Here is a 72089-nt window from a genome sequence, read left to right as displayed (position 1 = left end):
GTGACAGAAAGAGATAGACAGAATGAGATGAGAGAGAGAGAAAGAGAGAGGATTAATTTACAAAGTAATGAAGAGTACAGGATTGGATCTGAGCCAATAAATAAGGCATTCACCAGGGAGTTTGAAATTATTTCAAAAGAAGAAATCATACAAATTATTGATGGTAAAAATGAATTATTTGGTAAAATTAAGAACCAATGAAGAATTTTTGTTCTCCAATCTATGTAAGGAGAAAGAGATTGCAAAACAAATTTGAAGTGACTTTTAGTTAAGCTGTGCCAACGTGTCACAGATACAGCAGTTCCTATCCCAGTGGAATTAGAGTTTTAGTGAACACATAAATACCTTGTCTTCAGCATGTTAAATTGTGCACTCATGCAGGTGCCAAATGGTGTTCAAAATGATGCTTGTTAGAGATTTAGAGATCAAGGTAAGTCATATCAAGACTCAGCTGCAAAATACAATAGGAGAGATGGGAAAAGGCTTATGTCAATCTTATAAGGGGAGATAGAGGACAAACAGAGTATGAAGAGAGAAAGCACAATCATACTCATGGTCTCCCAAGACTACACATGCTTTTCTACATTCACATATACCTGTGACCATCCAAAGTTTCACACATGAAACCAACAAGACTGCAAAGCTGATGAGGAAGGTGATGTAGTGATATATCCTATAGCTCTTTTTTCTGAACCTTATGTACAGGAGCTCAAATGTGATAGCAAGAGGGCAAGACTTTTTTCTGCTTTTTATAGAATAGTATTAAGTATAGTAAAGGTAATCAGTAAATACATATTTAATAATTACATTTTTAAAGAAATGAATTGTAAACCATGGACCTGAGGAATAGAGTCTTTTAAAAATAGAACCAGGCCGGGCGTGGTGGCTCAAGCCTGTAATCCCAGCACTTTGGGAGGCCGAGGCGGGTGGATCACGAGGTCGAGAGAGCAAGTCCATCCTGGTCAACATGGTGAAACCCCGTCTCTACTAAAAACACACACAAAAAAATTAGCTGGGCATGGTGGCGCGTGCCTGTAATCCCAGCTACTCAGGAGGCTGAGGCAGGAGAATTGCTTGAACCCAGGAGGCGGAGGTTGTGGTGAGCCGAGATCGCGCCATTGCACTCCAGCCTGGGTAACAAGAGCGAAACTCCATCTCAAAAAAAAAAAAAAAAAAAAAAAATGGAATCCATATTTAAGGTGATAAAGAAGCTGATAAAGGAAACGAGGTTTGATGCTGGAGTGATGGGCATGAGACTGAGAGATTAAGCAGATATAAGATTAAAACATGCACATTTTCTCTTCTGCTTACCCTCATCTGACATGGGACATGAAACAAGGTGTGTATGAAGACTTAGTAAATGTTATTGGATTAAGGTGCTGTAAAAAGATGTAAGGTTAGAGAAAATGTCTGCCAAATATAACTCTATGTAAACCTTAGTCTTAGAAGGTCAAACAAATGTGCTGGAACCTAGTTTTATTTCTGAACCCAACACACATTGGAGATTATACAAATGCATGTTGGAATAATAGGTCAGCATACAGTCATTGACTAAGGGACCAGATGTTTTAAGAAATGTTTGGAGACTTGGAAGTGCTCTTTTCTCAAATAAAAAACCCAGTTATAAAACTCACTTGGAAAAGTCCACAAAATATGTGTGATAAATTGATTTTCATGATATGTAGCCTTATTTTATCTTGATGAGTTTCTGTTGTACCAAGAGCGACTAAGATACCAGATATTGTTTAGAACGTACACAGAGTTCAGTGGACATTTTACTGTATCGCTGTAAAAAGTAATGCAGAGGACCAAGGTTCCAGGATTTTGTCCTGGCTGGACAATATGTTTCTTTTCCTCACTTTGTCATTTTTTCTTGTTTATAGAGCCTAATATATATGTTATTATATAGATAGAATAAAATATACAATATATGATTATATACTACACAATAGTATATATAATATACATAAAGGAATTTCCCTTTACGTCATAGCCAAAGCCCAACTTCTTCCCTGGAATTTTCATTGCCCCATCTCTACACCTACAACATTTGATGTGTGTTTCTATCATAGCGCTTGCAATGCAGCTTTCAAATTTCTTCTTTGGAATTGCCTCTGTTTACACTGTGGATTTTTTTTCCAAGAAATTTCGCCTTATTTTTCTAAAACGAAATTAAACTTCTCTATATCCCATGCTACCTGATGGTGGAAAACATCTTTCCATTCAGTTTCAACAGAGACCATGAGCAACTGATGTCAATTGTTTCCACATTCCAAAATAAGATATGGATCTGCTATTCTAAGGGAGGTGGGTTGCAGCATTGTGGTCTTCTTGAGAGTGTTTGACAGATATTACTGAAATGAATGCTGGCTGGCAAATACAGAACCTCTTACATATTTTATGGATTAAACTGTGAAGTGTACCCTTTTTTATTGCATTTTAGGTTTTGGGGTACATGTGAAGAACATGCAAGATTGTTGCATAGGTACACACATGACAGTGTGATTTGCTGCCTTTCTCCCCTTCACCTATATCTGGCATTTCTCCCCATGCTATCTCTCCCCAACACATCCCTCATGTATTATTCACTAATGGGGTAAGAAAGAATTGTGTCCTTTTTTTTTTTGGTACTTTAGATTCTGGGGTACATGTGCAAATATGGAATATTGTTGCATAGGTACATTCATGGCAAGGCGGTTTGCTGCCACCATCCCCCCATCACCTATACATGACATTTCTCCCACATTATCCCTCCCCACCCTCCCTCCCACTATCCCTCACCTAGCCTCCCCCAATGGACCCCAGTGTGTGATGCTCCCCTCTCTGTGTCCATCTATCTTTGACTTTTTAAATTACAGATCTGAAAACTTTAAACTTATTCTCAACAGCCTCAATGACCATGTATATATTCTCCTTCTTGAAATAATTTCTCGGATTTTCTCTGATTTCTGCTAACCATCATTCACTTCAAATGGGTAGGTTTTGTTTAGACATTTGCCTTGTTACAGGTTTAGAGTGAATTGATTTTATTTTCTCCTCATGGAGACAAATCAACTCTGACTTCTTTGAGCCTCCATATATTCTCAAATCTGAATCAAAGTGTTCTGTGCAATTGTGCAATTCATGGTCAGTCACTTCCACATTATCTGTAGAGCTAGTTTTAGGAAAGAATCTGCTCAATAATAAACATTTCTCACATTGACTTTTGAAAAATTTAATTTATTATAAATGAGTGCAGAATTTGTCCATAGACAGGAAGAGTGTTACAAAACAAAATCATATAAATTCTTTTCTTTCTGTGCTGTGAAAAGCAAGGTTTCATAAAGACACCAACATACCAGATGGAGAACAGCATTGATAGGAAATATGTTGTAGAATAAAGTCATTCTCCCTGTCCATGTAAATCTGAGATAATATTTAATTGTGTAGCAGAAAAAAAACCCTCTCTAGAGTTTCTTTAATGCATGTGTTTTTTAGTGGTTCTATATATGGTATAATTATGTAAATTAATCTTTCATTCCATTTTTAATTTTAAATGCAAAATACTTTCCATTAATTATCTTCCTTTAATTTTCTTTACCGAATTTCCAAAAAGATTGGATACATTTTTCTTTTTGCAAAGAAGTCATCATGATCAGGGAGTTATTTTCTGAAACATCACATTAAAATTTTTTGCTGTCTTGTTTTCAATTTATTAACTTAATTAACATTTAAAATTGAGAAGTCTTAAGTGGTTTATAAAAAATAGACTTTTTCTCTCTGCTCTAAAAGTAAACCCACTAGTACGCTAAAATTAATTTACAAATGCATAGACACACACACACACGTTCAGTGCACAAATACAACCTTTAGTACGGGAGTAAGATAGATTACAAATAACAAAAATCAGCCTGAAAGTTTAGAGAAATGGGTGTAAAACTATCAGATTCATATATTCTGAAAGCTTATTTTTTTAAATCAGTTTCTGCTTAGACGCCTCATTATAAATTTCTATCAGGCAGATAGAGATTTCTCCCCACTTTGTTCCTCATGTGTAGTAAATTCTGGTAGGAAAAGTGGCAATCCAGTGAAGCTGACATTATTGGTTGTGCTTCAGCTCATATGAGCCCAGCAGAATAAGAGATATTTTACTCTTTTTCAGAGAGGAACCAAAAAAGAGTACAATGTTATTTTTTATTTTACCAGGAATCAGGATAAAGTGAGAATTGGAGCAAGAATCACTAATGGAAAGTCAGTAATTGCCACTGATATGCACAACAGCGTTATGTGACAGAAACAATGCCTATAGCTAATGACACCCAGTTCCATCCTTCTTCATTCCTACTGCTGGGCATCCCAGGGCTAGAAGATGTGCACGTTTGGATTGGAGTCCCTTTTTTCTTCCTGTATCTTGTTGCACTTCTAGGAAATGTTGCTACCTTGTTTGTGATCCAGACTGAGCAGAGTCTCCATGAGCCTATGTACTACTTCCTGGCCATGCTGGATTCCATTGACCTGGGCTTATCCACAGCCACTATTCCCAAAATGCTGGGCATCTTCTGGTTCAGCCTCAAGGAAATATCTTTCGGAGGCTGCCTTTCTCAGATGTTCTTCATCCATTTCTTCACTGTCATGGAGAGCATTGTGTTGGTGGCCATGGCCTTTGACCGCTACATTGCCATTTGCAAACCCCTTCGATACACCTTGATCCTCACCAGCAAAATCATCAGCCTCATTGCAGGCATTGCTGTCCTGAGGAGCTTGTACATGGTTATTCCACTGGTGTTTCTTCTCTTAAGGATGCCCTTCTGTGGACACCGTATCATCCCTCATACTTATTGTGAGCACATGGGCATTGCCCATCTGGCCTGTGCCAGCATCAAAGTCAACATTACATTTGGCCTTGGCAGCATTTCTCTCTTGTTATTGGATGTGCTCCTTATTATTCTCTCCTATGTCAGGATCCTCCATGCAGTCTTCTGCCTTCCCTCCTGGGAAGCTCGACGCAAAGCTCTCAAAACCTGTGGTTCTCACATTGGTGTTATCTTAGCCTTTTTTACACCAGCATTTTTCTCTTTCTTTACACACCGTTTTGGCCATGATATTCCTCAGTATATCCACATTTTCTTGGCTAATCTATATGTGGTTGTTCCACCAGCCCTGAATCCTGTAATCTATGGAGTCAGGACCAAACAGATTAGGGAGAAAGTGCTGAAGATTTTCTTCAAGACAGATCACTAACCAATTGAAGTTTGGAGGGTCTCTGTTAGCATTCTTGATTCTTCCATTTTTAAAAAGTAAAGTTGTCTTATTTCCGATATAGTAAAAAAAAAAAAAGGAAGGCAGAGTGGAATATCACAACCAATAACTTTATTTATCTGTGAATTGAAGCTTTTGCTTTTAAGGGCAGTTATTTACATATTAGAATTTTCATAAACTCTACTTTTCCAAGTTTTAAAAATTTTTATTTCTGGATCAAGTATATATTATTTTTTCCACTTTTGTGATGAATATCTTGATATTTGGAAAATTTAAGTGATATATTTATATTCCATGTTTCATATGAAGTAGTAATGTAAGCCAGTTACATTGCCTCCAAATTATGATCATTTTTTCTTATTCCAGGATGTTTAAGAATTGAATAGAATACAGTTGCTATTTTCAGATATCATAAATGAATTAAGTGACTAGGCAGAATTCTTAAAATAATTAAGTTTTCCCAAATGGTAATATCACCCTACTCTAAATGAAGTATATATAGAGAGACATTGATAAGAATACTTTACTCACTCACATTGTGCTCACCATAATCTTACCTCAGTCGTTACTGCAATTTTCCTCATGCCACATAATGATGCAATCATAGTAATGAACTTAAAGATTAAAGTATAAAAAGGATATAGATATAACATATACATTCATAAATATTTTATTCATTTATTTTTCATTTACTTATTTAACATTCATACAATACAAAAAATGAATGTACAGATGTATGCAGATATAGATGTCAATACTTCTACCATGTTTTCATGTGTAGGTTTGCAAGCAGTAGAAAGATTCAAAAACATAGTTGTTTGTCTTTAAGCACTTACGTTGGGAAAGAAGATATAATAAGTTGGTCCTAAAGTAGTGCTAATAAATGTTTTTTCCTCTGAAGATTTGCAAGTTGTGTGATAATTATCAATTTCCTTCACAGAGGAATAACAAAAAATTTGGAGGAAAATGGCTTTAGAAAGAAGGCCTTGAATATATGTTCTTTATTGCTGCTCTCTGTCCGCCATTTACATGATTAAGATACAGAATTAGGCAGTAGACCACACAAGTCACATGTTGAGTCTACATAAATTTAGCTGTGACTCAGTCATCTCCTACCAAAAGCAGCCAGTAGGTCATTCACTGGACAACCAGACTGGAACAGAATACACTGTGCAGGAATAGTTTTTGCCTTCTCTCCACGGACACCGTGCAGTAGTTGAGCACATTCTGTCTTGGAAGCAGGAAAGCTACAATGGCTGCTTACAAGAATGAAGAGTTGAGCAGCTTAATTTATGTTTATTTTATGTCTCTTTGCTTTTAAGTCTCCTCGACAGGGAAATGTGTTAACATCAGATGTGGTGTATTTATTAAGAATCCCAAGTGGCAAAGTGGTTATCTTGGAAGAAAAAAGAATAAAGATGCCAATCAAATTGAAAGAGCCCATGCCAAGGCTCATGTGGTGGAACAAGAAACTAGATGGCATCTAACATGATTTGGCTGTGTCCCCACTCAAATATCATCTTGAATATTTGCTCCCATAGTTCCCTCATGCTGTGGAAGGGACCCAGTGGGAGATAACTGAATCATGGGGGCAGTTCCCCCATACTGCTCTCGTGGTAGTAAACTTTCTAGAGATTTGTTGAGTGGCTTTGACCAAAATGCTGATAATGGTATGAATGATGAAATCCAGTCTGAGATGGTCTCCGATGGAGATGAGGAACTTGTTGGGCACCGGAACACACTTGTTGGGAACTGGAACTTGTTATGTATTAGCAAAGGAACTGGAGGCATTTCACCCTTGCCCTAGAGATTTGTAAAACTTTGAACTTGAGAGAGATGATTTAGGGTATCCGGCAGAATAAATTTCTAAGCAGCAAAGCATTCAAGATGTGACTTGGGTGCTGTTAAAGGTATTCCATTTTACAAGGGAAGCAGAGCATAAAAGTTCATAAAATTTGCAGCCTGACCATGCGATATAAAAGAAAATCCTATTTTCTGAGGAGAAACTCAAGCCAGTTGCAGAAATTTGCGTAACACAGAGATAATATCTCATTGCAGTTTTGATTTGCATTTCTATGATGATCAGTGATGATAAGCATCTTTTCATATATTTGCTGGCAATCTATATGTCTTCTTTTGAGTAATGTCTATTAAAATCTTTTGCCACCAGGTATGGTGGCTCATTCCTATAATCCCAGCACTTTGGGAGGCTGAAGTGGGCAGATTATTTGAGTCTAGGAGTTTGAGTGTAGGCAAAGGACAAAACCTCATCTCTGCAAAAAAATCCAAAATTAGCTGGGTGTGGTGGCACATGCCTGTAGTCCCAGCTGCTTGGGAGGCTGAGGTGGGAGGATTGCTTGAACCCAGGAAGTTGAGGTTGCAGTGACAAAAAAGGAAGAAAAGAAGAAAAAGATCTTTTGCCCATTTGTAAATCAATTACTTATTACTATCATTCTGCTATTGAGTTGTTTGAGCTTCTCATATAACTTAGCTATTATCCCCTCTTAAATGGGCCAGTTTGCAAATACTCTCTTGTTTTGTGGGTTTTCTCTTCACTTTGTTGGTTGTTTTCTTTGCTGTGTCAAATTTAGCTTAATGTGATCCCATTTATTCATTTTTGCTCCCGTTACCTGTGCTTTTGAGGATTTACTCAAGGAATTTTTGCCCAGACCAATAACCTAGAGTGTTTATCAAATGTTTTCTTCTAGTAATTTTATAGTTTTGAGTCTTATGTTTGTCTTTAATCCCCTGTATACCTATACCACACGCACATTGTATTTTTTTAAAAGAATATGTTGAATGGTACTTTCTCATTTAAAAACTGTTTATAAAAATTTATCATACATACAAAAATTTAAAAATAAAACTGAATGACCATATAGCTATATTCAACAATTATAAATATTTTTTCATATTTTACAATCCCTCCCACATATAATTTCTTACTGAATGAGAGAAAAACCAATGAATACAATATAATTTTAGGTAGGTATAAGTGTTAGAAATCAAAATAAAGCAAGCTAAGAAAATAGATTTGGAAGAGTTACCATTTTAAATCCAATGGCCAGAAAAAGCTTCTTTGACATCTAATCATTTGAGAAGAGATGAATGAAGTGAAGGAGCAAGACTTTGGAAGGTATCAGAGAACAGTGTTCCAAGTTTTAGGAGTGGAAAAGACAAAATCCTTGGGATAAAGGTGAGTTTAAAATAGAGAAAAGGCACAAAGTACATGCCTGGAGTGGAGGGAAGAGGAAAAAGAAGTGGTTGGTAAGAGATACTGTCTGGTTTGTGATTCAGACTGAGTAGAGTCTCTATGAGCCCATGTACTACTTCCTGGCCATGTTGGATTCCATTGACCTAGGCTTATCTATAGCCAACATCCCCAAAATGCTAGGTATGTTCTGGTTCAGTCTCAAGAACATAATATCTTTTGGAAGCTACCTTTCTCAGATGTTCTTTATCCATTTCTTCACTGTCATGAAGAGCATTGTGTTGGTGGCCATGGCCTTTGGCCGCTACATTGCCTTTTGCAAACCCCTTCGGTATACCATGATCCTCACCAGCAAAATCATTAGCCTCGTAGCAGGCATTGCTGTCCTGAGGAGCCTGTGCATGATTGTTCCACTGGTGTTTCTCCTTCTGAAGCTGCCCTTCTGTGGACACTGTATCATCCCTCATACTTATTGTGAGCACATGGGCTTTGCCTGTCTAGCCTGTGCCAGCATCAAAGTCAACATTATGTTTGGCCTTGGCAACATTTCCTTATTGTTATTGAATGTGCTCCATATTATTCTCTCCTCTATTTGGATCCTCTGTTCAGTCTTCTGCCTGCCCTCCTGGGAAGCTTTACTAAAACCACCCAACACCTGTGGTTCTCATATTGGTGTTATCTTAGCTTTTTTTTACCCCAGCATTTTTTTTTCTTGACACATTATTTTGGCCATAATATCCAACAATATATACACATTTGATTGACCCACCTATATGTGGTTGTTGCACCAGCCCTCAACCCTGTAATCTATGGAATCAGGACCAAGCAGGCTCAGGAGAGAATAATGAAGCATCAGTCCTCAAGACTGATCACTAATCCACTGGAATCTGTCTTAGAATTCAGGTTTCTTCCATTGTTAAAAATATAGTTATCTTTTGAATAACCTAATAGAAAGTAAGTACACAGAGTGAAATGTTGCAATCAATAACAACATGTTACAAATAACATTGTTTATTCGTAAATTGAAACCTTTATCTTTAAAGGTAATAATGAGAATATTGGAATTTGTATTAAATCTACTTTTACTAGTATGTTCACTTCAGTTTCTGGATTCTCAAGACAATTCTATGAAGTTTATGTTACTTTTTCCACTATTTTGATGACTATATTGATGTCTGGAAGGTTAAATAATTTATTCAAATTCCATATTTAATAGAAAGTAATAAGTTAGTCAATTAGGTTGCCTCCAAATTGTAATCATTTTTTTCTTATTCTAAGATGTTAAAATATTGAACAGAATACAGAATAAAATCATTATTTTAAAGAGAATATGAACAGTTTAAGTGGCTGCCAGGATTGTTAAAACAATATTTACAACTTGCCCTAATATAACAATATTATCCCCCCATACATGCACTATGTAGACACTGATAATTATACTTTACACACATACAATCTTATTGTTCTTACCAAAATCCTACTCAGTAGTTACTATTATTTCTTTCACACACATAAAAAAGCAGGCAGTCATTAAATTAGAATTTAACTTTGATCATATAGAAGCAGAGAGAAAAATAGTAGTTACCAGAGGTTGGGAGGGTCAGGGAGGAGGGGGCCTCTGACCAAACATATATATATATGTACATTTGTATAGCTTTTCATTCTCCATCTCCCATTGCAATTTTTATATCATATATTATATCAAGCAATTATGTCAATCTGCTTATTATATCAATTTGCTTGTTATATCATTTGCTTATTATATCAGCTTGCCATTTATGTGGTATAAAGATTGTTTACCCTTAAAGGTATTGTGTGTGTGTATTTTCTTTTCCCTTTACATATTTTCCACACAGGCAACACCCCAAAACTTGGTGGTTTAAAATGGTAAATCAAACAAGCAATGGGGAAAGTATTCCCTATTTAATAAATTGTGTTGGGAAAACTGGTTAGCCATATACAAGAGCTGAAACTGACCCTTTCCTTATACCTTATACAAAAATTAATTCCAGATGGATTAAAGATTTAAACATAAGACCTAACACCATAAAAACCCTAGGAGAAAATCTATTCACTACCATTCAGAACATAGGCATAGGCAAGGACTTCATGACTAAAACACCAAAAGCAATGGCAACAGAAGCCAAAATAGAAATATGAGATCTAATTAAACTTAAGAGCTTCTGCACATCGAAAGAATTGTCACTAGAATGAACTGGCAACCAAAAGAATGGGAAAAAAAATTTGCAATCTACCCATCTGACAAAGGACTAATATCCAGAATCTACAGAGAACTTAAACAAATTTACAAGAATAAAACAACCCCATCAAAAAGTGGATAGAGGGTGTGAACAGACACTTTTCAAAAGAATACATTTATGCAGCCAACAAACATAAGAAAAAAGCTCATCACTGGTCATTAGAGAAATCCAAATCAAAACCACATTGAGATACCATCTCATGCCAGTTAGAATGGTGATCATTAAAAAAATCAAGAGACAACAGATGCTAGAGAGGATTATAAATCATTCTACTATAAAGACACATGCACACATATGTTTATTTTGGCACTCTTTACAATAGCAAAGACTTCTAACCAACCAAAATGCCCATCAATGATAGACTGGATAAAGAAAATGTGGCACACATATACCATGGAATACTGTGTAGCCGTAAAAAAGGATGAGTTCATGTCCTTTGCAGGGACATGTATAAAGCTGGAAATCATCATTCTCAGCAAACTGACACAAGAACAGAAAACCAAACACCGCATATTCTTGCTCATAAGTGAGTGCTGAACGATGAGGACACATGGACACCAGGGAGCGGAACATCACACAGTGGTGCCTGTCGGGGAGTCGGGGCTAGAGGAGGGATAGCAGGAGGATGGGGGGATTGGGGAAAGCTAACATTAGGAGAAATACCTAATGTAGATGACAGTGGAGGCAACAAACCACCGTGGCACGTGTATACCTATGTAATAAAGCTGCACATTCTGCACATGTACACCAGAACCTAAAGTATTTTAAAAAATGGTAAATCAAATATTTTACTGTGTTCATAGATTCTTTTGGTCAGGCCTTCTGAAAGAAGGAAGGCTCTTTTTTTCTCCACAAAATCTAGAGCCTCAGTTGAGGTGACTGAAATAGCTGAGAATTGCTTAAACAGCTGGGGCTTGATAATCCAGGGCTATTCACTTCCATGTCTGGTGGTTGAGCTGGGATCCTGGATGGGTGGGCTCAGCTGAGACTTCTGAATAGAGCAGCTACATCCTGGAGCATCATTCATTTATGGCATCTCAAAAATAGTCGAGTCTCCTGTTTGGAAGCTCAGGCTTCTCAGAACAAACTTATTTAACATCTGATTTAGATGCATGGCCTTTTATGAAACAACCTAAGAAATAACGAAATGTCACTTCTGTTAGTCAGTATCACAAATTGACACTTGATGAAAGGAGGATCAAGAAACTGGCAAATTTGTAGACCAATGTATTAATATTGATAATTTACTCTTGCCTCATGTGTCTTCAGTGCTTTTTTAAAAATTTCTTTGCTCTCTCTGTTTCATTCTGATTATTTAAATCTCACTAACCTAAATCAGAGGTTAGCCCTGTTTTTTCTCTAAAAGGCCAGATAGTAAATATTTCGGGCTTTTGGGCCATTTATGGTGTCTGTCACATATTCTTCTTCCTTCTCCTTATTCTTTACTAACTTTTTCTGAAGGCAAAAACTATTTTTAGCTTACTGGCTGGAAAAGAGCAGAGCATGAAATTAATTTGGCTCACAGTTTATAGCTTCTTCTAAGATTTCCTCAGAATGACCAATATTCTGTTACAATCTTCTGTCAAGTTTGTATTTTTTGTTGTTGTTATTGCTTTGTATTTCTAGGACTTCATTTTGATTCTTCTTATGGGCTCCAGTTCCCTTGGGAAAGTCCCCACCTTGTCAACTATTTTCCGGACTATATTCATCACAATAATCCTAAAGTCCCTGTATGATATGTCCAGTATTTATTTGAAAAATTGTAGATGCTTTTGAAGGTATTATTCTGCTACAGAAAATATTTATTTTGGTTTTTTTTTGCCAGATTTCATCAGTATATCATCTTTGTAAGAATCTATCTAGTACTGAGATGTAGCTTTCCAGAAGTATTTACTATACTACGTTCTTCTTGGTATGTCCTGAACACTAATTTTTGTCTCCTTAGCACTGCAAGACTGCCAAAAATTATGAGCTTTTTGTTTGCTATGTCCATTTGCCTTATGCAAATTTAGATTAAGTAAGTGGCTCTATAAAAAGAACGGTTCAGATTTTGCGGCTCACTTTTTTGTACATCTTTTCATTCTGAGATCTTGATTACTCATGTCTTGGTTGCTTTTGGAGCTCCCGAATATTTTTTTTTTCCATACAGCAGTGATAATTTGTCAAAGCTCTGAAAGTTTCCTTGTGTCTGAGTGGTTGCCTGCCCTCTTTCTCTGCTCCTATAGTCATTAAACAACCAACAGAGAAATGGTGAGTAAGAAGTTACGCTCATTTAAGTGAGTTTCCATCTCTCCAGGATCCTGGCCTCTTATGTATTTGTTGCCTTATCCAGACTTTCACCTACATGTTTTATGAGAGCAGGACAAAGGAAATGTATATATATACACCAGGATTTAAGGATAACAGAGAAGATGCAGACAAAAGAGTAATGGAAACCTGGTGGAATATGTTATAGAAGATGGCAAAGACTTAACTTTCCAGTTGTTAAGTGGGAGCTTACGTTTTTAATTTGGAAAGCAGAAATAATACAGAATCTACCATTGGAAAATAAAAAAGGAGATTATTTTTGCCCCACAGTTCCAGCATAGAGAGGAATGTTTCTTAGGTAAACTCTCCAGTGAATATCACATAGTCAATGCCAAGAACCCAGGGATATTTCCCATCCCAGTGGAAACAGGGCTACAGCACCACTATAAATGCCTACCTTTGCTTACGAAAGTGTGAATCCGGAGAGATATCAGAAGTTGTTTGCAAAATTGAGACTTTCAGAGATATTTGAAAAGAAAGGTAAGATTGCATAATACTGGTTAGGCCTGTGGGAAGCAACATGGGAGATGAGGAATGAATCATGCTAAGCTAAAATAGATATGTGGAGGGAAAGTACAGAGAGTTGGAGAAAAGATAAAGAACACAGAGATAAACTTTGGGCATTTCAAATTTTATACCCATAAATTATCGTGACTATATACTGTCATATATATGCAAATATCTCTTTGCATCCATAATCCTAAACATGCAGCTACAGATGAGATGCTGATAGAAAAAATCTGTAGGGAGGTGGGAAGAGATAGCATGGGGAGAAATGACAGATACAGGTGAGGGGACGGAAGGCAGCAAAGCACACTGCCATGTGTGTACCTATGCAACAATCTTGCATGTTCATCACATGTACCCCAAAACCTAAAATGCAATAAAAAAAAAAAGAAAAAGAAAAAAATCTGTATCGGCTCAGCTACTTTTTCTTTTTCACTTTATATGCTAGGGATGAAATGTGGATATCGAGAAGTCAAGGACTATATTTTTCTGGTACTGAGAGTGTTGTCAAACCTAGTAAACGAGACCAGCAAGTATGATTTTGAATGAAGGAACTCATGAATGAATAAATTATAAAGCATAACCATGAATGTTGGTAGAGTTGAATTGGTTACCTTGTTTGTTTTTCATAAAACCCAAGAATAAGGTAGGAAAGCAGAAGAGAAATGCTCTTTTATATCTCCATTTCTGATGGGTATCAGCCAAATATGAACTCCTACAACTTCCAGGCATTTACCCCTAAAGCCTATCATTTTCACACTGTTTCCAAAATTGATAACATGTAGATGGTTCAGGTTGTTTTACAGCAGCATATGTCATGGAATTGGAAACAGATATAAGATTAAAACATATATAGGAGGGTTTATTAATCTCAACCTACTGATATTTTGGGCAACATAATTCTTTGCTCTGGGAAGTCTTCACTTCAGTATATTTAGCAGCATCCTTGACATCTATACACTAGATACCAGTAGCACTTACTCGAAGTTGTGATAATCACAGGTATGCTCAGACATTGTCACATATTCCCTAGGGGAAAAGTTGCCCCTGATTGCACACCACTGGTGCAGAAAATCTATTCTTATTCTTATCAGTTTCAGGACATGAAATGGTATTCATGACTGTGCGGCAAGGCAGGTAGATGGATGGAAGCTGTGGAATATGAAAGAACAGTGATTACCATGATGCAGAACTGAGAAAATTGCTGTTTGATATAGGTTCATTTTTAGATGTTAGAAATCATGGTCTCACAGGAGAGAATAAGACTCAGTCTCATCACTGTAGCTGGCAAATATTTTGGGATCTATGAAAACTTGTTGGTAGATGACTAGATCACTATACACTTCCGGGGAATGTATAAGTCACAGGTTGGTTTGCTCAGTGTTTATTAATTAGGAAGAGTGGCTAATTCGGCTCTTAGGAAGGCACCAATTCTGGAGAATGCACCTGGATAATCAGGATTGGGATTGGGATGGACTTTCTTCTTTGGATAAAATGACAACAGTCCTACCTCATGCTCTAGGTAGGGCTTGAGAATGACTGAGACACTGATCAGTTAACAAGTAGAGATATCCATCTCCAGAATCTGAAGAAGGCTACACAGAGAGCCACAGAATGTAAGTCCTGAATGGAAACTCACCCTGTAAAGTAGGGCCATTGAGAATTTTGATTTCTGTTCTCAATTTGTATATCTTTTTCTCTTTACCTGCAATAAACTTCCTATACTATTTTGTCTGTAAAACTGTAGTTGGCTTTGATCTATTTTACCTCATCCATGGAGCTTCTTTGTCCTAATACATAATGACAATATTTTCCTTTTTTTCTGCCATAAATACATTTTATTCTGATTTTATTTTTTTCAATTATGTCTTCCTCACTATACTGTGAAAATATTGATCAAGTCTTATTTAAAATTTCTATCTAAATTTCTATTTAGTATCCCCAAATTTCTCTAATTTTTGCTATTTCTAATAGGTTCCAGCTGGACAGCATTCTTTGCTAGAGGCTGTCCAGTTGGAACCTATTAGAAATAGCAAAAAGAAGAGAATTTTTCCTGGGTTAAAGGGGCAATGATGCTTTTTTTTAAAAATATCTTCATTTCTGATGGGTACCACCCAAATACAAACTTCCACAACTTCCAGGCATTTATCCCTAAAGCCTATCATTTTCACACTATTTCCAAAGTTGTTTCATCTCAGGAAGATATCCAGCAATAAGCTTCTCCTTTCTTGATTAAAAAAAATTGGAATAAATAAATCTAACATTTTGTCACTCAAGCTAGTTGCTATATAGCAAACCATTTAATAATAATTTTATTTAGTGTTTTAAAAGGTCCATAAAAAACATCCAGATCTGGAATTGAGGACAGCTTTTTTGGACTACCAATTTCAATGGTACCTAACATGATATGCCATTTTCCACGCATAAGCAAGGTAAAATAGAATTTGAATACAGTAGATCCCAGAAAATTAGAAACTCTGTAGGTGCCCCTGATTGACCTTCATGAGATAATTTCCTTAATGAGTTTGAAATTTTGCATATTTGGTAGATAATTAGACCATTTCAATGTAAGATACCACATAAACTCAAGTTTTACCCTAACTTTAAAAGTACTTGTGCGAAATGTTTTCATCCGTGCCTTTATTCATGATACAAAATATTTTGGATGAAGACTGCTTTTGGAAGACAAACTTAAGGTAAAAATTACGTTACTAATCATACGGGTCATGCTGGTTGTTGTTATTTTCTCTCTTACTCCTTTGCTTGACAAACATGTTTTCTGAGAACTTATACGTGTGAAGTTTTAGGTGCATAAATAAACAAAAGTAAATGTGTAGTTTGTTTTCAGATGTATATATGTATAATTAAGTATATGTGTTTATATATAAATGATAACTCTAAACATTAATATATATTAATAGTTATGACATATATTAATGATCAAATTCTCTAATAGGAGAATGAATTGGATTACCTAAATTATATTTCATGTGCATTAGCTACTATATTTGTAACACCACCAGATGCAGAGAACAAAGACATTTATGATTCTCACTTCTTACCCTGAATATTACCTGATAGATAGATATCTTCTCCTTTCTCTTCTTGTTCAACATTTTGTGGAAGAAAGGATCTGGTGAAGAGTAAGGCTAAATCTATTCCTGGAACTCTCTGATGTTGAGATAAGGATGGTATAAGTGTTGATAATATCAAATGAAATAAAAGAAGTATTGAAATGTGATTTTGCATTTTACCAGGAGTCTGAAGAAAGAAGAAAGTGGAACAAAAATCACTAATGAGAAGCCAGTTTCTAACTCTGATACACACAATCACCAATAGTAGCAGGGAGGATGGCCATTTCTAATGACACCCAGCTCCATCTTTCTTCATTCCTCCTCCAGGGCATCCCAGGGCTGGAAGATATGCACATCTGGATTGGATTTCCTTTCTTCTTTGTGTATCTCGTTGCACTCCTGGGAAACATTGCTGTCTTGTTTGTGATCCGGACTGAGCAGAGTCTCCATGAGCCCATGTACTACTTTCTGGCCATGTTGGATTCCATTGACCTGGGCTTATCCACAGCCACTATTCCCAAAATGCTGGGCATCTTCTGGTTCAGCCTCAAGGAAATATCTTTTGGAGGCTGCCTTTCTCAGATGTTCTTCATCCACTTCTTCACTGCCATAGAGAGCATTGTGTTGGTGGCCATGGCCTTTGACCGCTACATTGCCATTTGCAAACCCCTTCGTTACACCATGATCCTCACCAGCAAAATCATCGGCCTCATTGCAGGCATTGCTACTCTACGGAGCCTGTTTATGGTGGCTCCACTGGTATTTCTTCTCCTAAGGTTGCCTTTCTGTGAGCGCCATATCATCCCTCATACTTACTGTGAGCACATGGGCATTGCCCGTCTGGCCTGTGCCAGCATCAAAGTCAACATAATATTTGGCCTTGGGAATGTATTTATTTTATCATTAGATGTAATTTTTATTATGCTTTCCTATGTGAGGATCCTTTATGCAGTCTTCTGCTTGCCCTCCTGGGAGGCCCAGCTCAAAGCACTTAATACCTGTGGCTCCCACATTGGTGTTATTTTATCCTTTTTTACACCAGCATTTTTCTCTTTCTTGGCACATCGTTTTGGCCACAATATCCCTCTATATATCCACATCCTCTTAGCCAATCTATATGTAGTTGTTCCACCAGCCCTCAATCCTGTAATCTATGGGGTCAGGACCAAGCAGATTCGAAAGCAAGTATTGAGGATCTTTTTCTTAAAAGATGGTTAACTACTGGTAGTCTTAAAATGTCTAATAATTAATATTTCCTCCATATGTTCATGGTAAGGAGTGTATTGCCTAAAAAGATAGAATGCAGGTAGCAAAGGTGAATTGAACAGCAATGACATGTCTTTCTCCATAATTTTTTGAGTTTAAGCACAGTAATGAGTTTATTGATGGTAATAATACAATCTGTAAAGATTGCATCTTTCATAAAGTGCTTACACTTACATTGCTTGGTCACCCAAGGTAACCCTACAAAGGAGTTTTTCTTTAGTTTTTAGATTAATAGCTTCATACTTAAGACTGTAAAATGTTTCATCTGAGGATCCAACTATTAGTTAATTAAGCCATGCCATTTTTAAATTTTTGCAGTTTCCGAATCACCAAAGGGACTAGGAAAGCAGTGGAATAAAATTTCTTCAGTCATTATAGATAATTTTGGTGACAGGATTCTCAAAATATCAATAAGACATCAATTAATTCATTGGCACTTACTGTTTTAAATAATTTACTGAAATTGACATACTTGTTTGTTATGTGAACTCTATGATAAGGTAACTGTTAAAATTTCCATTTTCATATAAGTGAACTGTAGTTCAGAAAATTCTGCAATAACAGATTATAATTGGTAGTTTGGATCCAGATACCTACAGTAACAAAAGCAGACATGTATTTAAAAGTGGATGAAAGAGAACAGGAAGTAATGGTGCATAATTACAGAGGATACATTTATTACATTAATATTTATGAACTTCTATATGCACCATGTTGTATTTGGCTGTTTGGTTGAAGGATAGATACAATGGTAGAATCCTATGGCCTGAGAAATCAACAATGGGAGGCTACTAAGTTTAAGAACATTATGCTATATATTTACATATTAATTTACATGTGGAAGAGGCTTTTTAGAAATTTTGTGATAATACTCCAGATGGATTAAAGATCTAAACATAAGACCTAACACCATAAAAACCGTAGAAGAAAACCTAGGTAAAACCATTCAGGACATAGGCATAGGCAAGGACTTTATGGCTAAAACACTGAAAGCAATGGCAACAAAAGCCAAAATAGACAAATGGGATCTAATTAAACTCCAGAGCTTCTGTACAGCAAAGGAAACAATCATTAGAGTGAACTAGCAACCAACAAAATGAGAAACATTTTTGTAATCTACCCATCTGACAAAGGGCTAATATCCAGAATCTACAAAGAACTAAAACAGATTTACAAGAAAAAAACCAAACATGCCCATTCAAAAGTAGGCGAAGAATATGAACAGATACTTAACAAAAGAAGACATCTATGGGCCAAAAAACATGAAAAGATGCTCATCATCACTGTCATCAGAGAAATGCACATCAAAACCACATTGAGATACCATCTCATGCCAGTTAGACTGGCAATCATTTAAAATTCTGGAGACAAAAGATGCTGGAGAGGACATGGAGAAATAGGAACACTTTTACACTGTTGGTGGGAGTGCAAATTAGTGCAACCATTGTGGAAGACAGTGTGGCGATTCCTCAAGGACCTAAAAATAGAAATACCATTCGACCCAGCAATCCCATTACTGGGTATATACCCAAAGAACTACAAATCGGTCTGCTATCAAGACACATGCACATGCATGTTCATTGCAGCCTGTTTACAATAGCAAAGACCTGGAACCAACCAGATGTCCATCAACAATAGACTGGATTTTAAAAAGGTGGTACATATACACCATGGAATACTATGCATCCATAAAAAACAATGAGTTGGTGTTCTTCATAGGAACATGGATGAATCTGGAAACTATCATTCTCAGCAAACTGACACAGAACAGAAAATCAAACACTGCATGGTATCACTCATAGGCAGGTGTTGAACAATTAGAACACGTGGACACAGGGAGGGGGAGCATCACACACTGCAGTCAGTTGAGGGTGACTAGGGGAAGGACAGTGGGGAGTGGGGAGGGTGGGGAGGGATAATGTGGGAAGAAATACCAGATATAGGTGATGGGGGTAGGAAGGCAGCAAACCACCTTGCCATGTATGTACCTATGCAACAATCCTGCATGATCTGCACATGTACCCCAGAACCTAAAGTACAATAATAATAGTAATAATAATAATAATACACAATGTATATTCCAAATATTGAGCCGATGTATTAAAGATAGGCATACAAAACTGAAAATATATTTGACTTCCTTTTATTTTCTATGACAATTATATGGCATATTATTGATCTATTCCATTAAAAATGTACCATTTGAAACTACATTCATGCAAATCTACTAGAGTTATGTTATGTCTTTTAACTTTAACTAAAACTGCTGGTTCTTTATCAGTCTATGAGCATGGAAATTCTACTTCATAACCAGAAAAGGTAATAGATAAAGAATGATTATGCGGTACCCACTAAATTTTATCATAATTCTAGAAAAAATATTATAAACAGGACAGCATATATATTCATGTATCAGGCTTGTTAAAAAATTTATAAGCTACAGTAAAAATTTTTGTATTTAGAAAACCTAATTGTTCAAATGAACATATCAGGTCAATTTGATAAACAGACATCAGATAATTAAATCAAGCTAATCTGTATATTCAAAACCTTCTGACTTTAGGTAAGGTAGGAAAGCTTTAGTCAGCCAAGTAAACAATTCAAAAACTTATTTGTTGGTACATGACAAATAAACATAATATTATACATTTAAATATAAATAAATGCAAAAATGAAAAACATCATGTTCAGCAACTTGACCTTGGCTTAAATAATAACAGGAAGAAAAAAAATCCGAAAGATTTCCTAAAGAACAATACACAGATTGAAAATAGGTTTTTGAATGATCAGATAATGAAAATTAAAATTATCTGTTTGGGACACTTACATTAGACATTATTGGTGTTTACTAATATTTCCAGTTTTCTTATTCTCTTCAGGAATATGAGATGATTACACATGCCCAGCCCCTTGTAGTTAGACATGGCCATGTGACTTGCAGCAAATAAAAAGATTTGTATTAATTCTTGAAGGAAACACCTAAGAATGATTATGTGCTTTGCATTTTTACACTATACAAAAAAACACATTCCACTTGAATTATGGATGTAAACTTGAAAGGAAAAATAATACAACCTTTGGAAACAAAGATAATATCTTCATGACTTTAAAATAAGGAGACATTGTAAAATAGAATCCAAGTACATAGGCATACGCATGCTAACAATATTGGAAATACATTGATTAGCCAGTGTATGTAAAAATGAAGAACTTCTTTCATTAAATATGCTATCAGCAGATAAAATCAGCAAACTACATTACTTGTATATAAAATATATAGAGAATTATTACAAATCAATAAGGAAGAAAGCCTACCACATAGATAAATGAGGAAGGTTTTGAATGATAATTTCTTAGAATATCCAAATTTCTAGTAAATATGAAAAAAGATGCTCTACTTTCCTCATCATAAGGGAAAGAATATTTAAGACCACCAGGCAATTCCACTATACACTGACCAGCATGGCTAAAATAAAAAATATTAAGTGGTAAGAAAGATGTGGAGTAAATGACATCCTCATACATTGACGGTAAGAAAGTCAATTAGTAAATCATTTTTCAAGGTTGACAATATCTCCAAAAGCTTGTCATGTATATATGCTATGATCTCCAAATCCCAGTCCTAGCTATGTATCTATCAATATCATTAAATATTTTCACCTAAAGATATATGCATCAATAATTACAGAAGTAGTTTCTATAACAGCCAATAATTGATATAGCACAAATGCAGATTAATAGTAGAATGTACATAGTGCAATGTATTTATATAGTGAAATACTAATTTACAATAAGAATGAACAAGCTATAACTACAAATAATATATTGAGTGAAATAAATCGGATAGAAAAAGTTTGTTATAGACACAGTCATGCACTGCATAACGACATCTCAGTCAACAAAGGACTTCATATACAGTGGTCCCATACAATTATAATGAAGCAAATGTAGTAACCTGCTATTTGGCAGTTGTTACTAATATTGCAGATCAAGTAGGAGAAATGATTGATACTCAGTAATGGCAGTGGAACATTTGGTTTTCCATATTAAAAATATATAAAAATAAAAAATAGGCACAATTTAGGTTTGTGTAAGCACATTTTCTGATGTTCGCAGAATGACAACCTTGCCTAAAGAGACATTTCTTATAACATATCCTCATTGTTAAGTGATGCATAACTGTAATATATATCATATAAACATTGTTATATAACTATTGGTGCAAAATAATAATGATAGTTTTTATTATTAAAACATTATAATAATAACATATTAAGTTTAATATGTATTATTACATTTATTTAAAGTTCAGGAACAGGGTAACACAAGGGTTGAATTGTCAAAATGAGGTTTACACAAACTTATAACAAAATTTCCAATAATTCAAATGATTTAGGAAATCAGAATGTTTCCTTTTTTATACAACTGTATTTTATTGTAAAAACTTTCAAACAATATAAACGTTAGCAGAGAAAAAATGAAAACTCCTCTTCTCCCTTGACCTCTCTCCACTTCTATAAGTCTCTCCAGAAGTAACTTTTGTCAATTGTTTGATATGTGTCTTCCACATGTTTTAAAATTTATGCTATTGTGATAAGAACAGTCCACATGAGATGTACTCTCTTAAGTTTTTGTAGTATATAATATATCATTACTGACTATAGGTACAACATTGTATATCAGGCCTCTAGATGTTACTCATCTAGAGCTTATTAATCTTGTTTAACTAATACTTTATGCCCTTTGAATAGAAATTTCCTATTTTCTCTTTCTCCTGGTTCCTGGTAACCCTCATGTTTTCGAGTCTATTAATTTGGCTTGTTTAAATACTTTATGTAAGTGGACTCACATAGTACTTGTCTTTCTGTTACTGACTTATTTCACTTAGCATAATGTTCTCAAAGTTCATCCACATCATTGCATATTGAAGAATTTTTCTCTCTTTTTTTTTTTTGAAGGCTGAATGGCATTCTATTGTATGTATAAACCACATATTCTTTATCTGTTCATCTACTATGGATATTTAGGTTCTTTCCATATCTCGGATGTTGTGAGTAGTGCTGCAGTGAACACAGGAGTGCTACTATCTATTTTAAGATTCTGATTTTAAATCCTTTGAACAAATCCTCAGAAACAGAATTGTTGAAGCATATCGTGGTTTTATTTTGAATTTTTTAAGAATCAACTTTTATATTGTTTTTTACAGAGGCTGCAATGTTTTGCATTTCCATGAACAGGATACAAATGTTCCATTTTCTTCACATCTTTTCCAACAGTTGTTGTTTTTTGTTCTTTTTTTAATAATAGCCATCATGACAGGTACAAGGTGATACATCATTGTAAGTTTGATTTACACTTTCCTGGTAATTCGTGATATTGAGCACCTTTTCATATATCTGCTGGTCGTTTCTATGGCTTTTTCTCTGGAGAAATGTTTATTCAAATCTTTAGCCCACTTTTAAATTGGGTTATTTGCTACTGAGTTCTAGAAGCTCTTTACATGTTTTGAGACTAACTTGTTACCAGGTGTATGATAAGAATATTGCAAGTATATTCGTCCAATCTGTAGGTCACCTTTTTACTCTATTGATTGTTAATTTCGCTTTGAGGAAGGTTTTTAGTTTGATTCAGCACTACAAGACCAGTGTCATGAAGCTTTCTTCCTATGTTTTCTTCTGAGAAAATTTTATGGTTTCAGGCCTAACCTTTAAGCCTGTAATCCATTTTGAGTTGATTTTTGCTCCCTGTGTAAGATAAAGGTACAATTTAGTTATTTTTCATGCATAGAACTGGCCTAAAAGTCTTCAGTAATTTCTTTTATATGTAAGATTTGTTTTGAACAACGTGTGTAGAACTCACTTACATCGAGTAAGCTGTTTTGTTTATTTTATCTCCATCTTACAGTACATTACTTATAAGACTGTTGATTACTTTTCATTATCCATCAAGCTGAGTTCTCATAAATAGTCCAAGTCTAATTCTTTTACAATAAACAACCTACATGGATCATGCATACCCTGAGTATAACTTTCATATTAGCTCTCTGCTTGTAAGTAGTATTAGTGTGCTTACCAGAATGACTAGTTATTGGTATGCTTACAAGTAGAGCTAACTGGAGAAGTTGCTTTTCTTGGGCTTCCCAATGAGGGAGAAGAAAATGATTCAGGCCTGCTGCTAATACTACTTTGTTTCCTAGCAGGCAAACATAGTCTATGATGCTGAAAGTCAAGAGTGTGATTACTTCTGTGCAGTAGTAGTAAATGGTGCTGATATGACATGGCTCCTGAATTATAAATAATATTCAATTTCTTGATTGGTTTTCTGCTAATACTTTATAAAAATTTATCAACTTTATGCTTAATGTTTTATGCATTTTTCTAGTAAGATAGTTATACTTTAATATGAAGTATACAAAAAATATTTCAAGAAATAATGAACATAAATTTTAAAAGAACACCAAAAATTATAAAACTTTAGAAAGACTAAATGAGAGAAAAATCTCTGTGACGTTGCTTAATATAAAGTTTTCACAGATATAACACCAAAGGTGCTATTCATAAAAGATACCGTAACTTGAAGTTCTTTAAAAAAAAAAAAAGAATTTCCACTAATTGGAAGACACTGTTTAGATAATGAAAAGACAAACCACATAATAGGAGAAAATATTTGCAAGACATATGTGGTGAAAGACTTCTATTCAGAAAATATATACATTTATTATTTTTAAATTAAAAATAAAATAACATTTTAAAAAATTTTGAAAATAGTTTTAAAAACTCAACAATAAGAAAATGAATAACCCAATCAAAAACAAAGGGGCAAAGAATTTAAATGAGCATGTCATCAAAGAAAATGACATGCAGAGTAAATAAATGCTTGAAAAGATGCTCAGCATCATTTGACTTCAGAGAAATAGAACCTAGAAAAACCAGTGAGGTAAGACTAAAACCTATTAGAATGGTTCAAAACAACCCTAAGAATGCCAGTTACTGGGTGACTATGTGGAGCAACTGGTAGTCTCAGACACAGGCCATATCAACACCCTCTACCTGGCAACCACCAGGAATAGACTTAACGGTAAAAAACGTAGGATTTGTTACTTGCTGCGACAAGGGAAAATCACATGCTGTGAAGAAATGTTGGTACTTTCAGTGTGAGTGTGCAAGAAAGAGTTTGATATTTGATTTGAGCTTGTTTTGGCGATGTTTTTCAGAAACAGATAGTATTAAGAAGAGGAGATAAATCTATTACTGGATGTCTTAATAAATTTTATATAGGAGTTGGGGGAAAAAGTAGGGCTAAAGCTATATTTGACAAGATACACATAGTCACTCATATTAGCCAGAAGGACAACTTTCTTTTTTAAAAAATGGCACTATTGTGCTTTTTATCTCCACTCAGACATTATTATGGAATGGTCTTGTTTTTATTTCAGTCCTTTGTCTCGGACACAGTGTAAATTTGCCCAATGTTCATATTTGGTGAAATTGTTTCAGTGGGGATCATCTTAGTCAGGATATGAGTGCCAGGACAGTTGACAGCAGCCAGAACTGCTCTTTTTTTCTCAGAGGAAAGGCAGTCTTCCATGATTCCATACATACCCAGTCTAGATGCAATATATAGTCCGTCTATGACATCCTTAAATAATATTTGTTTCTATTTTACTTTGCAGTTTTTATTGTGCCACCTTTCAAACCCATTCAAAAGAAAATCGAGTTAGAAAGCCAAGAAAACTTACAGGTTCTTGGAATTTCTATAACTCTAAATAGCACCATAAAACTTGAAACTTAATTTTTTGAATATATATAAATGGTTGGCATTATCTATGCAACCAGCACATAAGCTTCTTGGGGGAGTAAATTATAGATGCAAAAAATATCTAAGCAAATAATCTTAAATAAGTGCTCAATTATTACCTGACTTCTAAGAAAAATAAATAATATTTACTGGGGAAAAGTGGTCATTGGAGAATATGACAGCCCTGAGCAGCAAAGTAGAGAATTGTAGGTTAGCTCAGGTATTATTCTTGCGGGACTATTAGCAACAGAGTAATCAGAAAGTGAATAGATAGAAAATGAGAATTTCTTACAAGTTGACCTATGGGGAGAAACTTGAAAGTCCCACATGATTCCTTTGCACATGTGCTTTTTTTTACTACCCTAAATCTGTAGTGAGAATTTATGAATTCTTTGTCTTTAATGCTGTCATCTCATGGGGCCACAGAAGAGCAGCTATTCCTGGTCAGGGAGGAGATTTTCAATCCTAGAATAAGGTTTTGTGCTTGAACCATAGATATGGAGCTAAGATACACTTGGAGCAGTTATCAGTCAGGATTTTAGATTTCTTCAATTTGGCTGTAGCTAAGGTTAGTGAGTTGAATTCAGGCCTGGCTGCCATACGTGTTTGACCATATAAACTGGGAAGGTTTAGACTTGGATGCATTGATTTAACCCCCTCATTAAATGTATATATGATGCAAATATTAATTTGGAGGCGGTAAACCAAAGTAGCATAAATGCTTATATCTAACATAGAATTTCAATTGATTCTGCATATTTTGGTGTTTTATCCATTCTTTTAACAATAAGTATACTATTTCTTAACAATAAGGAAAACAAAAAGGAAAAAATAAAAAGCCAAAGGAGCAAGTTGGTGTTAAGGTATTGTTGAATTTCTCTGTCTTAATCTTTTTCTTCTTTCCTGTCTTCTCTTTTCTATCTCCTGTCTTCTATCTTCCTCTCTCCCTTGGCCACTTCCCTATGCCTTTCTCAGATCTGTCTTTAAGCCCAATTTTACTGATTTTTATCATGTAAACTAGTAATTACACAATTGTTTTGTATTTGGTATACAAAAAAATTGGCAATCTCAGTTTTTTTCCAAATCAATATATTTTATTGATTATAAAATAAAATACATTCATTTAATTGTCACTAATGGTGAAGAGAGTAATAATTTAACACCTCCAGATTCCAAATAGTTGTATGTAGTTTCTGAAAAACATGCAATGGATTTCCTCCACTCTGACATGTGCATATAAGGATAAATGTAAACATTACATAGTCACTCTTGTTTTATAGTATTGCATATTATCAACTTTTTAAACATTAAATACATAAGACATAGATTTAAAAAACACATAATTGAATATGAAGAGGATTTTTTAAATGCCGTCCCTTTTCCTTTTTTCATAAAGATGACAATTGGCAGAACCCATCCAAATCCTCTTTCCCGCTCTAGGATCAGAAAATGTATTTATTTAGCTAATCTTCTATCTATTTGGTATGGATTAGGAGAGTGGATCTTATTTGAGTTTATATATATTTGGCATATAGTTCTTACAAGGAAAACACTTGGAGAGCATATAATCTAGATATTTTTAACATTACCTTGTCTCCAAATTTTCCCCAGATGCAGACTCATGAGAGGTAAGCAAATGCTCTTTGAACTAGGCCTGCTGATATAGTGTAGAGGTACAATTCTGGTGTCCGAGAAAAGTCTTCCTTTACTCATCAGTGCAGAATACTTAATAGGACATATTTCTAGGTTTGTTTGTTTTGAGACGGAGTCTTGCTCTGCCACCAGGCTGTAGTGCAGTGGCAAAATCTCAACTCACTGCAACCTCCGCCTCCTGGGTTCAAGCGATTCTTCCACCTCAGCCTCCTGAGTAGCTGGGAACACAGATGAGTGCCACCACGCCCGGCTAATTTTTGTATTTTTAGTAGAGGCGGGGTTTCACCACGTTGGCCATAATGATCTCGATCTCTTGACCTTGTGATCTGCCCGCTTCGGCCTCCCGAAGTGCTGGGATTACAGGTATGAGCCGCCGTGCCCGGCCCATATTTCTAGTTTTAACAGTTCTTGAGTTTTTGTTGTTTATGCTATGTAGGGATAGAGATCTTCTACATAGTGAAAATGAAGATCCCCTACGTAACTGGTATGCAGAATGAGGCTGTTTTGCAGCAATCCCACTCCTAATACCTCTCTTTGTCTATTTCTCTCCTACCTAGAGGCCTCCTAAATTTCGTCCTAAGTTTAAGGCTCTGATTACAGATTTTGCAATTCTCTGACATTTTCTTTGTGTCCCGCTCACGACTCTATCTGTTTAAATAATACTGAATAAATAATAACTTATGCAAAAAACAAGTTAATATGAAAGATTTAAAGACTTGGATTTTAGAGAATGTACCACTAGAAAACCATTTTGTTAATATTTCACTGATGCCATAGAACAGCACAACAGGCAAATTTTCGTGAACAGAATAAGTCATACCTAAGTCCATCAATCATATATATATTTTCCATTGATTATTCTGATCACCTTCTTTGACTAAATTTTCCTTAGAATGTCTACCCTAAAATAAAATATTTATTATACCACAGGCCCACTGATGAATTTTCTCAGATCAGAATCGTCTTCCCTTTTGACCCATAGTATCCTCTTCTGAGCATCACAGTTTGCCTTCTGATTTCTCACTCCTTAGCTACCAGATACATTGCGTGATTTCTGCCAGATCCTTCTGACATGAGGACTTTTAACCAGAAGTTAAAATTAATAATTGTCTGCTTAGCCAGTCTTTCATTAACAAACATTTTGAGTGGCAGCTATATTACAGATGCTGTGCTATGGAAGTAATGATGAACAGAACCACTCCCTACCTCCCCCGTCAATTCTACATGCAGCATACAATTAAAGGGGGACTCAGACATTGATTAAATAGTCATATAAAGTGCTACCAGGTGGAATAAGAGGTTTCTTGAAGGGAATATTACAAGCCAGTGTACTGAGTTCAGTGAGACCCTTTCTAAAAATAGGTCATTAAAACGCATGTCTGAAGGATTAATAGAAGGATAATGCTGGTTCTTCTTTTCTTTTCCTCTCACTTGTCTTGGAATTCCTACACCAGATACATTTTTGTATTTAGAGATTTCATCTTCCTCTCTTTCTATCACAAAACATTTCCTCTGTTATTTCTAAAATCTTCTACCTTGATTTTCTAAAATCTCAAGTGCATTGGGTATTGTACCAGGTCCTGACTTCTTGGCTCCTAGAAAGACATCATGCTCCTTATTAGCACTATTTCATTCTCTTCAAGGGACTACACCTCATGGATTAAAATTAAGAATCCACTCATTTTTCATTACATCTTCTTTAGAAGTGTGAACTTAGACCAAGTACATTAGTAGGATATACAAGAGATAACAGAGTTTAAGGAGTAAATTGTGAGGAAAGCTGGGGGTGGCTGGTCATGATGGGCAATTCAGCTAAAAACAAAACAAAACAAAACTGAATAAGGGCTAAATGCTTGAGCCTAAACAAAATCCAAGGAATAAATACATTTGGAAAGAGTCCTAGCAATACCAAGAAGTCAGAGAGTGGGGTTTCTGTGACAGAGCACCTTCAATTTGAGTGTGGAGGCAGGCACAAGCAATGCAGACACAAAATAAAGAAATCCATTTATTCAGGGAATGGGATCGATGCTGTTTTCCTCATGCAGCTGATGTGAGTAAAAGCGATGTAATATGTTTGAAATTTCCTTGTAAATTAAATATTAAATGCTTAGATGACGCCAATCATTTTTATAATTGTCCTATTTCTTATAATACCAATGATGATGGTAATCATAATAAAATGATAATATGTCCATGACTCCCCTTTTGGGAATAAAGTTGGATATGATATGAGTTATTTGGAAATGAAGTGAGCCCATGTTGTTGCTGTGAGGAATAGGGGAACTAAATGGGGAGCCTGAGGAGTTCAGTCAGTGCTTTAAACCTGTGTCAGTCTCTAAAACAATGATGTTTCTAAGATCAATTATGTTTATGTTCTTACTAAAATTTAGACTATCTAGTCCAGCATCCAAACACCTACTCACTTCTTAAAGAATATTCTCCTGATGGTTGAACAACAGAGTGAGACTTCGTCTCAAAAAAAAAACGAACAAAAGAATATTCTTCTTTATTTGTCCTACATATTAATGAGAAAAGATGGAAAGATACATAAGAGGGAAAACATGATTTTTCTTCTGTGCACCAAGATAAAATGTACTAATTACATTTTTTTTTGTTTCTATTCAGCATTCCAGTATTGATGAGGCACTGGGAATTCTTATGCAGAACTGAAATTCCTTTGAATGAGTTTGACCATCAGAAGCCCTTGCCAGTATGTCTTCAGCCAATAGCTCGTGTATTCACCCCTCATCCTTCCTGCTGTTGGGAATCCCAGGACTGGAAAATATACATTTCTGGCTTGGTTTCCCGTTTTGTATAGTGTATCTGGTTGCCCTCCTAGGGAATGCCATCATCCTAACTGTGATCCAGATGGAGTGCAACCTCCATCAGCCCATGTTCTACTTGTTGGCCATGTTGGCTCTGACTGATTTGGGCCTGTCTACTGCCAGCATTCCTAAAATGCTGGGCATATTCTGGTTTGGCTTCAACAAGATTGCCTTTGGGGACTGTTTAGTGCAAATGTTCTTCATACATCTCTTTACAGGCATTGAAACATTCATGCTTGTAGCCATGGCTTTTGATCGCTATGTTGCCATTTGCCACCCTCTTCGATACAACGCAATCCTCACCAACAGAGTAATTTGTATTATTGCTGGAGTAGGAATAATGAAAAATTTTGTTTTGATTTTTCCACTTATATTTCTCCTTTTAAGGCTTTCATTCTGTGGACATAATATTATACCTCACACCTACTGTGAGCACATGGGCATTGCCCGCCTGGCCTGTGTCAGCATAAAGGTCAATATATTATTTGGGTTGATCCTTATCTCTATGATACTTTTGGATGTAATTTTGCTTGCTCTCTCCTATGTAAAGATTCTCCATGATGTCTTTAAACTTCCATCCTGGGAGGCCAGGTTCAAAGCTCTCAATACCTGTGGCTCCCATGTGTGTGTAATATTAGCTTTCTTCACTCCAGCCTTTTTCTCCTTTATGACTCATCGATTTGGCCACAATATTCCACGTTCTACCCATATCCTCCTGGCTAATTTATATGTGATTATCCCCCCTGCTCTTAACCCCCTTATTTATGGGATAAGAACCAAGCAGATCCGAGATCAAGTCACAGTGATTTTTTTTAAAGGAAGTTTGACTTTGAACACTTGATCTGATGATAGCCTTCAAATTTTTCCTTTGCAGTCTTAAAAAAGGGAAATTTAATTGTCATCAAGTTCCAATGGAGTAAATGCTTTACATAGTTTGATGTTAAACAGAAAATACTTTCTTATATGCAGTATCGAATTGGAGATAAATTAACAGCAAATATTCGTCCCTAGACTAAGTGAAAATGTATTGTTACATAAACAGGTACATTTATTTTTGTAATAAACATAAAAATTACATTACAGGGATAAAGTTTTAATACAACTTGAGGCTTGGTGGCTCACACCTGTAAAAAGCTCCTTAGTGATTCTTTATAATTTCCCCCTCTCTATCACCTGTCCACAGGCAACCATTGACCTTCTTTCTAACTTTTAGATAATTAGTTTGACTTTTCTAGAATTTTATGTAAATAAAATACATACTTTTTTTCTGGCATCTTTGACACATTATTATTTTCAGATGCATTTTTTTAGTATAGCAAATGCATATGCCAGTAACAATTATTTATTATCATTAGCAAATATTATATACTGTGCATAACTGTGTGTGCTAGATTTTTATACTAGACTGGCAATGCAGTAGGTTTGTTTACACCAGCATCACCATAAACACATGCAATGTGTTGTGCTACATTACAATGACTACAATGCCACTAGGCAATAGAAATTTTTTTCACCTTCATTTTTGTTATTGTGTATATTAATAGTTAATTTTATTTTGTTGCCAACCCCTATGCAGTTGTATGACTATGCCACAATTTGCTTAACCATTCACTCATTGATAAATGTTAAGTTTAGGGTATTATAAAGCTTCTGTGAATCTCCATATGTAAATCCTTGATGAATACCTGTTTTACAAATTTATTTTGCATAAATACCTAGAATTTTATTGGTTGGATCATATGATATATACGTGTGTGTGTGTGTGTGTGTGTGTGTGTGTGTGTGTAATACTTTTAAAACAAGGCTGTTTCCCAAAGACTTTATTCCATTTTGTATTTCCACTAGCAGCCTATGGAAATCCCAGTTGCTCTACATTTTTTTTTAACATTTGGTATGGCTTACCTTTTTAATCTTAATAGAGTGTAATGATGCCTTGTGGTTTCAATTTGCGTTGTTTTAGTAACTAGTGATGTTGAGCACATTTTCATGTGCATCCTAGCCATTCATACAACTTTATGAAACATCTATTCAAGTTTTATCTCCATTTTTCAAATTGGAATGTTTTTCTGTTTATTACTCACTTGAAAACGTTTTTTGTGTAGTTTGGCTATAACTCCATTGTCTGATACATGTGCTGCAAATATTTTCTCCTAGTTTAAGGCTTGCAATTTTAATTTTCTTAGTAGTGTATTTTGAAAAGTAACATTTTAAAATTCTTTGATAAATCTCCACATGGTTTTTCCATAGAGGTACTACTAATTTACATTTCTACCAATAGTGTATAAGCATTCCCTTTTTTCTGCATTCTTGCTGACATGTTATTTTTTTTTAATCTTTCTAGTAATAGTCATTCTGACTGCTGTAAGATGATATCACATTTTTGGTTCCTAAATTGCATTTCTCTAATGATTCATGACATTCAATTTTTTATATGACTTTTGCCCATTTCTTCTGAAAAATGTCTACTCGTGTTTCAGTTATAAATGGGAGCAAAACAATGTATACACATCTTACAGTTGGAATGATAAACAATGGAAACTCAGAAGAGTGGGGAGGTGGAAGATGAGAATCACTTAATGGATACAATGGCTCATCAGTCCTATTGCAGCTATAATCATTCTTGGCAGCATAGAACACCTCTGCTATAATCAATTATTAGGGTGGTGGATATCTTAAAATTCCTGACTCTACCACTGGGCAATTTATCCATGTAACAAAGTTATACTTGTACCCTATAAATTTATACAAATATAAAATTGAAAAAGTGTTTTAAAAGAAAGGAAAAGCAATGTTTTAAAAATTTGTTGAGGAAATCCATATAGTGAGAGTAGAGGTTTATGGAGGACAGGTGATCAGTGAACTTTTAGTTCAAATTTGCCTCACAGTGGGTCCACCAGGTTCCTGAACTAATCCAGTAGTTATTTTTCCAATTCTGAAATGCATAAATGTAAAAGACATATTTAGCAACCAGAAGAATTCCCTCCTGCTTGAGAAAGACCTTCAACATTTTTTCTATTCAGGCCTTCAACTGATTTGATGAGACCCACTTACATTATGGAGGACATAATTTCTGTTACGCAACTAGTAAACTTTAAAAGACCCTAGACCCTCAGTAAATTGGTGATTTGGGTTAGCTGAGAAAAAGGCATATTTGCACATTTTTTGGTGGCTCACAACAAAGATAAAGCTTACTCTGTGGAACTGAGAACGTATCCCAGGAGTCGTACCTGCAAGTTTTTTATTTGTCTGTGTTTGCATGCTGTATCTGTTTCTTTCTTCTATTGTATCTTGCCCTGACCTTATTGAAGTCCTAAGGTCCTTTCAGATAGTTAATCCTATGTAATCTGCATCTACTAGTTCAAAATTTATATAAATGAAGTATAAAGTGAAGTCCATGGAGTTTCACTGGTTATTTTCTTCCCTGTGATTACATGATTATGGAAGCTAACTCTGCCATGGATGAAACAGGAATTGTGTCTGATATCTTTGATCAGGGTTCCTGTAACCCACATCCTGAAGTGTTAGCTCATCAGTCCCATTGCAGCTATGATAGTTCTTAGTAGCATAGAACCACTCTGGTATAATCAATGAATTATTTATAAAAGACTATATATTAGTACTTAAGTTGCATTAAAACTTTTTTTTCTTTGTTTTTGGAGACTGAGTCTCACTCTGTTGCCCAGGCTGTGAATTGCAGTGGCATGGTCTTGGCTCACTGTAACCTCTGCTTTTTGAGTTGACGCAATTCTCCTGCCTCAGCCTCCTGAGTAGCTGGGCCTACAGGCACACACCACCACATCCAGCTAGTTTTTGTATTTTTAGTAGAGATGGGTTTTCACCATGTTGGCCAGACTAGTCTTGTCAGGTGATCTGCCCACCTCAGCTTCCCAAAGTCCTTAAAAACTTTGGGCTTTAAAATGTTATATACACACACAAACACACACACACACACACAAACACACACACACACACACACAAACACACATGTATATATCCTATGACCCAACAAATAGAATTCTAGGTATTTATAAAAAATAAATTTAAAAAGCAGGTGTTCACCGAGGATTTATATACGGAGATTCATAGAAGCTTTATAGTAGCCTCAAACCTAATATTTATCAAGAAATGAATGGTTTAAAAAATTGTAGCATATTCGCACAATTGCATAGGGGTTGGCAATAAATTAAAATTAACTATTAATGTACACAATAACAAAAATACATCTGAAAATAATAATAAAGTGTCAAAGAAGCCAGAAAAAATATGTATTTTATTTACATAAAATTCTAGAAAAGGCAAACTAATTAATCTAACAGAAAGAAGGTAAACGGTTGCCTGTGGACAGGGGATAAGGAGAAAGAAATTATAAAGAATCACTAAGGAGCTTTTTTCAGCAATAAAATTTTCATTATCTTGATTGTGATAGTTTCATAAGTATACACATCTGCTCAAAACTTGTCATCAAATTGTACACTTTAAATAAGTCCATTTTGTTGTATCTCAATTATACCTTAATAAAGTTTAAAATAATGATTAGCTCAAGGGACTTATGACTGATCCGTCACACCAATTAGACATTCTAAATACGATAGAAAGTGGTATGCTAAGTTGTTCTCCACCTGAAGTAACTCAAAAGGGATTTTACCAGCACTCAAATGAATACAGTATTGAGTAATGACACTACCATCCACACACCAGCACTCAAATGAGTACAGTATTGAGTAATGACACTACCATCCACACATAGTTACTATTGCGAGGCAATGAAACTACCAAGATAATTCTTTATTCCAGACAAAATACCACTCTAAAAAAAAAAAAAAAAACACTTAAGCCCAGACAACTGGAGTATTATGCTGCAGACCTGGCAAAATACACTTTTGGTAAAATCTTATCAAAGTATATTTTATATAAAATGTTCAAAAATTTTATGTGTACAACTGAAAAACAACTACCTATCAGGTACTATGCTTTTTACCTGGGTGACAAAACAATGTGTACACCAAACCTCCATGACCTGCAGTTTACCTGTACAACAAACCTACGGTGCACAAGGACCCACGAACCCAAAATGAAAGTTAGCATAAGAGCTGATACAAAAAGAATATTTTTCCTCAAAGTAAACAAATCTGTATAATGTGTTACCCAAACAAAGTAACAGAAAATCAATAGCACTAGAGAAGTCTTTATTTTTCTCTCTTTCAGTTACTGCTTCACTGATGTATAAACTCTATCTTGATTATTAATACCATAGATTGGTTATGTTGTTTTTTATTATTAATTTGAATAAATGGATTGATACAGTAGGTATTCTATGCCAGACTTCTTTTATTTAATATTATATTTCTAAGATTTCTATGTATTCATCTATGTCCATGTAGTTATTTAATCAACATTTTATAAATATTTCAACTTATTAATGCTTCAAAATATGTATCAGTTCAACTGCTGGTTAACATGTGAGAAGTCTTCAGTGAGCAACAACATGTGCTGATATGACCATCATTTCATATGTCTTTTGGCAAATAGCTGAATAAATCTTTTTGGAATATAACTGAAATAGAATTGCTAGGCTGTAGGATATGTATAGATATAGCTTTAGGAAGCATTGCCAAATAATCTTTCAAAGTTGTTAAATTACATTTCCAAGGCAAAGAATAAAAATTGCTGGAGGGGCCTCAAGATGGCTGACTAGAGCCATCTGGTACTCTCCTTCTCCACAAAGAAGAATCAAAATTACAAGTAAATAATCACACATCTAATAGATCATTTAAGAGAGAACACTGGAATTCAATAGAGAAATGACAAAAAAAAAAAAAAAAAAAAAAAACCCTAAGGCAAGGAAAAAGGCTTGCTGGGCCAGGATCTTCTGTGAGGCCAGAAGGCTCCCCAATGTAGGGAAAGGGTAAGTGATAGATCCCCCTGCAGTTCACATTCCCCTGTGGACTCCTGCAATCTTAGTCAAGGAAGAGCCCCTTGACCCTCAGGGGCTCTGAGACCAACACAGAGCCATGCCTGGAGATTGTGCAATGGCAGTGCTCCAGAAAGGGAACTCACACTGGTTCCCATACACCCTTCAGTCCTAGGAAACTGTAGCATGGAGCCATTTTGAGAACCTAGCCGCCATCAGATTACATCCTGTCCTGGTGCACTATCCTTGCTTCTGAGCCACATCGACATCCCTTATCCACAGCTACTGTCCCTGCTAGCTGCTGCTCTTGGTGGCTGCTGCCATCTGTCTAAGGAAGAGCCACTGGCAGTAACCCTCACCCCACACTCCTAGAAGAGGGGAAGCTGCCCATTTTCACATGCCCTGAGGAAAGACTAACCGACCTGTAGCTGCTGGTGCCACTTCCAGGGTTAAAGCATGAGCCACTGGCAGCAACCTCATCCCCTCCAGCAGGGGGATGGCCACACGTTTTCACATGCCCTGAAGAAAGTTACACCTCTCAGCTTCCACTGCTGCTGGCTGTGGCCATCGCTAGGCTCATAAGGGAGCCACTGGCAGAAATTCCACCCTCCCCAGAAGCAGGTTTGTATTGTTGCTGCTGCTGTCCTCACCTGAGCACTCCACCTGGGAGCCTAGGTATCACCCTACCCCTGACACCATAGCCAGTGCCTGTATGCACCACTAGGAGCTTGAGGACAGGACTGTGCAGCATGGCTATGCCTTCTCTAATGCCTGAAAATGCTGTCCAAGAACCTAGAGATCTCTCTACCCTGTCCGCCCTCTTTAGCATCTAAGTACTCCTCCTAGGGCCTGAGGACAGACCCACTCAGCCTACTGCTACCACCACAACTGTCCCCAAACCACATGCATCACTTGTGGGTCTGTTGGATGGTTAGGCCCATCCAACATGTCACAGTTACTGCCAACATCAGTGAGGACCACTTGGGCACCAGAAGATTGTCCTATCCCTGCTACAGCCATTGATCATGCTGCACCCACTGCCCACAGATGCAATCTTCAGGAACAGATACCAATCAAAAAGAAATGTATGAAATCCTCACCCCACACTTCTGTTTCAATATTGTGAAATAAAATTCACAATATTGGTGTTAAAGAAAATCAATTAGATATTAGGCAATACAAAAAAGCAATACAAATAAAACAACTGAAGATATGAATGAAAAAATTACAAAAGGGATAAAACAAGCAAATATCATAAGAGATAAAAAGAGCAAACAAACATCATGAAAAAGAGCAAAACAAAAATTCCAGAACTGAGTAATTTATTTAATGAAATAAAAAACAAATTCAAAATCTTCAATAATAGATCAGGCAGAAGACATAATTTTAGAACTTGAAGAAATGTCCTTTGAAATAATCTAATCAGACTAAAATTTAAAAAAAGAATAACAAATACTGAGCAATGCCTATGTGTTATATGGGACACCATAAAGTGAACAGATTAGAGTAACCCCACAACACATTCTTACTGGTGTTCTATATTTGGAACTGAATGAACAGTATTTACTATTATAAAAAAATGAAAGTATAAAAACTACTGGTTGAGTAAACATTCAAGTAAGGAAGAGGAAGGATTTAAATGTTACAACTACAGAAAAACACCAAACTGCAATGATAAACAATAAGAAAGAAAGTTTACACACAAAAAGAAAAGAAATGGAAATCAATAAAATGACAGGAATAAGCCCTTACATTCTTATAATAACCTTGAAAGTAAATGGGTTAAACTTTACACTTAAACAATAAAGACTAAATGAATGAATTAAAACACATACACACACACACACACGACACAACTATATACTACCTGTAAGAAAATTATCTGACCTGGAAAGACATATACAGATTGAAAGGAAAGAAATTTAAAAAGATACTATATGCAAAGGGAAACCAGAAGAGAGCAGAAGTAGCTATATTAATATCAGATAAAACAGACTTTAAGTCAAAAACAGTAACCAGAGACAAAGAAAGTCATTATATAATGATAAAGTATAATTCAGCAAGAAGATATTACAATTCTAAACATATATGCAACCAACACTGGAGCACCCAGATATATAACGCAAATACTATAAGATCTAAAGAGAGAGATAGACTCCAATACAATGATAATTGGCAACTTCAACACTACACTCTTAGCATTGGAGAAATCATCTACACAGAAAATTAATAAAGAAACATTAGATTTAAACTGAATATTAGACCACATGGCTCTAATAGACATTTGTAGAACATTTCACCTAACATTTACAGAATATACATTCTCCTCATTAGCTCATGGAACAAACATTGTCCAGGAAAAGATCATATGTTAGGAAATAAACAAATTTCAACAAATTTAAAAATATTAAAATAATATAAAGTATCTTCTCAGAGCAAAATGGAATCAAACTAGAAACTGATAAGAAGAGAAATTTTGGAAACTTTAAATACATGAAAATTAAATGACATGCTCATAAATGACTATTTTTTATTGAAACAAATGCAATTAAAAATACAACACACCAAAATCTATAGTATACAGTAAAAACTGCATTGTGAGGGATGTTTATAGCAATAAACACATCAAAAAGGAAGATTTCAAATAAATAATACAATAATGCACCTCAAGGTAGCAGAAAATCAAGGAGAAACCAAACATAAAATGAGTGGAAAGGAAAGCAATAATAAAAATCAGAATAGAATTCAACAAAATAGAGACTGAAAAATACAAAGAATCAACAAAATGAAAAGGTTTATTTAAAAAAATAAATGAAATTGATAAACCACTAGCTAGACTAAGAAGGGAAAAAAGAGATAAGATGCAAATAAACAAAATCAGAAATGAAAAAGGAGTCATTACAACTGATGTCACAGAAATGCAACAGTTCATCAGAGACTATTAAGAACAACTACACAGTAAAAAACTGGAAAACCTAGAAGAAACTGCTAAATTTCTGGACACATACAACCCAACAAGATTGAATCAGGGAGAAACGAAACCCTAAACAGACCAATAACAAATAATGAATTTGAATCCAGTAACAAAGTGTTTTCCAACAACAACAAAACTCCAGTACCTGATGGCTTCACTGCCAAATTCTACCAAATTTTCAAATAAGAACTAACACCAATTCTTCTCAAAGTATTCCAAAAATTTAAGGGAAAGCAATTCTTTCTAATTTATTATAGTGGCCAGGATTACCTTGATACCAAAAACCTGACAGGGATACAACAAAAAGGAAAACTACAGGCTAATGTCCCTGATAAATATAGGTGCAAAAATCTTCCATGAAATGCTAGCAAACCAAATCCAACAGCTTGCCAAAAAGATAATATATCATGATCAAGTGGAATTTTTCCCACAGAGGAAAGAATTGTCTAAATATGCAAATCAATAACCATAAAACATCGTAGCAACAGAATGAATGACAAAAGCCATTTTTTTATTCCTCTACCTCCATAAGATAAACTATATCAGCTCCCATGTATGAGTGAGGGCATGTAATGTTTTTCTTCCAGTGCCCAGCTTATTTCACTTAACATAATACCTTCCAGTTCCATTCATGTTGCTGCAAATGATTTCATTCTTTTTATCACCAAATAGTGATTTTTTAAAAGAAAAATAGTATTCCACTGTGTATACCACATACTTTGTTCATGCCCTATGGCAACAATGCACTTGATCTGAGTAGAATTTATCCTTCATGGAGAGGACAAACTTGTCCCATGTTTGTATAGCCTCCCCTTCTTGTACACAATGCATAGATTATCACCAGGTTTACTGTCCTCATTTTATTACCTTTCTGGTCTCACAGATATATGAGTCAATAAACGCTTAGGAAAAGCATCAACTCTTTAAGTAATTAGTATATTACTTCTTTATTCTGCATTCTCTGCTTTGGCAGATCTTTGCCCCCACTCCCAACACACATGAATTCATATATTTGCAGAGACTTCAGAAAACTGATATATTATTGTGACATATGAATTTATGTCTTTATTTTGATTTTTTATTTCTACTTTTAGGTTTAAGGGGTACATGTGCAAATTTGTCACACGGGTAAATTGCATGTCGTGATTTTAATACCATTTTATTCCCATCTTTTACGAACTTTTGTCTCCATTATTTTCTTCTCAATTCAAACAACATGTCTAGTCTATGCTTCATTTATCATAGGTAAAGCTAACCTTGTCTCCAAGTAAAAATTTAATTACACCTTCCCAAATCTGTTTGGTCTTAACTCCATAAACAATAGGGTTCATGGTAGGAGGCAGTAGCAGATAAAGGTTGGCCACAATGATGTGTATGTGGTGAGGGATATTGTGTCCTCCAAAACGATGAGTGAAAAAAGTGAAAAAAGCAGGAACATAGGTGATCACAATGGCACACATGTGAGATGTGCAGGTGCTGAAGGCTTTGTGACGAGCATCTGCTGATGACAGACTCATAACAGCCAGCAAAATCATAGTGTAAGATACAGAGATACAGCAGATGTCAGACACACCAATCAGGAGAGCAACCATCAGACCATAAATAGCATTGACCTTGAAATTGCCACAGGATACCTTGGCCACAGACATGTGGTCACAGTAGGTGTGGGGGATGAAATTCCCCCGGCAATAGGGCAGGCGCTTGGTGAGGAAAGTGAATGGGATGATGAGCGTCACATTCCTCAAGAAGGTAGCAAAACCAGCCTTGGCGATTACAGTGTTGGTAAGGATGGTGGCATAATGTAAGGGGTAGCAGATGGCCACGAAGCGGTCCAGGGCCATGAGCATGAGTACCCCAGACTCCATCCCTGTCAGCATATGGACAAAAAACATCTGGGCCAGGCAGGCATTAAAGTCAATCTCCTTGAGGTTGAACCAGAATATGCACAACATGTTAGGTACAGTGGTGGTGCACAAGGTGACATCAGTGAAGGAGAGCAGGGCCAGGAAGTAGTACATGGGCTGGTGCAGGGCCTCTTCATGGCTGATGAGGTAGATGAGCCCGCAGTTCCCCACAACAGCAAGGATGTACATAAAGCAGAATGGCAGGGAGATCCAGATGTGTGTGGCTTCCAGTCCAGGAATGCCATTCAAGATAAGGAATCCTGGGGTCAGGCTGGAGCTGTTGTCCCCAGACATGATGGCTGACAGGAGGAGAGCATTTTACACTCTTTAGCAGTGGCAGTTTCCTAGACCAGAAATAAAATCAATACTGAGTAGAGGACTTAGAAATAATGCAAGAATACATTGACTTCTGTAAGATGTCTAAAATGAAATTAAATCCCTCTGAATTCACACTGCCTAACTTCACATTCCACTTCCTGTTCTTCCTAGTATATGACATTGGCAAGACATTTTACCACCTTATGCCTCAGTTTTCTCAATCTAAAATGAGATAATCATTCCTAAAATCAGAATATTGTCGAGATTATTCAATAAGAGAATTTATGTAATGTGCTAAAACTGTACATAGTATATAGTAAATACTCAACAAATATTATCAGCAATCACTATTATTCAGTTCTCAATATAAAGCATACCATGTGCAAAAACTTAACATAATTAATACTTGTGAATTCAGCCCTGATCCAATTCAAATGCCATCTTATACTTTAGAGTGGGAAAGATAGCATGAGATTCTCGAAACTTCAACTATATTGAGAGATTGTGAGCGAACTTTAGAAAGCAAGTGCTAACATAGACTAGTTACTATGGACTTCAAGTGATTAAAATACGTTCTCGTGTTTTCAATGAAAAAAATATGTCTCTTAAATCCAGAATAAAATCCAGGGAAATTTTATCCAGCTGAACTGCTAACTCTAGGTAACTATGCAAGTGGACATTGGAACTTCTGCAAAGAGAACTGATCTGTGTGGAATGATGCATTGGATATTTTTGCTCCTTCTGAAGTAGTCATGGGGCACCAGAGCCACAAGACTGCAAGAAAAAAAAAAAAAAGAAAAGAAAAGAAACAGGGACAGCAGGCGTCAGGAGAAGCAGGAATTTCGGGCTCTGCACAGCCACCTTGTAAACTAAAACTGATCACCCATCGCAGAAAATTATTATATATTTCCAAGCATCAACACCATGTAACTAAATAACCAATCTCCATTTATTAAATACCAACTGGCAGACATACAACTCAGAGCCAGTTCTTTCTTCTCCCAACTTAGGGAAAAAAAAATTCCCTCTTTCAGATGATTCTCAGTAATGCATATAAGCATTCCTGAGCCAAGCAACCCAGACACAAGACCCACACACTGCTGTAAGTACTGTATTCTAAGTGTAAATTAGAATATATTTAAAAGAAGACAACTAAGTGTCCACTCTGAAAATATAACGAGAGCAGAGTTTTATTGCATTTTTACAATAGGGACATGACCATTCAGGTTTAATCAGTTAAATTTTGTTCCCAACACTAACTGGATAGACTTGAGTAAGTCCTAAAACCTTTCTTCATACAATTTTTGTAGCCTTAAAAGGGGAGTGATAATACTATATGTACACACCATAGAGGTGTTAAAATGGTTAAAATAGAATTAATCTTCCCACTGGTGCCCAGCAACTAATAAGTAAACAATGCATCTTATCTATTATAACATTTGTCATATTATGTTGTAAAACACAGTTTATCATACTTTTATTGAGTGATTGTCTTTCACTTGCCAAGGATCATTTTAGTTTCTAGAAATCCATTAGTGAACCAGACAGACAACATCTTCTGCAGTTATGGAGCTAATATTTTAATAGGGGTTGATTACTGTATTTAAAATTACAATAGCAATATGGACTTACGTTACCATCTTAATTTTATATATGAGCAAATGGAGGTGCAAGGTTATTCAATAAAATGCCTAATTCCACAAAAATTGAAAACTAGTAGAGCCAAGGTCCAAATCCAAGTTTGTTTGACTTCAAAGCCATGTGTTTAATCAATCTATATCTGTTGTCCTAACTTACTGATTTTAACCCTGACAAATAGTCCCATAAGCTAAGCATAACTAGCTTAAAGAAGTCATGAGGACACTGGAAGAAGCTAATTTTCAAAAGGGAGAATGAGAAAGCTTATTCAAAGTTGTATCTTAGGGGAGAGATAGAACAAAAGTGTAGATTTACAGAAAATTAGTTCTTAGCTGAGGAAGCGCTCTATGTAAGAGAACATGTCTGTGGGGCAGCTGGATTCTTTTTGGTTGTTATTTTATTTTATTTTATTTTTTGAGACAGAGTCTCACTCTGTTGCCAGGTGCCAGGCTGGAGTGCAGTGGCACGATCTTGGCTCATTGCAACCTCTGCCTCCCGGGTTCAAGCAATTCTCCTGCCTCAGCCTCCCGAGTAGCTGGGACTACAGGTGCATACCGCCACGCCCAGGCAGCTGGATTCTTATCCCTGGGCTTGTTCACACAGATGCTCGACTGCACCTGGTAGAATTGCATAGAAGAATTTCTGTAGGGAAGTTTCTTCCAACAATTCCTCTCAACAACTCCTAGGAGTCAAGTCTAGTGTTGGGTTATTTTCTATTTCTTCATAAACACCATTTCCACTGGAAGCAATTCTGTGTACAGGTATCTATTAATTTAGGAAAAAAAAAGTTTTCCTCCCATTGGAAGTCACTACTAGCTGAACTTCTCTGTCTCCAATAAATTATGAGGTAGTTTTGAATTTACTTAACAATTGGAGAAACTGTTTTCCTTCTAACTCCCCAAATAAATGGTCATCTATTCTGCTTGGAGTCCAAAAGAAATGCTGAACTTCTCCTCAGCCACATCTCAAAGTTTGTATTTCTTGTACTGAAGACTTTGCATTGCAGAAAAATTAGAGTCTTTGGGAATTTCCTGAACTCACCTTGGTAAAGACCAGATTAGTATGCATGACAGAGAGTCCTGAGCATCAAGAGTTCTAGAGCAACCACATTCTGCCTCTTCATAGCATTTCTGTGCCTTTCGAGAATTCTCTAGGCTCAAGTGTGTACGCTTGATTGGGTCTCCACAGTTTGGTGTCTCAGAGGCCTGTGGTCAGAAGGAAAAGATCCTGTGGGACTTTGGAGATTATTTCTATATTTACCAGCTCTTTAAGCAGGGGTAAAACTATAAAAATATATAGTAGCAAACTTAAATGTCTTCTCTCAGCTATAGATTCCGATGAATAGTTCTGATAGTAATAAGAATGATTTGTTTTCATTTATATTGATCACAGTATTTCACAACCTTGTTTTCCATATGTGTGTGTGTGTATATATATGTAAATATATATACATATACACTATGCACATAACTATATATATATAAAGTTTTATAAAAAATAGAGGAAGCAAGCAGGATGGAGAATGACAGAGAGACAGAGAGACAGAGAAGTCTATATAACAGAAAAGAGTAATAAAATTGTACTATGCCTAGTTTTTTATTTGTCCTGAGTTTATTGGATAAATTGATGGATACATAAACACACATATGTGGGTACACACACATTTTTATTTGTTTTTTGGAGGATTATGACAAAATAGTTTTACATATATTTTATATGTACTTTACTATTTGATTTTTCTTCTTAATATTTTACATTGAATAAATTTGATCATGAATGTATTGGAAAACAAATGTAAACGATTTTTATCATTACAGATGCTGAAAGTATGAAGATTTCTAAAGTTGTCATTGAAAATGTGTCAGAACTCCTAGCCCCAAACTGTAATTCTAATACATTAAGAGGAAGTGTAGAATGGTATAACCATTTGAAAGAGCAGTTTAGCAGTGTCATTAAATTATATGTGCATCAAATATATGACCTAGCAGTTTTCTGCTTAGGTTTTTTTTTTGTTATTATTTTTTTGAGACAGGTTCTCACTTTGTCACTAGACTGGAGTGCAGTGGCACCCTCATAGCTCACTACAGCCCAGAACTCATAGGCTCAAGGAATCCTCCTGCTTCAGCCTCCTGAGCAGCTGGCTAAATTTTGTATTATGATTTTTGTAGAGACAGTCTTGTCTTCTTGCCCAGGACGGTTTTTAATAAAGAAAAATTAAATCATTTTTCTACAAAAAGTTATATATACATGTTCATATAACCCAAATATTAATAAATGGACCAAAATGTGTGATATATTCATCCAATGATATGTAACTTTGAAATAATAAGGAATAAACTATAAATACTACAACATAGTTGAATTTCAAAAAGATTATCCTGAGCCTGGCAACCCAGACACAAAATCCCATTGTATGATTTTATTTATATGCAGTCTAAAACCAGGCAAAATGAATCTTAAATTAATAGAAATTTTAAAATGACATCCTCTGAGGAGGAGTAATGACTCATAGGAGCAAGATGGAAATTTCTAGGAAGATAAAAATGTCTATCCTTTTTTATGTGAGTAACATTATATAGATATTTGTGACTGTCAAAACTAATCAAATTGGCTCTCACTGGTAATTTCAAAGTTTTGGGAGGCTAAGGCAGGAAGATTGGTTGAGGCCAGGAGTTTGAGGCCAGCCTGGAAACATGGAGAAAACCCATCTCTACAAAAAAAAAAAAAAAAAAAAAAAAAAAAAAATCCAAAAAACAGATAAACAAAACCTCCTAAAAAGTGGATCAGACTGAACATTTAAAAGCTCTGCAGCTTACTGTGTAAAATGTACTTCAATAATAGAAAAAACACAAACTACTGGTCTCAGTAAGGGTATATAAAAATTAACAATAAGCACTATAGTTATGAACTGTTAAAGGCAAAGGCATTCCTTCCAAGTAGCTGCGATTACAGGTAACTGCCACCACGCCTGACTAATTTTTTAATTTTTCGTAGAGATGGGGTTTCACCATCTTGGCCAGGCTGGTCTTGAACTCCTGGACCTCAAGTAATCTGCTGACCTCAATCTCCCAGAGTGCTGGGATTACAAGTGTGAGCCACCGTGTCTGGTCCCAAAATTACTGAAATTTAAGTGGAAAATCTTCAAGCTCAGGAAGGTAATTTATTGGGAAGTTAAATCATAATTTCACCACACCAAAAAATCTAGTATAACAATGACCCCAAATTCTGACTAAGGGTAAGGTTGGTCCCACTTACATCTACTTACGACCTTTTCGATTTTACTTCCCATTGTCTGGCACCCACGGTTGGGGGAGACCAGTTATTTATAGAGAACCTTACTGAATAAGGTGGCATATATACTTGGATTGTTTTCAAGAGCAAAGAGTACAGAGTTTTGGTACAATCTTTCTAGGGGGGGAATGTAGCAATATGAAAGCTTTAAAGTTAGCATCTTTTTTTTTACTCAATATCTATTCAGGTCTATCAATTTCCCAATGGAATTATCATGGTTGTGTTGATATTCACCACAATGTTGTAACACATTGGAAATTAACTCAATGTTTTAAATTTTAAAAATACGTAAAGGAGGCCAGGCTTGGTGGCTCACACTGTAATCCCAGCACTTTGGGAGCCCGAGATGGGCAGATCTTGAGGTCAGGAGATCCAGATCATCCTGGCTAACACGATGAAACCCTGTCTCTACTAAATATGCCAAAAAATTAGCCAGGTGTGGTGGTAGGTGCCTGTAATCCCAGCTATTCGGGAGGCTAAGGCAGGAGAATTGCTTGAACTCACGAGGCGAAGGTTGCACTGAGTTGAGATAGTGCCATTTCACTCCAGCCTGGGTGAAAGAGTGAGACTTCATCTAAAAACAAACAAACAAACAAAAAAACGTAAAGTTTATAGCCATACGGTAGCTTTGCTGACTTTGACACTCGTAGAAGGGTCAATGAGTGAAATATTCATGACATTTTTTAATGGAAGTAACCATGATAAAATATCCTCTAAACTATGATGATTTTGAAAATTGTGATTTTCAAAAGAAATTTACATATACCTGGAAATACAAGCACACAAAATCCTAACAGCAAGTGTTTCTGAAGTATGTACTATTCAAAGCACCTTGATTACTTTTTTCTCTTTTTCAATTAATAAGCATTTACTGTTTTAGAATTCACAATAATAAATAACAAAACACGATATCACGCACATGAATACATCTTTTATTTATTTTTAATTGCCTTAGACAAGAATTGCCAACTTCTAGTCCTAATGGTGGGATAGCTGTGGCATGGGATTTGCTTTCCTGACTGCTGTTTTTTGGAGCCCAGCTGTGGTTGGAGATGTTTTTCCCCTCAGATACAGGATTCTTTCCCTTAGGGCTCTGTGGTCTCTGGGGTCTCTGAGGCACAGTTTCACACAGGGTCTCTTGAGCATATTAGATTATGCCTGTTTCCTGTGGGAACTCAGCTGGACTAAGCACTTCCAACCCAAACTCTACATGCTGAAGCCAGGGTCCCGCCGTCACATACCTTCCTGGGCCCTCTCCCTGGCATGAACACCTTTCACATCGCTTCTTATCAGGAGCTATATTGTGGGTAAGGGATTTCTGCCTTCCAGACATTCTTGTATGACAAAGTCTTGTCTTGTCCTAGCCAGTTTGTGTCATCATAAGGATCAAAGGCACTGACTTAAGGAAAATGTCCTTGGTGATTTCTTAGTCTGAGAAAATTAGGAAGAGTATGTTCAATCCACATTCAAAGCAGAGATAGTACTTGTAAGGGATATGTGTTTTTGGTGGGCAAGGTACAGGATAGATGCCCTCAAAAGCTCCTTGAGAGTATAAGGAACACTTCTCCTCATATTTATTCTTTTTTTTTTTTTTCAAGTATGTGCTACAATACCAGAGTCAGAGAATTAGTAAGAACTTTACTATCTCTTAAATAAGGGGGAAAAAAACCAAATAGCTACAAACCTTTCCCTTTAAGTCACTAACCCAACCTTTCCCAGTCCCTCCCTTTTCTTCAACTGTGTCAAACAACTTGGAGTCAGTCAATACAACTCCATTTTTTTTGAATATTCTTTTTTAAACTGGGTACTGTCCTCATTCATGGGATGAAATAGATGGCAGATTTGGCCCATAGACTAAAAGAGCTCACAGGTTAGTAAAAAGACAGGGTAAATATAAATTGTTTGAACACAGGTGCCCAAGTTATCATCATCATGAAAAACAGAGAAAATACGAGGATAGCAGAGAGGAAGAAAGGTGAATTTCAAATAATGATTCTGGTTTGGTTTAAGATAGATGGAGTTGTGTCTCACCAATATTTAATGTAGAGAGCACAAAATTCTGTATCTCTGGAAAGCTATTGCACAAAAAGTCTTAATTAGATAAAATGATTAGATAATTTTAATTATCATATGTGTTCTAAGGATGTGATTAAATTCACAAGTTAATTTAAACATTAAATAAGTAAATATATTAAGCAAGTAAATATAAACAAATAGTACTAATACTACTTTTTTTTGTCTAGGCATGTGGATAAATATTAGAGTTGGTATGCAAAATTATGTGCAAGGTAAATTTAAAAGCACCAGAGTAGAGACAGAGAAAGTCCTTCTGCTAAGTGCCAAAGGATACATTGCCTGGCACAGATATGGTAAATAATATATATATTTTTTAATTTTACAAATGAAATATGCTTGGTTTAGAGTTCATACACTTGAGACATTCAGATTCAATTACAGCATTTTGTGTTATTAAAAGGTTGATTTGACATTTCAGGGGAAACATTTTAGAGCAACAACAGCAAAGGTAAAATAGTAACAGAGAATCTAGAAGTCTCTTTTCTGGATCCAGCTTTTTTCTGACGTTCCTTTCCAGGATATCAGTATTAAGTTGTTCAGATGCCTGATAGGATTTTATTCTGTGTACTGGTTCATAAATTCCTTAAAAAAATGCTATTCCAAGTCATCACTAGAGAAGCAGCATGGAAGTCAAAAGGAGGTGAAAAAGCAAGTCACCTTGGCTTTCCTAACTTCTAAGCAGTTCCTGATTCATCCTAATTTTCTGAAAGTTAGGATAAAGTGATAATTCAAGGAGTCTGTTTTCTGTTCTGAACAGCCAGAGGCAACCATGGGTGCTACATATACTTCGTGTCAAATGGCAGCCCAGTGTGGGATGAAGAAACAGCATAGGATGCAACAGTGATAGGATCAATTACTGCACTCTCCTCCAGATACTGGAGGCATAGACACCTACATCAGGTAATGGAACCCATTGTCATCAAGGATGGATGAGCAATTGTGATTGACACAAGGTGGTATGTTGCAGCATAGTGTGGTATGCTGTTTTGTTATTATTATGCTTCAAATGTGTGCCTATATTCTGTTGCCTTTTTTACTTCCCCAGAACCAGAAACAAGAATAAGGAAGTCAGGTAGGCTCAGGGTAAGTCTACATAGTACTTGTAACCAAATTACCTTCTCCTTTGAAAGAAAAAAAATATAAATCATCCCACACAACTCTTTTGCTATTTACCTGAAGAATTACTGGAATGCTGGACAAGGAAGAAATTGTAAGAAGCAGGAGCATTAGAGGTCACATGTTAGAAACATGAAGCCTCACCTTCCTCCAGAGAAAGCAAAGAAACGGGAAAGTAAATACAAAAATCAAACAAATGAGAACATAAATCACTGATCTACTATGTGTTAGTCCACAGAATCTGCATTAATTGTTTTTATATGCGATTTGGTTTAATGGAACATATGTGAAATCTGATCTATGGAAGCCTATGTTTCATTCTGAGTTAATCACTAATAGCCTTGGTCAAGCAAGTTAAACATCCTGTATCTAAATCAGGGTATTTAATGACAATAGTTCTCTCTGGACTCTGGAAACCACAGTCTTCTTTAAAGAAAGTAACATCCTATCTCAGTGTTCAAAGAGTTACTATGGTAAGTATCAGGCATTTAAATCTTTAATTTATTTTAAGTTGATTTTTGTATATGGTGTGAGATAAGGGTCTAATTTTATTCTTCTGAGTGTGGATATTCAGTTTTCCCAGCACCATTTCTTGAAGATACTGTCTTTCCTGGTTGTGTTTGCTTGGCACCTTCATTGACAATTTTTTGGCTGCAGATACATGGGCTTATTTCTGGGCTTTCTATTTCTCTTCCATCTGTCTTTCAGTCCTGTTATGTTACTAAGTGAAATAATTAATCCATTTCTTCTATGTTATTCAATTTATTGGTGTATAATTGTTCATAGTAGTCTCTTAACGATCCTTTGTGTATCTGTTGTATCAGTTGTAATGTCTCCTTTTTCGTTTTCTGATTTCATTTATTTGAGTTTTCTCTTTTTTCCCCTCAGTTAATCTAGCTAAAGGTTTGTTAACTTTTTTTTAGGAAAGCTACTCTTATTTTTGTCAATCTTTTCTATTATTTTTCTAGTATCTATTTAATTTACTTCAGCTATAATATTTATTCTTTACTTAGCAGAGATATTTGCAAATAAATGAAAGAAATTGAGAAAAGTCAACGTAGACTTTAGGCACACGTGTTTTTGGGGGATTAGCAAGTACTTAAACCTGAAATGCTAAACTTTGACCACATAATGCATTGTCTAAGCCAAGATACTTGTGAGTAGCTAGAAAATGGAAAGCAATAAAACAGAAAAGATAAGACCTAAATTTCCTTGTATTAAATGTCATGCCAAGGAGTTTGAGCCCTGTTCTGAAAGTCATGGGAAGACATTGAAGATTATTAAGCAGTGGATTAAAACATCTTCAAAATTGTACTATAGGAAAAATGCTGCAAGAAATACTAAAGAGGCAATGCTGATAAATGGATGGATGTGGCTAGCTGGTCTTTACACTGAAAGTGGTGATAGAAAGGAAGAGCTGATATTAGAAATTTTCAGAATTAATAGTTTTTTTGTCTGAAGATAGACTACAGAAAATAGATATGTTGATGTGACCTGGGTGGAGTAACAATTTGGACACTTTAAGCTGTAAACGAATTATATACAAGATGAGGTGAAGGAAAACCAGGAAAGATTATAAATATACTGTTTAGGTAATGTAGTAGATAATGACACTATTATCCAAAAAACAGAACTTAGAGGTGAAGCCTATTTTTGACAGAGGTCAAGGTTGAAGTGATAAGTGTAGTCTTAGACATAGTAAATGTAAAGTGTTACGGATATTTCTGATGAAAGTATTTATCATGTATTTAGAAGGACTCAGCAGCTATGACGTAACTTATTTATACAAGTAATTTTCTGAAAATTATCTTCGTGTTGGTTATACTTGAGGTCATAAGGGTAAAAACGTTTCCCAAAAAAGAGAATAAAGGGAGCATCTAGAGAATATGCCTCTTGAGAACTATATAAAAGGAGAAGATATGGAAAGAAAATAGATCATCTCAATTACATTGAAGGATTATAGATGGATTATTCAAGAAAAAGAGGTTTCTTTCTTCTTGGAACAATCAAATTAGATTGATATTTTTGGTCATTATTCGTGATTTTTATATCCATTTTGTACTTATATCTGCATTTTGAATAATTAGTATATCTAATCCATCAGAATATTAACCTAGGAGTAAATAAATTTCTGATTTTTTTCAGAACTCTTTGAGGTAGGTATCACCTGCTTCCCATTATAGATAAGCAACTGAGGCTGTGACAGTGACATAAAACTTACCAAGTCACACAGTTTGTATAGAAAAAGCTGAAATGTGAATAAAGTACTATTTGGTAGAAAACCATAATCTTCCCATTGTTTGTTGGCATACAACATTGATTTACTGAACAAATTTTGGACCATGCTTCACAAGCTGTCATAGGATATGTCTTCTGTGAAGCCAGAATGCACAGTAACAAGACTCCATGGGTGTTGAAGTCACATATGAATACCGTTTGTGTTCCTGAATCTAATTATGTGACAGCTAATATTACTCAATCTTTCTGTCTCCCAGTTTCTACTTCAATTTGATGGTAAAAATATATATATATAACTTTTTACTTATGGCTATAGAATCATATTTATACTGTTTATGACACTTTTAAAATGTTATCTGGAATATAGTATTATTCAATACATTGTGTATTTTCATAGTCACTATTATTTATAATTGTTGGTGCCATTTTAACCTTAATTTTATTCTGAATTTGAGTTTGTATTTGCAAGGAAAATTTGAGTGAAATTTGTTTCTTAATTCCTTCTCCTCAGGATGAAACTTCTGGAAAAATAGAATGCCTGTATTTAATTCATTATGCTGGTTTCCAACAATTCATATGTGGCTCCCTAATTTTTTATTCTTAATGGAATACCAGATCTGGAAAGAGTACATGTATGGATCTCCCTCCCACTCTGCACAATGCACATCATCTCCCTTGTGGGGAATCTTGGTCTTGTGTACCTCATTTATTATGAGGAGTCCTTACACCATCCCATGTATTTCTTTTTGGCCATGCTCTCCCTCATTGACCTCCTTACCTGCACCACCACTCTACCCAATGCACTCTGCATCTTCTGGTTCAGTCTCAAAGAAATTAACTTCAGTGCTTGCTTGGCCCAAATGCTCTTTGTTCATGGGTTCACAGGTGTGGAGTCTGGTGTGCTCATGCTCATGGCTCTGGACCGCTGTATAGCCATTTGCTACCCTTTACGTTATGCTACCATACTCACCAACCCTATCATTGCCAAGGCTGGGCTTGCCACCTTCCTGGGGGGTGTATTGCTGATGATTCATTTCCCGTTCTTGGTCAAGCGTTTGCCTTTCTGCCAAAGCAGTATCATCTCCCATACATACTGCGACCACATGTCTGTGGTAAAGCTGTCCTGTGCCAGCATCAAGATCAATGTAATCTATGGTCTAATGGTTGCTCTCCTGATTGGAGTGTTTGACATTTGTTGTATATCTGTCTCTTACACTATGATTCTCCAGGCAGTGATCAGCCTCTCCTCATCAGATGCTCGGCAGACGGCTTTCAGCACCTGCACTGCTCATATATCTGCCATCATCATCACCTATGTTCCAGCATTCTTTACTTTCTTTATTCACCGTTTTGGGGGGCACACAATCTCCCCTGCTCTTCACATCATTGTGGCTAATCTTTATCTTCTTCTTCCACCAACTCTAAACCCCATTGTTTACGGAGTAAAAACAAAACAGATACGAGACAGTGTCATAAAGTTCTTCCAGGGTGATAAAGGTGCAGGTTGATACAAGACAACTTAATACAGATGGAAGAGAGAGAAATAAAAAATAACAAAGAAGAAACTTATGTGTGATATTTTACTCTATTCATGTGTAGTATCATACATTTTCTATTATCTGTCCCAGCATATGTTTTCTGAAACTGTTTTGGGAAAATTTATAGCCCATTCTGGATGTATATCTCAGTGCCTTTCCCTTAATTTTTGTCCATTGCCAGATAAAAAAAAATAAATTTAATTCAAGTTATTTAAATTGACACATAAAATTAAATATGTCATATATAACATAATGTTTTAAAATACGTAAACCTTATGAATAGCTAAAACTAGTTCAGTTCATAGAAGTAAAAAGTAGAAGGGTGGTTTCTAAAAATCACATATTATTATTTTTCTAAATGTTCTAAATTGGTACATAATAGTTTTACACAATTTGGAGGTACACATGATATTTTGTTACATGTGTAAAATGTGTAATATTTAAAGGGAGGTAATTAGAATATCCATCACCTCAAACATTTGTCTTTTCTTTATATTGGAAACATTCAAATTCTCTTCTAGCTATTTTGAAACATATAATAAATTATCATTAACTATAGTTACCCTGCTGTACTATTGAACACTATGTCTTATTCTTTTTAACAGTATTTTTGTAACTATTAACTCACCTCTTTTCATCTTCGCTTCCTCCCACCATTCTCAGTATCTGGTAACAATCAGTCTGCTCTCTATCTTCTTGAGATCCATCTTATTATCTTCCACATATAAATGGGAACATATATATATATATATATATAAAAGGAAAACAATATATTGAAGAGATACCAGATACCTGCACTCCCATTTTTATTGCAGCATTGCTCACAATAGCCAAGATATGAAATCAACAGATAAGTGGATAAAGAAAATGTGGCATATATATACAATATAATATATTGCCATCATAAAAAATGAAAAAAATTCTGTAATTTGCAGCATCATGGACGAAGATGGAAATCAGTATGTTAAGTGAGATAGGCCAGGCACAGAAAGACAAAAATTGCATGGCCAGTTTTAATCAAGTTGTTGGCATGAACTCATAAAACTTTTATCTATATTCATCTAGGATATATTCTTAGCCTTTAAGTGTCTTAGCCTTTAAGTGTCTTGTCTAATTTGACAATCTTTCCTACAGAACATTTTCCAACCTGGTCAGTCTTTGAAGCTAAAATTAGGTTTATGAATTAATTTTTAAAAATAGTTTTATTTGTATATTCAGTTAAGAAGACATCCAATGTCACCACAGGTCCTAGAATGGACAGACAAGTCTTATTTACTTCAAGCTTGAGTACTCCAGAAGTCAATGCAGGAGCTAGTTGGTATACGGTGTGCCTTTCCCAGTTAAATGTCAACCAGTTGGTGAAATGATTGATTAATTCATTGATTCATTGATTTATTCATTCATGCTCCATTTGTCATTTCATTTCCCATATTTCTGAATATTTTTATCAACTCAGCTAAAGTTTAAAATAGAATTTATCATTACCTCTTCCTGGTTGTCACATACACTGTATTATCACAACACACTTAGAAGTTTATTTGTTTACATATCTGTTTACTCCATACTACAATGTGTTGTATTTGAAAGCACTAGGTATGTGTTTGTCTTTGTGTATTAGGCTCTGACAAAATGCAAGTCAAATTTTGTATAGTATCAAAAAAAGATCCAAAATTATTTGAAAAAGTGTTTTAAAAGCTCAAGTCATTCCTTTTCCAACTATATAGACATATGAAGTCATATTTTCTCATACACATTAAATAAAGCAATGTATTTCAACAGATTGTGTGGAAAAACAGATAAGATAATACAGCTGTTGCCTATTGAGGTGGGCATTAAAATTCTTTTAAAATGTAAAACAATATTATTCTAATTTTTTGAAAAATCATTAATTTATATAAAATGTGTTTATGTGACACGTAATGTATTATCATCCTATAATAAATTAATAAATACTTGTAAAGTTTCTCTCTTAATTTTGAATACAGTTAGTATTTATAGATAAAAGCCATATAAGCAAAAGCTTTTATGGATACTTTATATATTCACACTGAAGGATAATAGATTACATACCCCAGAAGGCAGCTTCTGGAAATAACAAAGTGACACAGAGTGACCATGTTATTAATAGTGCTCTTCAAAGCTCTCTTCTGGTGTTCGCAACATCTTAGAGTCACACAAGAGTAGACAGAACTAGCAACTAAGCAAAACTTTGGATGCTGAAGAGGAAAATTTTCTAAGAAGAAAAGGCAAATGCTTTTAGATCTGAAGTGTGATTAGGAGTCTGCCAGATCAGCATTCTCATTTGTTACTGTTTCATGTTTCTTACTTACATGACACTGATATATTCAGCTTTCCGATTTTGTAGTTTGTATCATAGATTACTACGTGTCCTCACCCACCACCTCACCACCAAATCTGCTTCCAATCATCACTTTCTTCAAAATAAACAATCTTATCTTGGAGAGGAAAGAAAGTAACCCTCTAAATCCTATTAATATGACATAAATAGAAAAATGGCAGGCCTGGACGGAAGGAAGTCCAGGAAGATGTTGGTCAAAGTTTACAAAACATCAGCTAAGAGGGAGGAATCTATTGTACAACATGTGACTACAGTGATTAACAATGTATTGTATTTTAAGTGTTCTCACCAGAAAAAGAAAAAAGAGAGAAAACATATGAAGTAATGCATGTGTTCATCAGGTTGATTTGATCATTCCATAATCTATACATATTTTAAAATAACATGTTGTATAGGATTAATACATACTTGTCAATTAAGAAAAAAACAAAAATAATAAACACCAGATGCTAGCATTAGCCTAACCGGTACAAGTGGCAGGCTTGTATGTAAGAAATATATTTGTTTATGGAAACAATATTTTATTGTTTTAACATCATGATAATATCAAAATCTATTTACAGTATTATATCAGCCACAATTTAACACAACCTTTAACATTCAGACAGATTATATTTATATTTATATTTGCAGCATGTAACAAGACACTGTGCACATATCAGATGTAAATACATGTTTTGAAATGAATGAACATATAAATGATTGAATAAATGAATGAATGAAATATCATAAAAAACTTTAGGAATTATTACATTGCTATCTAAATATTACTTCTTGGAAAGCATGAACAAAGTAAAATAGAAACAGTAGAAGCAGAACTAAAATGTCTACCTCATAAACCACCAGAAAATGGTAATTTATAATAAAATCTTTTCATAAACTAGAGAAAGAAAATTTCAATGAAGAGGCAAGAAAGTAAGTTGAGAGGGAAAACAAATGTTTTGGTTTGGTCAATAAAGTTAAAATCGTTAAGCTATATTTCATATTGACTGTATTTCACAGTGATTATATATATATGTAACATAAAAGATATTCAAAGAAAATCATACATAAATAATGTGCCAGTTGTTTCTGGGAAACAGAAACCATACAATTACAGCAAAAATATACCTTCAAATTTTGGAGAAAATACGAATATCAAAGTAAAAAACCAAAGAAAGTAGATGCTGAATCAAAATCACTTTTGAGAAACAATAAATGAAACATTTGACATGCTAGTAAGGCTGATTTTACCAAATTGTGTCATCTCCAGATCTGAAACAGTTTCTTACAAGCAAAATAATAGAAAACATTGAAACTGTCTTCCACACTGTATTAGTCCATAGTAGAAAACTGAAAAATTGGAAATCCACTTAAGCATAGCTTATTAGTTGATCTCTGCTTAGCAACACTGACATAGACTTAAGGATAATAATTTCAAAGCTAGTAAAAGCCTTGTAATTTGCATTATGAACAAAATAAATATAGCTTTACAATGTAACAATGTGTTTCTTTGAATACCAAATTTGTCATCAAGTTTCTTTATGTCAGGCTAATAAATTTCTACTTTATGTTTGCATACAATGCTACAACTTGAACATTTAAGAAGGAAACAAAACTGTAAAAAGTCACATACATGTATATTGAGATATATATTTACCTACACACATATATACAATCATCTAATTGATTACTGTAAAAATAAGTTAGACTTTGAAATGTCTTTTTGATAAATGTTTGAGTAGTGTATATCAAATTCTTAATAAAATAAGATTATTATTCATTTCTCCCTCTGAATACAATTGAACAATCACCTCTTAATCCCATGTGTCCTTGTGACAGAAGCAAGTAGAGAAATTAAGGAAAGAATACTCATAATTTGAGAATAGAAAGCATATCTCTGAGATGATCTGCGCTTTATTCCAAAGACTATAGCCCTCTATATAATGCAAATTACCTATTTATCGCCCTCCTGTGCCCTTTTTATATTTATGGTTTTGATTACTAAAAATGGCTTTATTGTTCCGTGAGAAGTATAGGTCTCATAACTTTAGGAATCTCTCAATTAAAGATCCAAGGTGATATTTATATGGGAGTAATTCCCTAATCCTTCTCGCAGAGCGTGCAACAGGGGTGTAGCTCGCTTCTTGGGTGCACTCCTGCTCAAACCTTAGAGGAAGCATGCAGATCGACAGGTCGTGGGGAGAGTTTTTTGGGCTCCGACCCCGTGGCGGTGTCTAGGGTTGAGTGTTTACAACTCCTGAAACCCCAGTGGGCGTGTGTTACAGTGCACTCTTTGAGCTTTGCTGTCTGCACTGGCTTGTGTTAACCAGCTCAATTAGACCCTGTGCCTTATCGCAGGACAGAGGGCTTTCTACATCTTACGTTCTTGGTACTGGAAAAATTGGATCACTCATGGGCTTGGAGGATAGCTGCAGGTTTTATTGAGTGATGGAGGTAGGGCTCAGTGAGGTGGATGGGAGCCAGAAGGGAGATGGAGTAGGAAGGAGAGGAGGTCTACCCTTGGAGCCCAGCTGCTGGACTCTCCTCTGACTGCCCCTGAATGAATTTCACATCGTTCCACCCGGATGGCCTGCCAGTTCCTGACGGTGTCTGTCAGTGTGCTCTTCTGTTGCTTTTGATGTCCAGTGGCTTGTGCCTGTGCCCGCCAGGGTCTCTGGTTTTAATGGACACAGGATGGGGGCATAGTGGGCCAGAGTGGTCTTGGTTAATGCAACATTTGGGAGTGAAAGCAGGAGTGCCTGTTCTCATTTCGGTCCACGGGCACAGGCTTGAGGGTGGAGCCCTCACCAGGGACCCCGCCCTTCTCTACCTAGCACTTCCCTGCCCATCTCACATACCAATACTAAGTATATAGTATTAATCAAAAGAAAATATAACTTTTTTCAAACAAAATTTAAATGATTTTAATGCACCATAACTGAATTTATCTGTAAATAAAATGAACCCCTATTTTGTTCTGAGTATCCTGAAGTAGTAATATTGGCACATGGATATTACTGTTATAAAGCGCAACTTTCATATCATCTGTGGTCTGTTCTCACCTCAAACCCAGACACAATAAATTTATTTCCTCACTTGGCCATCCTCAGTCTTTATAGCTCATATTCTTCTCTCAGTAACATGGTAGGCTCATCCAAGTCGGTTTGCCATCTCAAATGAATAAAACAGTCACATCGAAGTCTCTATAGAAATGAAACATGAATTAGATTCTTCTGAAGCACAAGGGGAGGGCCGTTGAGAAAGAACAGTTTTGTAGTCACAGTCAGGAACTATTTCCTAGATCTTTTCTCTTGGGTTGAGGGTAATTCATACATGAATTCTACCACTACCAATGATCCCTATGTACTTATGGAAAATAGAAATGATCCTCATTAAAAGTTACACTGAGTTACAATCTGAGAGTTGAGAAAATAAACATTTCCCCCCAAAAATAAACCGATCACAACACCTCAGACTAGTTGCCTTCAAAGTGGGTGAATGGAATCAAATCTGAATTCCTGAGAATATAATAATTAATTCGTATACATTAAAATCCTCTGTTCACTTTAGCAAAGCCTCTCTCCAATTTATCTTCTACTACCAATACTAGATTTAAGAAGCCTGTCATTACCCTACCCTTGTGTTGTATATCCTCTAATATCTAATTTCTGGATGTCAAAACTATGAGCTGAATTTTATCTGGTCCAAGTGTTTAGGGTTTTGGTAAAAAAAAAAAAAAATCACAATCCTACAATATAAGTACATGCCTGGCTGTCAACTTCTAAACCTCTATGTTTGCTATTGAACTGAACCTTTAAAGAAAAATGTATGTTATGCATTCAAAGAAATATTTTACAGCTTTGGTCACCCAGATGCTGATGTGGGAATGAAGCCAACCCCTCCAGAAGGAAGAAAAAAAGTGGAATTTTTCTATTCTTACCATCTATGTGTTGTTACAAAAATAATAAATAATATGCATGTGTATATATGCAATTTTGTGTGGGAATGTAGGTATGAGAGAGACTGATAATAAATCTAAGCTTTTAACATTATTTTCTTTTTGCTGAAAGTTCATGATATTAACATTTATTGCAGATTTGTATTTCTGTGTAAGGCTTTGTGAAACACAAGCTGAAGGCACTTAAGTGCAGAATTTTTTGATAACTCATACACACTTTAATATTTTTCTTTATTCATTTATGGTTTCATATGGCTATTTAAAAAAACTATTGAGTGCTTACTAATCTCTAATCCAGGCTAAAAGCACCAGTTAACATAGATCTTGGGACTGAGTGTGGTGGTTCACTCCTGTAATCCCAGCACTTTAGGAGGCCAAGGTGGGTGGATCACAAGGTCAGGTGTTTGAGATCAGCCTGACCAACATGGTGAAACCTGGTCTCAACTAAAAATACAAAAATTAGCTGTGCATGGTGGCATGCATCTGTAATCCCAGTTACTCAGGAGGCTGAGGCAGGAGAATCACTTGAACTTGGGAGGCAGAGGTGGTAGTGAGCTGAGATTGTGCCACTGCACTCCAGCCTGGGTGACAGAGTGAGACTCCATCTCAAAAAAAAAAAAAAACATGGATCTTGGTATTTAAGAAAATTATTTTTAAGTCAGTTTGATGTTGAATATAATGGCATTGTAGAAATTCACCAAAAGTTATTATTATGCAAAAATATTAAAATAGGAATATTTAGCTGCCCTAATTTGGAAATAGTAAGATTGATGTCAATAATCACAATATTAAAAAACAATGACAGATTCAAAGCTTATTAAATTAGATTATAAAGTAATGCCTGTATAACATTTTTATTAATTAGAAAATGAAGATGAGTTTACAAAGGCATAAATAGAATTTTTAAATTGTATAATGCCAAAGTAATCTGATACATTTCTTAATACACAACTGCTATGTGTCTTTCAGAAAGTTGGGATAACACAACATTTAAACATAAATTCTATCATTTGCCATTGACCTTATACATTAAGCACATTCAAAGAATGGTTATTCAGCAGTACAATGGTGAAATAAAATACACCAATATATTTACATGATTTATTTAACCATTTTTCTATTCTTAGACATCTATTGTTTTTTATTTTATATGAAGTAATGCAACAAATATATATGTAGAAAACAGTTTAAATACATTTTTTTTCATCTTTTTGGCAAAGGAAGTTACAGTACATAAAACGAACCTTTCTAACCATATTAAAAATACACAGTTCACACTTAGGTTGCTTCCAAATCTTAGCTATTGTAAGCAACAAACATAGGAGTGCAGACATCTCTGCAATATATATTGATTTCTTTTCTTTTGATAATCAGCCAATGAATAGATAAATAAAATAAAATGTGTTACATATACACAGTGGGGTGCTATTCTACCATTAAAAAATATATATATATATATATATATATATATATATATATGCTACTCAGGAGGCTGAGGCAGGAGAATTGCCTGAACCTGGGAGGAAGAGGTTGTAGTGAGCAAAGATCATGCCACTGCACTCCAGCCTGGGCAACAGAGTGAGGCTTTGCCTCAAAAAAAAAAAAAAAAAAAAAAAAAAAAAAAAAAAAAAGTGATCCAGTCATTTGCAACAACATAGATGGAACTGGAGATCATTATGTTAAGTGAAATAAGCCAGGCACAGAAAGACAAACATCACATATATTCACTTACTTGTGGGATCTAAAATCAAAACTATTGAACTCATGGACACAGTGGAAGGATGGTTACCAGAGGCTGGGAAGGGTAGGGAAGCGCTGGCAGGGGAGATGAAGATGGTACAAAGAAATCATTTGAATAAATAAAAAGAATGAATAAAAAGAATCATTTGAAAGAATAAATTAAAAAATAGAATGGGTACAAAAGAGAAAGAATGAAGAAAACTTACTATTTGATAGCACAACAGAGTAACCATTATCAATAATAATTGTACATATTTAAATAACTTAAACAGTGTAATTGAATTTTTGTCACTCAATAAATATTTGAGGGAATGGATATCCTATTCTCCATGATGTGCTTATTTCACACTACATGCCTGTAGCAAGGCATCTCATTTACTAAATAAATAGATGTATGTGTGTGTGTGTGTGTGTGTGTGTGTTTGTGTGTGTGTGTGTATATGTGTATATATATATATATATATATATATAAAATACACCCACAACAGTTAAAAAAAAAAAATTAAATGTACAATTGAGTGGCTTTAGATACAGTTACAATTCTGTGCAACCATCACCTGTATGTAATCCCAGAGCACTTTCATCACCTTAAAAGAAAACTCAGTAACCACTAGTCAGTCTCTCCTTATCATCCTGTACCCCTAGTCTCTGACAACAATTCATTTGGTTTCTGTTTCTATGGACTATTGTGTGTATTCATATAAGTGGACTCACACAAGAGTTGGACAATTGAACCTAATTTTTTTCAGTTAATATGCTTTCAACAGTTATATATGTTGCAACATGTACCATACTTCTTTTTGTAACAGAATAATAATTCCTTTTATGGGTATACTTTATTTTGCTTATCCTTTCAGCAATTGATGGATATATACATTGTTTCTACTTTTTGGTTAATAATTATCTAAAAAACATTCCTGGAAAAAAATTGTTGTAACACCTTACCTGTTTTCAATTAATTTGAGTATACACCTAGGAGTTGAGTGATATGGTAATCTGTTTAACTTTTTGAGTTTGTCAAACTTTCTCCTGCAGCTACCATACCGTTTTCCATTTCTACCAGAAATGTACAAGGTCTCCAATGCATCCACATCTTTGCCAATACGTGCAACTTCTCTTTAAAAAAAAAGACATATTAGAGGGAGTTGTGGTATTATATTATGCCTTTGATATGAATTTGTCTGTTGCCTAAGGACTAATGAAGTTAAGCATTTTTATGTACTTGTTGGAAATTCGAATATTTTTTAGAAAAATGTCTGTTTAATTTTTTAAAATATGTATGACATTAGAAAGGAAATAGCAAAATGGGAAAAATAAGTCCTATCCTTTCAAAATTACAACACATGCAAACAATTTAAATTTTCTCATTATAAGAAAGAGACTGGCAGAATTTCTGCTTTGTCACTTCTATTCATGACTAATGGAAGTTCCAGGAAAGGCAAATAGGGGAGAAATTAATACATACATTCCACTAGGCTTTCCCTAAAATCCTATGAGAAAATAAGTATCACTATGCAAATCTTTATGATGAATATTTTTGCTTGACATTCAAAGTTTTCAAATAATATGTCCATCTCTTTTTTTGTGATATTCAGTTATTGGCACTAACTTCTTATCTCACATGAAATGCTGCCACTGCACCTCTCTGTTGCTAAGCTCTTCTGCCATTTGCAATTATTGGTGAATATAAAGAATACATGACGAAATAACAAAAGTGAGCATCTCTCTGTGTCAGTTTCTCTTGATGCCCATTCTAATCACCTTATATAAGCCCTGCCTCAGCCCCTTGTTCTTAAGCGCGTATACAGTGGGGTTAAGGGAAGGGGGAATGACATTGTGTAGCACATTGAGCAGAACTGGAATGAGGGGAACTCTCATTCCTGCACTGTGAGTGATGGAAATCACAATAACAACTGTATAGAAGAAAAGGATTAGGATGAGGTGGGAAGTGCAGGTACTAAAGGCCTTGGATGCAGCTTCTGCAGAGTTCAGCTTCAGGACAGAGTGAAGTATTAAAGCATATGATAAAATAATCAAACCCAAGTCACTTCCCATGAGTGCCCAACCCAGAAGTAGCTGGTTAATACTATTAATTTTCCAATCATCACAAGATAGGCTAGTGACTCCAAGGTTAGAACAAAGACAGTGCTCAATCTGATTCCGGGAGCAGTAGTGTCTCTGAGCAGCCAACACAGGCACGGAGATGGGACATAGGCTGTTTCTCAGTGCCATAAACACAGTAGCTTTGAACACAAAAGATTCAGTGATGATTGATGGATATCGTAATGGCTGACAAATGGCTACATATCTATCAATAGCCATGCAGACAAAGATACCTGACTCCATGGCCACACAGCAATGTATGGCATACATCTGAGCAAAGCACTCCGGGAGACTGATGGCTTTAGCATTGAACCATAAGATGGCCAAAATCTTAGGCATGATGGTGGTAGCCAGGCCCATGTCCACCACAGCCAAGATGCCCAGGAAATAGTACATAGGCTGGTGCAGTGCTGCCTCTTTGTTGATGATGATCAGGATAAGGATGTTGGCGCTGAGAGCTAAGAGGTAGAGCAGAGCCAGGGGCAGGGAGAGCCAGTGCTGCCAGCTGTGAATGCCGGGGAATCCCATTAGGATGAACTCAGAGACCTGGAACTTAGAGGTGTTGGAATCTCTGTGCTCCTGGAGCATCCTTCCCTAAGAGGAATAATATTCAACATTATTATTCTTAATTATCTTCCTGACAGCATTTGAAAGGAAATTACCCAGTATTATGACACTAAGAGAGATTGAGAGACTTGAATATTTTCATATTACCACTTCGATTTTATTGGATATTTATTATGACACAGGAACTGTGGTATGTGGTGCATTCTGTATCTTAACTCATGTATCAACAGCTTTAGTCATCTGTAAAACCTGTAAGGCAGGCTATATTTTTTTTCTTCTTTCTCATACTGAGGAATAGAATATTAGAAGAAGTCAGGACATTTTTCATATTTTTCTAACTTTTCTAGCCAGAGAGGCAGGACAAGTTGAAAACGATCTGATTTCACAGCCTTAGCCCTTAGGTTTTGCTTTGCTGATGACTTCATTTCTTTAGACATTTATTGTATAGACTCAGAATACAAATATTTAAGCATTGAGACTTTTTTTTCATGTAAAAGATTATATTGTAGAATACATGAAAAGAGCTAAAAGTAGCTCTTTTTAGTTCTTCACATATTCACACACTTGTGAATGGGAAATGCTGTAATATATCACTTAATTTTCATTGAAATTTATATTAGTATAAACATTTTATAGAGAGAAGATTGAAATACAAAATGTTAGTCAACTCTATGCCACTATAAAGGACAGTAATATTCTTTAGAAATCATATTGTCCTTTAAATCCAATTCTTTATGGTTTCAGGTAGGTTTTCTCTACTTGAAAATATTTTTGGTCTTAGAGCAGTCCACTCAGTCACACTATAATGAGCAACACAGAATTTAAAAAAAAAAGAAAGAAAAGAAAAGAAAGAAGACACACAGCATGTCCCAAGAGTTTGAGATAAACACATTGATAAAATACCTATGAAATCAAGATATAATAATATATGAATAATTTATTTTGAAACAAAAAAATGTTTATAATCTGTTCTCACCAAATGTAGGCTATTCATTATTTCTTCCTGTCAATATTTTCAGTATTAAAGAATAGTATAATGACACAGAAAATGCAAAATATATTGTGGGTTAAAATGATAGCATCTACAGAAAAAGTAGTATTGATATTGAGCTGGCAGATATATTCGTCTTAATCCATATGATGGTATACCATTATATTTATAGCATAATGAGTCAAGATAAATCAATGGATTTTTATTTAGATAAATGTACTTATTCTGTTCTATTTCAGTAACTTCTAAGATTCAATCATTTATTTTCATACCATTGTTTATCTTTTATTTGGAAACTATTTATCCAGTCATAATGACCTCTGAGTACTAATTCAAACCTAGTCTGCTTTAGAAAGCTGTTTCAAAACTCTGGGTGATATGTGAAGATCAGTTGGAAGGATGAATGCTTTTGTAGTCACTTCTTTGCCTTATTGGAGATATTCTCGGTTTTCTGTGCTAATAGGCCTTTTTTCAGATACTTTAAATTATTCCAGAAGAAAAACAAAAACACTGATCTACATGCTGCATAAATGGCTTCCAGTGTTCTTGAAGTTGTGTGGTAGAAGGTTACTGGGGATCTCACACTCAGAGGTGAATAATAGATTCAAATCTCCATTTCTTTGTCCATTGTCATAATTGATGTATATGCATTCATAGCATTAGTTGAATCTTCTTCCAAGAATAAATTTCCAAATATCATAAGGAGCTATTTAACATTGTTTAGAAGAATGAATAAATCCAAGATAGCCAGTTGTTCCTTTTCTATTATTTTAACTGTATCCTTGTTTGATTTTTTTATGTTTACATTGAAGGATGATAGATTAGATGCTACAAAGGCAACATCTAGAAATAACAAAGCAACATAGGATGAACGTATCAGTAATAGCACTCTTCAATGATCTCTTCCTGTGTCATCAGAAGATGTTAGAATTATACAGGAGTAGATCGAAATGACAAGAGAGCAAAACTCTGGAGGTCAGAAATGTTTTCTACGAGGAAAAAAGAAATGCTCTTAGATTGAAGTATGTTTAGAATTCCGTCGGATCTCTATTCTCTTCTGTTGCTGTTAGCTATTTCCCACCCACATCACACTAATAATATCAGCTTTGTGATTTTGCAATCCTCTATTCTATTTTGTGCCCTCACTCCCACCATACTAAATCTGCATTCAATTATTCCTTCTACTAGAAGACTCAATTTTGTTTTGGAGAGAATAGAGATCCTCACTCTAAATCATCTGAATATAATACAATTTAAAAAGAGATGGGGGCCGAGCACGGTGGCTCATGCCTGTAATCCCAGCACTTTTGGAGGCTGAGGCGGGTGGATCACGAGGTCAGCTTATCCAGACTATCTTGACCATCATGGTGAAACCCCGTCTCTACTAAAAATACAAAAAAACTAGCTGGGCATAGTGGCGCATGCCTTTAGTCCTAGCTATTTGGGAGGTTGAAGCAGGAGAATTGCATGAACCCAGAAGGTGGAGATTGCAGTGAGCCGAGATCACGCCGCGGCACTGCAGCCTGGGCAACAATGCAAGACTCTGTCTCAAAAAAATAAAAAAAATAAATAAAAATAATAAAGAAAAAGAGATGGGGTTGCAGTTAAGAAATATATTTATTGATGAAATCAATCTCTTTTATTTTAACATAAGTATCTCAGCTCACTCACAATTATATTGTAGAATACAGGGAAAGAACTAAAAGTACCTCTTTTGAGTTTTAGTTTTTAGTTCTTATTGTGTTCTTATCTTTTATTATATTGTGAGTGAATCAAAATACTTATCATGTTAAGGTATTACATACCTTAATATTTGGAGATATTTAATTTATATTTAATTCGTAACATCTAGCAAAATCTTATGCATGTAGTACATGTGAATAAATGCTTTTGAATGAATAAATGAACACATTAATGCATGACATTTCATAATGGGCTTTAAGAATTATGACACTGGTGTCAAAATATTATTTCATAGAAAGTACTATCCTTAGCAAATTAACACAGGAATATAAAATCAAACACCACATACTCTTATTCATAACTGGGAGCTAAGTGATGAGAACACGTGGACACATAGAGAGGAACAACACACAGGGGGGTCTGTTGATGGGTGGAGGGTGGAAGGAGGAAGAGGACCAGGAAAGACAACTAATGGGTACTAGGCTTAATACCTGGGGGATGAAATAATCTATACAACAAAGCCCAATGACACAAGCTTACCTATGTAACACACCTGCACTTGTACCCCTGAACTAAAGTTTAAAAAAAAGAAAAAGGAAAAGGAAAATAGGGGCATGAAAAAAACAGAAGAAACAGGCCTAAAATGTCTACCTCATGTATTACCAGAAAATATAATTTCGAAATAAAATACTCATCATGAAGTAGAAAAAACAAAAATAAACCCTAAAAGGCAAAATAAATAAATAAGTAAATAAGGTAGCAGACCAAACAAATATTTTGGTGTGGGAGGTAAAGTTTAATTATTTAATCTATACCACAAGTTTATCCTATTTCACAGGACTAGTATATATATGTGTGTATGTGTGTATATAAATATGCAATTAAAAAGTACAAAGACAAAACTATATGCAATATATGCACAAAGAGTTTTATAGAAATAGAAATTAACATATTAAAAACCTTCCCCAAAATTTTTTTGAGGAAATATTAATGTCAGTCAAAGTAGAAACCAAAGAAACTAAATGCTGGATAGAGACAACTTTTGAGAAACAATAGATAAAATGCATGACACCATGCAATTAAAACTGATTGTAGCACTGTTCAGAATGGCCAAGATTTGGAAGCAACCTGTGTCCATCACAGATGAATGGATAAAGAAAATATGGTACATATACACAATGGAATAATATTCAGCTGTAAAAAAGAGTCAGATCTTGTCATTTGCAACAACATGGATGGGACTGGAGAGTATTATGTTAAGTAAAATAAAATAATGATTATGTTCAGGCAAGAAAGACAAATATCACATGTTCTTATTTGTGGCATTTAAAATGCAAAACAATTGAACTCATGAAATTAGAAAATAGAAGGTTGTATACTAGAGGCTGGGAAATGTACTGGGTTAGTGTAGGGGCTGAGGGAAAGGTGATGTTAATTAATGAGTACAAAAAAAATAGAAAGAATGAATAAGACCTAGTATTTGATAGCACAACAGACTGACTTTAGTCAATAATAACTTAATTGCTATTTAAAAATAAATAGTATAATTGGAATTTTTGTAACACAAAAGATAAATGCTTGTAGGGATGGATATCCCATCCTCCATGATGTGATTATTATGTATTGCATGCCAGTATCAAAACAAATCTCATGTACCCCATAAATATATTCATGCAATATATACCGACAAAAAATTAAAAATATAAAACAACATACTGATTGAACCAAATTGTGTCATTTTCATATTTGACACAGTTTTTTCCCTCAAGCAAAATAATAGAAAAAAAAACGTAGTTATTTTTCTCACATTATTAGTACATAAAGAAAATTGAAAAATTGGGAATCCATTTACATTAATCACAACTTCTTAGCTGATCTTCAATTTTTGACTTAGCCACACTTATATGGATTTACATGAATAATTGCAAGGCTAAGAAAAGCTTTCTAATTATTATTTTTTTAAGCATTTGCTGTACTAGGTAAATAATTTTTTTAAATTTTTTTAATTTTTTGTTTTTTTAAATTTTACTTTAGGTGTATACTATATCCAGCATTTCTCCCCATGTTATCCCCCTCACCCTCTCCACGCACCGCAGTCCCTCCTCTATCCTCCCAAAACTGCCCCCAGTGTGTGATGCTCCCCTCCCTGTGCCCACGTGTTCTCATTGTTCAACACCCACCTATGAGTGAGAACATACAATGTTTCCTTTTCTGTTCTTGCGTTAGTTTGCTGAGAATGATGGCTTCCAGATTCATCTAAGTCCCTACAAAGGACACAAACTCATCATTTTTTATGGCTGTGTAGTATTCCATGGTGTATAGGTACCTCATTTTGTCTAGTCTATCATTGATGGGCATTTGGATTGGTTCCAGATCTTTGCTATTGTACGTGTTCACAAAATGAGAAAATGTTTCCTTGTATAAAAAAATTATCGTGTTGTTCTGTGAAGCTTGTAAATTTGTTCTTCATGTTTGTATATTTTTAAAATTTCCTTTACAATTTACAATGAAAACAAAACTAATAATTCATACACATACATACATAATTGTATAGATTGTGAAAATAAGCTATGTTTTCTAATGTATTTTGACAAATATTTGACTATATATATATACCAAGTAATCACAAATATTTGAAAAATATTGAATCATTGCTTGTTTCTCCTTATCAATTCATTTAAGCAGTCAACTCATAACTCGATGTGTCTGTATAATAGAAGCAAGTAAAGAAATTAAAGATACCCACAAGCTGAAAATAAGAAATATATCTTTGGATGACTTATGCCGTCTTTATCTCACATATAATATTTATATTATATACATGATATCTCACATTATATATATTTAGTATATATTATGTTAAATATATATTAAAACTATAACTGTAAAAAGGAAACACATGAATATATTATTTATGTCTCTTGTGTTTCCTTTTTATGTACTCTTAATTACTAAAACTGACTTTATTGTTAAACAAAAAGTTTAGTTCTTATTTCAAAGACATTTACAAGCACCTCAGTTAAAGATCCTGCTGATACTAAATAATATAGTACTAAGCACGAGTTATATAATACTTTTCCAAAACAAATTTAAAATGCTTTTGTTTTAAAGTCAGAGAGTCAAGGGGAAAGAGATTTTGATTGAGAAAGATGTCTATTTAAAATATACTATAAGTTGCCTCTGAGAATGATATTTATACTTGCTGGGAACTCAGCTGGGCAATGTGACTGCTATGGCAATGTTAATTTACACAAACCTATATAATTGCTGGTGATGATAAAAAGATAATTGAGCTTAATATTTTAAGGAAATAATATTTTATGAAAAAGACAGAAAGATTATAACACTTTCTAGTCCCTAGTATTTGAAGTTCTGAATTACCAGGATTTGAAGCTGAGGACCACAACTGAAAAAAAAAAGTGATGAGTCTTATCAAGAAATATAAGCTTATAAAATACTTTTAATGCTATTTAACTTTTCTGCAAGAAAAATAGATTTGTATTATGCTATGACTGAGTACGTTTATTAAATGATAACATTAAAAACAAATGCCACCATTTATAAAGTATGATTTTGATATCATCAGTTGTGTATTTTCACCCCAAGTAACTTTGTTTTCTCGCTTGACCATGCTCAGTCTTTACACAGGTCATGCTCTTCTCTCAAAATGGCTGTAGGTTCATCCAAGTATGTTTGGTATCCAAAATGTATGAAACACAGCCATAACTACGTCTGTCTAGGAATAAAGCCAGTTAATTAGATTCTTATTCTAAGGAGCAAGAGGAGGGCAGGTAAGATGAAATAGCGTTCTGACTATAATAAATAACTGTTTTCTATTTTTCTCTCTGTCATCAAATTATTCATACCTGACTTTCATCATCTCCAGTGATTCCTATTTCTTTTGTTTATAAATATTCATAATCATCATGGAAAGTTTCACTGAATGGAAATCTGAAAATTGGGGAAATAAACCTTTTTCTACAAAAACAAACTTCTGCAGCATTTCTGCTTTCAAACTGGTTGGATGAAATCAAATCTATGTTTCTGGGAATAATCAAGAGTGCACACTCAAAGGCTCTGTACACTTTAGCAAAACCTCTCTACAATTTATCCACCATGAGCTGCAACATGAAAAATCCTGTCACTACCCTGTCTCTTTTTTATGCCCTTTAATACCTGATTTCCAGATGCCAGTGCAATGAGTTGAATGCAGTTTGGTCCAGGTGTTTAGAATCTTGGTCAAAGAGCATATAACAATCCTAAAATATATGTACAATTTACTGCCCTCAACATTAAAATCCCTTGATACCTTTACTACTGATGTGAGCCTTTGAAGAAAATTGTGTGTTGTATGTCTCTAGGGGATATTTCGGATAATGAGGGTCACAGTGTTGGAATTAAGACAATGCTCACAAGAGATAAAAGGGTGTAAACCTCCCATGCTCACTCTTATATGCTGCATAAATAAGTAAATACTCTCCTATGAATGTATCTGCACATGTGCTTATGTATGGCCATGTATACATGGGGGGAGTGAGAAAGAACACAGGACGTTTTTATTAAAAGTTATGATATTAATATGATTGCAGAATTGTTGTGGTTTTTTTGTTAAAGTCTTGTGGCATACACATTAGAAGCAGGCACAAAATGTTTTAATTGCTCACACAGACACTTTTATATCTTCCTTTATTTATGTTTTCATGTGTCTGTTTAAATAACACCATTGAGTGATTCACACTCTTAGACTAGGAACTATGAAAAAAGCATCAGAAAACGTAAGCATTGGTTTTTAAGAAGTTTATTTTCAAGGAATATTAGTGATGACTATTACAGAATTGTAAAAATAAATCAAAAGTTCAGGCTTATTATGCACAAAGGTTAAATCAGGAATAATTAAATGCCTTAATTGTGAAATAATAATATTGACATTGATAAGTGCAATAATAAAACACAATAACTAATCTAATGTTAAGTATTTTTAATTACAAAAAAATGCCTGTTTATTTTTATTAGTTGGAAAAATAAAATGGGGTTCACACAGAGATAATTAGAACCTAATTCTATACTGTACAGGAAACTTCTGATACATTGATATACAATTGCTATATAAATTTTCGACCAACTTTTGGTTAATATCAGTTTTAAAACACAAATCCTATCATTTTCAGTTAGTGATTATATTAAGCACATTCAAGAAAGGATTGTTCAGTATTGTGATTAAATAAAAGCACATTATATCTTTACACACTTCCTTAAGTACTTTCCTGTTCTCAGACATCTATGCTCTTTTATTTTACAGAAAAATATACAAGAAACCTACATGCAGAGAACAATTTTAGCAGGTTTTTTTCATGTTGTTTTTTACTGAATGTAAGTTAGTACTACCTTTATGAAAAACAGTATGGAAATATCCAAAAAAACTAAACATAGAACTACCATTCCATCCAGCAATCCTGCTCCTAGGTATCTACCTAAAGGAAGATAATTACATTTAAAATAATTACATTAAAAATATTGGCACTAGTATGTTTATCACAGGGAAAGATATGGGATCAACCTGTGT

The 72089-nt window shown here is 35.0% G+C and overlaps 6 protein-coding genes and 1 pseudogene across 6 annotated transcripts; 5 read left to right on the top strand and 2 right to left on the bottom strand.

The window, feature by feature from the left end:
* Positions 1-4272: 4272 nt before the first annotated feature.
* LOC101029844 (olfactory receptor 52E8) lies at positions 4273-5242 on the top strand. Its single transcript, XM_003923350.4, has one exon. It carries the CDS (start codon positions 4279-4281, stop codon positions 5218-5220), a length of 942 nt encoding a protein of 313 aa, XP_003923399.2. The 5' UTR covers positions 4273-4278; the 3' UTR covers positions 5221-5242.
* A 3473-nt stretch (positions 5243-8715) lies between these two features.
* On the top strand, positions 8716-9377 carry LOC101041495 (olfactory receptor 52E8-like; annotated as a pseudogene).
* A 7491-nt stretch (positions 9378-16868) lies between these two features.
* On the top strand, positions 16869-17816 carry LOC101041802 (olfactory receptor 52E8-like). The gene has a single exon (XM_010334641.2). The coding sequence runs from the start codon at positions 16875-16877 to the stop codon at positions 17814-17816; it is 942 nt and encodes a 313-aa protein (XP_010332943.2). The 5' UTR covers positions 16869-16874.
* A 12210-nt stretch (positions 17817-30026) lies between these two features.
* Positions 30027-30980, top strand: LOC101042125 (olfactory receptor 52E8-like). Its single transcript, XM_003923816.1, has one exon. It carries the CDS (start codon positions 30027-30029, stop codon positions 30978-30980), a length of 954 nt encoding a protein of 317 aa, XP_003923865.1.
* Positions 30981-40070: 9090 nt separating this feature from the next.
* LOC101030164 (olfactory receptor 52N2) lies at positions 40071-41262 on the bottom strand. Its single transcript, XM_003923351.4, has one exon. The coding sequence runs from the start codon at positions 41220-41222 to the stop codon at positions 40257-40259; it is 966 nt and encodes a 321-aa protein (XP_003923400.1). The 5' UTR covers positions 41223-41262; the 3' UTR covers positions 40071-40256.
* Positions 41263-52139: 10877 nt separating this feature from the next.
* On the top strand, positions 52140-53113 carry LOC101030483 (olfactory receptor 52N5). Its single transcript, XM_003923352.3, is given in 2 exon segments — positions 52140-52181; positions 52184-53113. Coding segments are annotated over 2 exon segments (972 nt in total).
* Positions 53114-62913: 9800 nt separating this feature from the next.
* On the bottom strand, positions 62914-63873 carry LOC101042441 (olfactory receptor 56B2). The gene has a single exon (XM_003923817.1). The coding sequence runs from the start codon at positions 63871-63873 to the stop codon at positions 62914-62916; it is 960 nt and encodes a 319-aa protein (XP_003923866.1).
* Positions 63874-72089: the final 8216 nt, after the last annotated feature.

This window comes from Saimiri boliviensis, chromosome 6 (genome assembly GCF_048565385.1).
Source record: "Saimiri boliviensis isolate mSaiBol1 chromosome 6, mSaiBol1.pri, whole genome shotgun sequence".
Classification (NCBI taxonomy): Eukaryota; Metazoa; Chordata; class Mammalia; order Primates; family Cebidae; genus Saimiri; species Saimiri boliviensis.
The sequence above is the reverse complement of the archived record's forward strand: the minus strand, read 5'-3'. Positions and strand labels throughout refer to the sequence as shown.

Bases quoted from the DNA above. Each gene is read 5' to 3' on its own strand.
- LOC101042125 (XM_003923816.1), top strand. From the start codon at position 30,027: ATGTCTTCAGCCAATAGCTCGTGTATTCACCCCTCATCCTTCCTGCTG.
- LOC101029844 (XM_003923350.4), top strand. From the start codon at position 4,279: ATGCCTATAGCTAATGACACCCAGTTCCATCCTTCTTCATTCCTACTG.
- LOC101042441 (XM_003923817.1), bottom strand. From the start codon at position 63,873: ATGCTCCAGGAGCACAGAGATTCCAACACCTCTAAGTTCCAGGTCTCT.
- LOC101030164 (XM_003923351.4), bottom strand. From the start codon at position 41,222: ATGTCTGGGGACAACAGCTCCAGCCTGACCCCAGGATTCCTTATCTTG.
- LOC101041802 (XM_010334641.2), top strand. From the start codon at position 16,875: ATGGCCATTTCTAATGACACCCAGCTCCATCTTTCTTCATTCCTCCTC.